The 72,089-nt window shown below is 35.6% G+C and overlaps 4 protein-coding genes across 10 annotated transcripts in view; 3 read left to right on the top strand and 1 right to left on the bottom strand.

The window, feature by feature from the left end:
* LOC124638791 (dihydrolipoyllysine-residue acetyltransferase component of pyruvate dehydrogenase complex, mitochondrial) overlaps positions 1-5,358 on the top strand; it is an 8,583-nt gene extending 3,225 nt beyond the window's left edge. Inside the window, exons 4-10 of one of the 4 annotated variants that reach the window (XM_047175890.1) lie at positions 1-20; positions 1,907-2,101; positions 2,445-2,722; positions 2,994-3,088; positions 3,471-3,670; positions 3,968-4,070; positions 4,243-5,358. The exon at positions 1-20 is cut by the window's left edge and continues 13 nt beyond it. In XM_047175890.1, coding sequence (XP_047031846.1) covers positions 1-20; positions 1,907-2,101; positions 2,445-2,722; positions 2,994-3,088; positions 3,471-3,670; positions 3,968-4,070; positions 4,243-4,372 — 1,021 coding nt within the window. In that variant the 3' untranslated portion in view covers positions 4,373-5,358. Of the gene's footprint in view, positions 21-1,903; positions 2,102-2,444; positions 2,723-2,993; positions 3,089-3,470; positions 3,671-3,967; positions 4,071-4,242 lie in introns of all 4 variants that reach the window. The other 3 variants (XM_047175892.1, XM_047175889.1, XM_047175891.1) reach the window with 3 other exon arrangements.
* A 638-nt stretch (positions 5,359-5,996) lies between these two features.
* On the top strand, positions 5,997-10,905 carry LOC124638945 (phosphatidylinositol 4-phosphate 5-kinase 2-like). Of its 2 annotated transcripts, none has more exons than XM_047176122.1 (3): positions 5,997-6,073; positions 9,546-9,776; positions 10,400-10,905. In XM_047176122.1, exons 2-3 carry the CDS (start codon positions 9,557-9,559, stop codon positions 10,810-10,812), a joined length of 633 nt encoding a protein of 210 aa, XP_047032078.1. In that variant the 5' UTR covers positions 5,997-6,073; positions 9,546-9,556; the 3' UTR covers positions 10,813-10,905. The 2 variants fall into 2 exon arrangements, with proteins under 2 accessions (XP_047032078.1, XP_047032077.1); XM_047176121.1 differs by lacking the exon at positions 5,997-6,073 and adding an exon at positions 6,088-6,318.
* Positions 10,906-12,703: 1,798 nt separating this feature from the next.
* Positions 12,704-28,124, top strand: LOC124638712 (integrin beta-nu). Its single transcript, XM_047175745.1, has 13 exons — positions 12,704-12,963; positions 16,956-17,094; positions 19,420-19,577; positions 19,849-20,014; positions 20,158-20,302; positions 20,967-21,156; positions 21,644-21,765; positions 21,937-22,266; positions 22,570-22,742; positions 23,645-23,836; positions 24,933-25,102; positions 25,464-25,658; positions 26,873-28,124. Exons 1-13 carry the CDS (start codon positions 12,894-12,896, stop codon positions 27,253-27,255), a joined length of 2,433 nt encoding a protein of 810 aa, XP_047031701.1. The 5' UTR covers positions 12,704-12,893; the 3' UTR covers positions 27,256-28,124.
* Positions 28,125-28,396: 272 nt separating this feature from the next.
* LOC124638713 (estradiol 17-beta-dehydrogenase 11-like) lies at positions 28,397-71,787 on the bottom strand. 3 transcript variants are annotated; one of them, XM_047175746.1, is made up of 7 exons: positions 71,583-71,787; positions 59,569-59,970; positions 34,816-34,940; positions 33,606-33,716; positions 32,344-32,591; positions 30,801-30,917; positions 28,397-30,435 (listed from the first exon to the last, which is right to left on the bottom strand). In XM_047175746.1, the coding sequence occupies exons 2-7, from the start codon at positions 59,873-59,875 to the stop codon at positions 30,249-30,251; spliced, it is 1,095 nt and encodes a 364-aa protein (XP_047031702.1). In that variant the 5' UTR covers positions 59,876-59,970; positions 71,583-71,787; the 3' UTR covers positions 28,397-30,248. The 3 variants fall into 3 exon arrangements, with proteins under 3 accessions (XP_047031702.1, XP_047031703.1, XP_047031704.1); XM_047175747.1 differs by lacking the exon at positions 71,583-71,787 and adding an exon at positions 60,101-60,142; XM_047175748.1 differs by lacking the exon at positions 71,583-71,787 and adding an exon at positions 60,057-60,123.
* Positions 71,788-72,089: the final 302 nt, after the last annotated feature.

Genomic DNA, 72,089 nt, shown 5'->3' with positions numbered 1-72,089 from the left:
GCCAGTCCTCAAGACGAAAGGTTATTTTTGTTGATTTTTTTACTAATAATTGGCTGATAACAAGGTAGTGGGAGATTTTTTATTTAGTTACTTATTTCCTTTCATTTATTTTTCGTCTTCTTACTGTCTATCTACCTGCACTTAATTCATAAACATGATTCATTTCGTGTTAACTAAGGGTGAGTATTGACTACAACATTTTCTCGAGCATTTCTGTGTAATGTAACATTCTAGGGAATGGTACAATACAGGCAAAACCTCAGTCTCCAAAGCATTTCCATGTAATTTAACGTTCGTGCGAATGCTCGGCGTTATGTTAAGGGTAAATGCTCACAGCGAGCGGTCCCTCTCCTTCCGCGTCACCCCGCAACCGCGCATCGCCCGCACTTGGCTCGACGAAATGTGACACCATTATGCTCGTTGGTTTGTAACAAACAGGCGAGCGTGCTCGATGTTTTGTTCGTAAAAGGATGATACACTAGAACATCTCATAGAGCAGCTCGTTGTTCTGTTACAAGTAAATGTTGTAGTCTATACTCACCCTTATATTGTTTATACATTTGCATGTGCTTTGCTAACCATTGTCTGTTCCCCACAGCACCCAGCTTTACCAGGCAAGTCCTCGAGGCGAAAGGTTATTTTTGTTCATGTTTCTTTATTAACAATTGGCTGATAACTAGAAACTTTTTTATTTAGTTACTTATTTCTTTCAATTTCCTTACATTTATTTTTGTATTTTTACTGTCACTTGCACTTGCTGTTGTTACTTGCAGCTAATTTATAGAGATAAGTCATTTGGGGTTAACTAATATTGGTTATACATTTGCATGTGCTTTGCTAACTATTGTCTGTTCCCTACAGCACCACCCAGCTTTAGCAGGCCAGTCCTCAAGACGAAAGGTTATTTTTGTTCATGTTTTTTTACTTACATTTGACTGATAACTAGGTAGTGGGAACTTTTTAATTAGTTGCCTGGGTAACTGGGTTGAGGAGGTCAGGCAGGGCAGTCGCTTCTTGGAAAGCACTGGTACTCAGCTACATCCGGTTAGACTGGAAAGCCGATCCCAACATAGTTGGGAAAAAGGCTCGGAGGATGAGGATGATGATGAGGGAACTTTTTAATTAGTTACAATTTTTTTTCAATTTACATTAGTTTTTGTATTTTTACTGTCTATCTCCTTGCAGCTAATTTATAGAGATAAGTCATTTGGGGTTAACTAATATTGGTTATACATTTGCATGTGCTTTGCTAACTATTATCTGTTCCCCACAGCACCCAGCTTTACCAGGCAAGTCCTCGAGACAAAAGGTTATTTTTGTTCATGTTTCTTTATTAACAATTGGCTGATAACTAGAAACTTTTTTATTAAGTTACTTATTTCTTTCAATTTCCTTACATTGATTTTTGTATTTTTACTGTCTATCTACTTTATGTCATTTGGTGTACTATTAGTAACTAATATTTTATGTGCATGTGCTTTGCTAACTATTGTCTGTTCCCCGCAGCACCACCCGGCTTTAGCAGACCACTCCTTAAAAAGAAAGGTTATTTTTTTATGTTTTTTACTAACATTTGGCTGACAATTAGGTAGTGGACCAGACTTTGCAGAATTGACAGAACTGTAGACTTAATGTCGTCTTATTTATGTATGTATTTTTTATATGTATGTTATAAGTATATATCTTTTGTGTTATTCATTTAGCGCTTTAGCGCTGTAATAAATAGTGGAAGTGGGAGCTTTTTTATTTAGTTACTTGTTTTTTTTCAATTTCTTTTATTTATTTTTTTGTCTTTTTACTGTATATCTACCTGTATGAAATACCCGTTTTGTGGACATCTTCTTATGGTTTGAAAAAAAAAATGAATATTATATTTGAAGTATATGTGTATGTATAACTACAGCAGAAGGTGCTGCCCCCGCCGCTGCACCGGCGGCTGCGGCTCCCCCCGCCCCCGCGGCCGCTCCCGCCCCCGCCCCCGCCGCGCCGCCCGCCCCCGCCGCCGCCCCCGCGCCAGCCGCCGCCGCCCCCGCCGGCGACAGGGTGTACGCCAGCCCCATGGCCAGGAGACTCGCCGAAATCAGGAATATTAGATTAGGAGGTAAGTCAAACACACAGTTTACCATTATTCTGGGACGTTTTTTGACTGTAGCAACATTTTGAAAACTTGATCTAACATTTTGAGTTTACGCGAATTTTTTTTTTTTTTTATATACATAAAAAACATATAATACTTTCATAACCATATTGCATGTCTTTATGATTTGAGTACACAATTATCACTATCACGTAAATGCCTCTAATGGCATGAAATGGAACACTATTGAAGATCTTATCTGTGTAATTAAAGTCGTAAACGAATAAAAAATCAGAATTTACTACTTATCATGAGTAATAAAAATTGGCTTATTGCTTTGGCTCAACAAATTATTGCATGGTATCAGGCCAAGGCACGGGACTGTACGGTTCACTGAAGAGTGGGGACTTGGCAGCCGGAGGTGGAGCGGCGCCTGCGCCCGCCGCGATCCCGACGCCGGCGCCGGGAGCCACCTTCGTGGACATCCCTCTGTCCGGCATGAGGTCCACCATCGCCACGAGACTGTCTGCCGCCAAGCAAACCATCCCGCACTACCAACTGACGGCCACCTGCAATGTGGAGAAGACCATGGCCATGAGGAAGCTCGTCAACGAGAAGCTTGCCGCTGAGAAAGCTGATGTTAAGGTATGTGTTCGACCATCAACAGCCTTGTTTGTCGTCCCACATCTCTTACAGAGAAGAATTATCCAAAATCTACATTTTAATATTATCGGGCTGTCTACTGTGTGAAATTTCTCATCGCCAAGATATGTCGAAAATTATTAATTTAGAACTTTTATATTGTCTACCAAAGTGGATAAGCGACCTTCAAGAGTATTAATTAATGACTGTAAAATGATCTGTGTAATAGAATAAATTAAATCTTGTTTAATAAATTATGTAATGTTTTTTCCAGATTTCAATGAATGACTTCATCGTGAAAGCAGTCGCGGCGGCATGCAAGCGAGTTCCTACAGTCAACTCACACTGGATGGAATCTTTCATTAGACAGTGAGTACAAAGCTTTTATATCATAGCTTCCGTTAACCTTAAAGTAAGTGTAGTAATTGCGCATTGTAGTATTGGCCTACATTCCTAATGCTAACCGTTCACTACAGATTTTTGGTAGGAAAGATAATCGGAGCGATTTTCTTGTAGGACATTCTGTCTATGATTTTTTCACTTTTTGTACTCTTCTACAAAAAATCAGTCACCGATTTATCGGACATGAGTGGGCGTTACTTTTGTAACTTTTCTTCCCCTTTGCTTGTTGCGCTAATGTTTGCCACGGGTCTCGCTCCCCTAACATTCACTACAGACCACCCGCCTTATTTATTTGCCGCCAAATTAGCTTCAGCCCCATACAATAGCTAAATACCTTCGCACGTTTTAGGTTCAGTAACGTAGACGTAAGCGTAGCAGTAGCGACGCCGTCCGGCCTGATCACGCCGATCCTGTTCAACTGTGACTCCCGCGGCATCCTCGAACTCTCCAAGAACATGAAGGAGCTGGCAGTCAAGGCCAGGGAGGGCAAGCTGCAGCCTCAAGAGTACCAGGGCGGTACCGTCACTGTGTCTAACCTTGGAATGTATGGTAAGTAAAGCAAAAAAATAATTTTGTTAAGCTAAGTTTCTCAATTTTGATTTTGCTAGTGATGTAATTGAGGGCTTGGAAAAAGTGTATTTCTTAACCAGTTTGAGTTCTGCAAACCTTTTATTTAGAAGACATCCATCCTGTAGACAAAACCCGAAACCCGCTCTGATTATTCAAAATGTTTGTTACCACATTTTGAGATTGACAGAAGTATCGGCAGAATTAGATGAAGATTAAATCTGAATCATTTTACTTGCTTTGTATTTTTGCTCTTCCTTATAATAATGTTGTCTGCAGGCATCACAATGTTCAACGCGATCATCAACCCCCCGCAGTCGCTCATCCTCGCGTGCGGAGGACTCCAGGAGGTTGTCATTCCTGACAAGAATGCTGAAAATGGGTAAGCAACTTATGTGATTTCAATTGCCAAAAAATGCCTTACCCTTAACTTTTTCCCAAAAAAGTAATAGTGCGGCTCACTATTATACTGTTAGCTCAGAAGCTAACGACTCTCTATTTATCTATATTAAAAAAATATTTTTTGTAATAAATGATGGTTGTGATATTTTTAGTTTCCGAGTGGCCAAGTTCGTGACGTTCACGGCGTCGGCGGACCACAGGGTCATCGACGGCGCGGTGGGAGCGCAGTGGATGAAGGCCTTCAAGGAGAACATCGAGGACCCCGCCAACATGATCCTCTGAGCACCGCCCCAATACTGCAACCAGTTCGATTAATGGACATCTGTACAGAACACCCACATCAATTATTATTTTGTTCATAATTTTTTAAATGTAAGGATAACTCTAGTGTAAGTGTATGGTCGTTTTTATTTTAAATTTTTATCCAATCTTACGCTTGCATTGTATGTATAGAGTATTCAATTATTTGCTCATCACATTGTAAAATACTTTATTATGAGGACATATCTATCATTCCCGCCATTTTTATTCATAAATCCCTCGTACTTGTGTACGAGACAACCGCAGGTTTTGCGTGTGTTTGAGATATTATTTTCAATTTTAAATTGCCAGGTGATCCAATAATCGAATTGTAATGAGTTAACTTGCTGTGATTTCCTTCGATTAACGTGTCGATACTAGTTTTGATATAATTTAATTAGTTGTTGTCTTTACAAATTTATTTAACGGTGCTGTGATTATCTGTCTCTTACGTTGGCTTGTACTTAGGCAATGTATAGAGGGACATATATATAGCAAGGAGTACGCGTATTAATCGAAGGGAGCGCGGATTTAACAAATTTAAGTTATTATTTATTTAGTTTTTTAAGGAATGGTAATCGTATAATGTTTATAATTGGACGCTCCATCTTAATTTGATATATTGTTTATTTATTTTATAGATAAAAACACACTTTAAAGAATTCGTATCTGCCTAATCAGGGATCATGATTGTCATTCGCATTTTTGTTTTGATATTTATTTCATAAATAAATTAAGTTTATTTAGTAGTGATTGGAGCACAGATCTATCAACATGCCTATTTAAAGTTTTTGTGCCTTAATTGAAATTATTATGAGATATTATTTGAACCACAAATACGAGGTACCATGAACATGTATAGTTGGCGCAAAAGGGAGCTTAAATGATCTTTTGTTAAAACCTGTTTATATAATATTGATGATGCAGATGTTTTTATGAAAGTTAGTGGAATATATTTTACATTTAGATTATTTGTTTCACTTTACGCCTATCTTACGACAAACCCTCCCTACGAAACACTTGACGGACAAATAATTTTATTTTCAGAGTTTAAATAATATGTATTTATCTCGAAACACGGCTTAATTAATCACTAATGATATGACCTCATTGACTTCATAAAACTATCGCAAACATGACCTACAAAGCTACTACCTATATTAATCTCTCGTCGCGCCCTTCCTCAACTAAGGCATGACGCGCACTACGACTTTTAGGGTCAATTCCCACTGAAAGAGCAGCAGCTCCGCGCAGCCCGCCGCGCTCGCGCTCAATCACTTGCATTTTGGCCGCTGCTCTTTCAGTGGGAATTGACCCTTAATCGTGGGAAAGTTTTACCGTAGATATGCCACGTATGAATTAGTACATAGTACTCAGACTCAGAGATCGATTATTGCGTGCAAAAAGTCGCGCGACAAAATATCTTCGTGTCCGCATAGGCTTAAAGGAAAATAGTTTTATGGTAATAAAGCCTCCAATAACAATGAATAGTCTCGTTACACTCATTAGGGTCATGGCCGGTAATACGCGTGCAAAAATTGGACACGCGACATGACATGGGTGACATAATTGTGTGAGACAATACCTGTCAAACTCACCTGTTTTATATGAGCTCAGTAGTGCAAAATTATATTCGAATTATTCAACGCAAACTTCGAATTTTTAACCCTGAATAATTGTTAGGTAAGTAGGCTGTAAGTACCTACCTACCTCTTTAACCATTCCATTCAATAGAGCTACCTAAATGAGTTGTGTTACCAACTACATATTCAGCTCTATAAAATAGTTAAATTCAAGTAAGATTAACCAGCCTACTGGATAAACGACTGCAGTTTGTCTTTTGGTAGGCTGGTAACTGGGTTGAGGAGATCAGATAGTTGCTCTATGAGACATACTAGTACCTACTCGGTTGCATCTTGAGACTGGTGGTAAGTATTATGACCATTATGAGCATACGGGTCCCGACCTAAACTTAGTCGGGAAAAGGCAAAGATGATGATTATGCTCCATACTATTCATAATACCTTCTTATGTCCCGTACTTAATTTGTGACTGTTACCACCAAATTATGATGTTCACGGCTAAAATTGCCGTAACAATGAACAATAGAATTTATTACGGGAATATATCTTAGTTTGTGATTGGCGGTCGGTGTTACTTATGTAGATGAGTAACCGAACTGGCATTAATTCTCAGTGGAATTTCCAGCATTTGACAGTAAAATCTCTGCTTTTAGTATGATACTTACATAAAGCGCATTTGTTATGCACCATTATTATAGATGTTCGGTAGTTTCAAAGGGGAGAAGAGATGGTAATTTGGCAGCATTTTCATTTTTTTATCACTTGATATCTAAGTATGGTGTTATGTTTAACTAGCTTCTGCCCGCGACTTCGTACGCGGATCCTGTCCCTTATGCCAGCGACTACGGGGTCAGCAAAATCAAAGATCTGAATCGTCTGATATTGAATTTTAAGGGCCCGTTGACTTGAAAACAACGGAATATGCATAGCCATTAGAAATGTTCCATATATTTAATTTTTGTACTTTAACGGCAAAGCACAGCAGACTAAACAAAACGCTGAGAACTGAACCGCAATAGACGTGACCATAGGGATAAAAGTAGTGATTCTAATTAGTCCGCATTTAAGTTGTGTGTGGCAAAAATATTACACGTATTATTACGTAAAAAAACATTAAATGTTACTGAGATGACAAAGTCGTGATGACTTAGTGGAAGTCGTGGTGGTTTAGTGGGTAGAGAACCAATCTCTCAAGTATGAGCGTGCGTCTTTGATTCCAGGTCTGGCAAGTACCTGCCAATGCAACTTTTCTAAGTTCGTATGTACTTTCTACGTATATTTTGGATACCAATGACCGTTATTTGGAGGGGATGTTAAACTGTAGGTTCCGGCTGTCATTGAACATTCTTGGCAGTCGTTATGGGTAGTCAGAAGCCAGTAAGTCTGAGCAGTTTTACCGAGGGTTGTTGGGTTGAGCGGTTAACCGGGTTGTGGAGGTCAAATAGGCAGTCGCTCCTTTTAAAACACTGGTACTCAGTTGCATCGTGACTGGAAGTCGACCCTAACATAATTGGGACAAAGGCTCTTGAGATAATAATGACAATAATAATGAGATATAAGCATCGCAGGACATCTGAGGCTGATGACGGGGAGTAGCGACCCCGCGGGGCATATATACTGAGTTCTCCAGGGAGAGTATACTGTCCCCCATCTCCGGCCGGTCGGAGTGAACCATGACGGGGGTAGGTCTCACGTCTCTGGCTTGACTTGACCATCCAGAGTGGAGTCGCTTGAGCAGGGTTAGTAGCCCTGCTCGGAGGATAGGTGCCTCGTGGTAAGTGACCCACAGGGAGCGCGTAATCTGCGTTTAAAATCCGCCGAGGTATCCTCACACTTCAGCCGCTCATGTCCCTGTTGCCCTTTTGTTGCTATTCAGTGACAGATTCCCGGGGGCCCAGTAAGTGAGCTGGCGAGTCTCCACCTGCCATTTTTACATGTATCTAATACATTGTCATCGGCAGGTGCCATAGTTCCCGTAGTTTCCCCATTCCTAGTCCATTAGCATCCCATCACAATAGCCCAAGTAGTATTCATTCACAGTTAGCAATGGTATAGCACAGATTGTCTTTTTTTTAACGACGTTCACCGGGGATTGTTCTTGGGTTCATTTCTATAGTGTATAAAGGGATAATTGTCGGTTTTGTGTCACCATTTCATTAAAGTTGTCTCAAAAGGGCTTCAGCGTGTTGGCTTTGGCCTCACGTTGGCTCCCAAAAATTCGGAACTCTGTAGTCCCGAGGTCTGGAAGAGACATACAAAATAATAATGAGATATATATAACGCAAAAAATTCGGAGAGTGGGGGCTCGTGAAGCCACGTCTAGGTGTGTAAAATTTGTACTAAGCAGTGACTTAACACAAAATTCAAGCGTGTTATATCTTCGTTATTATTTGTTTGTGAGAAGGAGAAAAGAAAAAATACGTGTCCATTATTTTAGGGTTATCTAAAAGACGGACTAATTACTTTTTTTGATTCACCATACCTATTTCATAACATTCATTTCTATACATTTCAAGTGTAGTATTGCTCTTGAAGTTCCACATCAGGTGTTCCAGATCTTCGATGTTTATACGTCAAAAGAGAGAGTGCTTATCAGATTGAACCACTTTTGCTAAAACGTCATATCTTTATAAGCTATAGTCTAGCTGGGCTCCTGGGTTTCCACATCAGGTGTTTTACATCTTCAATTTTTATAAGTCAACAGAGAGTGCTTATCAGATTGAACAACTTTTGCTAAAACGTCATACCTCTATATGCTATAGTCTAGCTGGGCCCCTGGAGTTCCACATCAGGTGTTTTAGATCTTCAATTTGTATAAGTCAATAGAAAGTGCTCATCAAATTGAACAACTTTTGCTAAAACGGCATACCTGTATATGGTACAGAGAAGCTGGGCTCTTGGGGTTCCACATCAGGTGTTCCAGATCTTCAAATTTATTATCTCAGCTGAAAATGCTCATCACATGAAACAATTTTTGCCATGACACCATTTTTGTATCTTTTATAGTTTTGTTGGTCTGTTGGTGTTCTGCATCAGGTCTTCAAGTTTCGAAGATAAATTATAGCCTATATGTTGACCAGGCTTAATACTGACACAACAAAGAAAAAATCATTGAAATCCGTTCAGTAGTTCGGAAGATTAGCGTTTACAAACAAACAGACATACAGACATACAGACATACAGACATACAGACATACAGACATACAGACATGCAGACATACAGACATACAGACAGAATTTTTTTTTTGGATTTGTGCTCCATTACTGTTTCTAAACCCCACCCAATTATTATTTTTTTAATATATTCAATGTACAGACACAGTTTTTTTACAGATTTATTATATGTATAGATTGCAGTTTCCGTCTTGAATAACTATACCCTTATGCACCGTACTATGCCTTAGATACCTACACGTACCTAGCCCTCTTCCTTTTCGAACCCATGGGACAATCTATCTATTTAGCTGACTTGACGACGCAAGACTGTTGCCCGTGCTAACGCTTTATCAAAATCTAGAAGCTTTCGATTTTGGAACACAAAGAAGAATTTTAAATCTGATATGATTGCTTAGATTCATAAAGTATGACGGAGTCAACGGCGACTGCTCAGACAAGGAGTCCGGGGACGTTGACAGGAACGGCCACAGAGCCTGGCACGCAGGTGACGCAGGATTCCAAGAAACCAACCAAGGAGAAAGAGATCCTGGTGATACAAGACCAGGGCTTCTTCCAACATGATACTGGGGATACATACAACGGATATTTTGAGGCGAAGAAGAAAGATCGCACTGTTAAAATGCAAGGTAAGATGATCTTAGATTTTTGCTCGGTTTCTGATTTTCAGATACAGTGATTGTTACGCTCGGACCGTGTCTAAATTGATTCGATAGGTCTCTTCTTGCGTTGAGTTGATTTGCAAGGTTTCAAAATAAGGATAGATAAATAATAGAACTCAATATACCCAGGTGATAAGCAACTTTAAATAAATCCACTTACGTGTACCTAACTATTTGTCTCGTAAAGTAAATTTTTATTGTCAGCTCTAAACACTATTTGCCTTACTACAAAAACTTTAACCCCTGTTTTACACTTGTCTAATAAAATTTTGGCTGCAAAATGAACCATATGTCAACGTCATAATTTGACATTTTTTTAGACAAGGCATAAACTGACGTTTAAAACTTTTTGTGGTAAGACGGTATAGATTCATATCTGAATATTTTTGACATATCAGTGTGGTGTACCTAATAGGCCGTATCGTAATCCATTCCAAGCCGTGCTCAGACGAGCATTACGCTCCAATTATTTAAACTGTTGCATTTGTGCGGCAGTAAGGCAGTTTGTGCCTGCTTTTTTTTTCTTATGTTTAAATACTTGCCAGTATCTTACATTCTACATCACAATTCTTATTATCTTTACCTTATAGGTCCCGGTGTATACACAACAGCTGAAGGAGATAGCTACACAGGAAGCTGGGAAGCGGATAAATTCGGCGGAGTTGACGAGGTCGTCATATCGTTCGCGGACGGATCAAAATATGAAGGAATCATTAAAGATTGGTGTTACACCGGCAATAGTACGTACACCTATCCTGATGGGAGCGTGTTGCAAGGAGAGTTCATTGAAAATTGCCCGGTGGGTCAACTGTCATTGACTGATCCTAATGGCCATACCTGGTTAGGTAACGCAGACCAGGGTTTTGCATGGTTTGAGCCGGTTAATCACTACTACGAGTTTCTGGAGACCACTCGCGATATGAGCAAGATGAAGAAACGCCATAGGAATGTTCTCCAAGAACCCTCGTCGATGTCCAAAGGTATGGTGGAAACGATCCAGTGAAGGTGTAGGTTTATGCAGATACAATGCAATTAAGAAACGATTGTGAATTTGTATTTTTTTGTATGCTTGAAATACACTCAAATATTCCATCTATTTTCTTTTGGTGATTATATCCGCAGTAAAAGTGTATTGACCCTAAAGCAATTCCGAGACGGATGGTTGAGCACCATTGCGTAAGTAAACATACTCTGACGACGTAGTTAGTAAGTAGGTAGTAACGTAGGTAGGTCAGGAAGGAATGAGCTCCAAGTTACCGAGTGTGAACTTGTAAATGTATAGGCGTGCTCCAATCATTCATGTAAACAATCTATGGAACAAAGTGTAAACAAAGGAATCGTTTGGTAGATTGAGAAACTGGCACCTTGGTTACTTCGTTAGTGGGTACTTACAACTACGTGTGTATTGGTCGCTAACTGCAGTTAGTCACTTAACTAGTTAGTAGTTAGGGACACTCCATCTTGTGACACACCGCCGCTTAAACCCACTTGCGATACACGTATATCATTCGGTTATTTAGTACAGTCACTTACAACTTTCGATCAACATTCGAATAAAACTTGAACCTACATTCACCAAAGAAAATAAACACATCACATATCAGTATTTCTACAGTATGAAAAGGCTATAAAATACATCATGGTGTTTTACGGTTGTTAAATTAGCTACACAAGCCAAGAGAAAGTATTTGAAGCGTGTCATTGATAGAATGATCGCTCATACATAACATAACAGTCAACAGTAGGACTATGATTTACAAACAAAGCAACAAGCAGTGCCATTTTATGATGCAATGGCTCATATTAAGAACTAGCTTCTGCCAGCGGTTTCACCCGCATCCCATGGGAACTACTTCCCGTATTTCCCGTAAAAAGTAGCCTATAGCCTTCCTCGATAAATGGGCTATCTAACACTGAAAGAAATTTTCAAATTGGACCAGTAGTTAGTTCCTGAGTTCGCGTTCAAACAAACAAACTCTTCAGCTTTATAATATTAGTATAGATAGATGACTCGTTAAGGTTGCGAAGTTTTCCACACGGCTCCATATGGTATGATGACATTTGCATCGTCATATGTAGGCATAGCTTGCAGACTGCCGGCCGCCTACAGCCCATTTGTATCATGTCAATGACTATAAAGCCTGTGAACGAACTCTTAGGTTTGTTATTTTGGCCTCGAATGTACACCCACATTTGAATATCCATTTTCCGAAGATCTCTATAATCTTACGAAGTTTCACTTATCAAGCCTATTTTGTGCACGGATCTGGGGGTCGAGGTGGGTCAATTTGAACTGGTGGTATCGTACATTTGAGAGTAGCATAGGAGTGGCGAAGTGCGTGACTGGGAGCCGTGTATCTTGCGAGCTACGCTTGGTCAGCCTGGTGTCCATAATTAGTAATTAGGAAGGACAGAATGGCTGCTGGGTGAAGGACACTGATTTTACTACCTGTCCAGCTAGTGGGCTTGTTGACTATTAATTTGCGAATGAAAATAGACAGTGCCCTAATGTTTCGTGTTATGCAAAGAACTTACATATCTACATAGGTATTCTTTCCTTATGGTATTGTACGATGGAATACCACACATTTTGTTAAACGGTTATACAGTAGATTTTCAGCAACAACAGCTGATCAGTCTTCAGTCCAGCTCAAAAGAGTCAGGAAAGCTTAAATCTTAAATTTCAAACTCTTGACCGTAGCAGTAATAAAAGAACCTAGTCAGCGAAGTGTTAAATCTACCCACAAAAAAATCTTAAGGCACATCTACGCATAAGCAGCATCCCAGCTTCTAATCTTATCAGGAAATACTTAAACGTCAATTTCAGCGAGTATGCTACGAGACTACGACGTCGACGAAGCGAAACTACGAGCTTAGGAAGTTAGTGTGGTGTCAGTTAGAGGCGCGGCAGATGTCGAGCGGCACCGACGTGAGGCGCGAACCGGCGCGCCGGTACTCGCCGCCCGCGCCTTATCGCTATCACCTTATCAACCCTTATCAGTTACTCATCGCGAATCCGATCGCACACCGCCATTCGATACACGCGCGCCATCCAGATGTGATTTATTTCTGAAACAACTGACCATGTTCGGGATATCGGTGTTTGTTTTTTCATGTTTGTTATTTGTGAATTTCCAACATGGAAATTGTCAAGGTGAGTTTTTCATTTTTCTTCTTATCTCTATTGATACTAAACTGTGAGCCATTAGTATATTTGCTAGCCGGTATGACTAACAGTTCTATAGGTAGGTGTGTTGTTTGCAGTAAAGTAACTAACTCTACATGATGTTTTAATTCATGAAAGTGTTAATGCTTCAGTAAACTAGTTCTTACAATGTTTACTATGTGATTACCACACATTATGTATGAAGGTTGCGATAAGGATTTCATAAACATACTTGAATGGGAGTAGATTAGACTTCAATGCTCCCGTGTGGAGCACATTTTCAGGACGAAATGACCTTGCCTTACAAGTACAATAAAAGTAAATTAGATTTTTACCTAATTAATGTTGATATCACGTACTATGTACAACAGTTATGCACGTAAAAGGATAAACAGAGGTGAAGGTCCGTATTCTGGTCGCCCACAATGAAGGTCTGCACTGCCATTAGCGGTGCATTAGCAACTGTACCCATGTGTAATAATAATGTATATTTAATTATACATTGTAAATATTTTTTTTGCCGATGAATGCAAAAGTTGTTAATGCATTTCGATGTGAGCTGAACAGGCTCAGATTTGGCAAATTTATCCCCCATTACAGCTTCAGTTCGGCAGTTTTATTCATAAATGCTTGAAACAGAGAAATAAAACATTAGTAAGGATTAGGTCGACAGTTATATTTCAGGAAATGAACTATAAACATAAAAGGATAATTTAATTACTATGTAGGGTATCTACAAACAGGACGGATGCTATAATGGCAGAGCTGAATAAGATTAGAACAAAATAAAAAGTTATTCGTTATCTCAACACGGACATAAATGTAACTTCAAAAGGGAAGATTTATTTTATGCTCATGCGTTTACTAAAATAGCCGAAACAGACGCAAGGCAGGAACACACCTGTTACGGACATTAGTTTTCCAAAATAGAAAATATACGGAATAGGATTGACAGTTTTATTTAGAGATGCACGTTTGGAATTCGTTTTCCGACTTCACAATCTTGTTTGGTTACTTCTAACCATCGCATCGTTGAAAAGTTAACACGCCTTTTCAGCTGAAATAACAATGTGCTAATTACACCCAGTTTTAATATTTGGTTTTACTACAAATATTAAAACTGGGTGTAATTAACGTTACGCTTGTTGCAGTTTCAAGTTGTAGTTATAAATTTTAAAGCAAATATAAATCTTAGGAAGCAATAGCTTACTTACTTACCCTACTTTTCTGTGCTTACATTCGATTTCGTACTAGCAATAAATGTTTAGGGAAATGCAGGTACCTATCTCGTTGCTTGTCAGTGAGAAGAGAGACCGAAACCTATCAATTTTATATTTCGAGTAGGTAACAAGTCGTTAACATTGTCAAATCTGCGATTGATGACGTCTTGGCAACATGTTTAATTCAATTTTGTGATCAAGAAAGAGTTTTTGTTATGTCCTACTATCTACCAATGTTCAAAACAAAACAGTTTTTCATCCAGAAATAGATACTTGGTTATACGCTACTTACCTAAGTTGAAGTAAGATCGCTAAGACAGTGATGAGATCACGGCTATGTTTGTTGGTGAGATTACTTCAGCTTACCAATTAGGCGCGTGGGATGCAGTTATTTATTTCTCTATCGAAAATGGTAATGGCCAGACAGCATAAAAACAATGATTTTAAAAGAATTTGAAAGCAAAAAGGATTATGCTTCTATTTTAAATAGGTACTGGCAACTAGGATTGCAAATTCTCTCTCCGGAGTAACGATACTTAGCGTGTCCTACATCCAGAGTGAAGTGCGGTTCTGTATTCATGGCGTAAAATGAAGATTTAATAACTACTAGGAAGTTATAAACAATATTTGGCATGGCAACGCTACGGTCGATGCTTGTAATGGGAAGTCGTTAACCGAATATTTGATGGGCAATTAAATTAACAGTCAGCTCATCACTTGTACTACTTACAGTTAAAGCTACGATTCACATAATTAATAATCAAACGCTTGTGGCTTGAATAATGTAATAAATATAAAAATTGGCTCAAAATTACCAGACCAAATTGGCTCTTTGATGTGTTAGTGCAGAAGGGTGTTATTGAAAATCCGGAATATGTAAACAACATTTTAATGAGAAACGTATACTTGATTATGACCCTTTATCAAGATAGATTCTAGTAGGTACGATGATCTCGGCTTGAAAAGTTAATTTGTCGTCGCAATACATGAATGTACCTATTGTTTGTAACCTAGCTTTGAAAAATATGACGTAACTTTACAAGGATAACTTAGACACGGAATATTACCACATGATTAGGCTTAGTTTGAGTCATAAATCACTTCTATTCTAATAGTTATAGCTACAGCTACGCAAACATGATAAACCTTAGCTGTTTCTGTTTATTAAACGTAAATTCGTCATAAGTAAGTTAATTAAAGTGCTGAAGTAATAGATTCCTCATCAAATATGGGGCTTCGAAAATAAACAAACTAACGATTCACTTGTTTAACTAGCCACAATTTGACAAACAATCAATCAAACAAAATGTAAAGTAACAGTAAAGTTATCATTACACATTGTTGTCAGTCCGGTTATGTACTTGTAACACGTAACGTAATATATCTAATGTTACGGATAGTATCGGTCTATTAACTCTTCGAGCACGTGCTGGCAATGTGCCGTATTTGTGGAGATTATCACCAGTCGACATTAAAAAGAAAACAGAAGATCTAACGCTCTACAAGTTACAAGCAGAATAACAAGCGTGCGCTCTTTATTTTTCTTGGTGTCGCAATACAAGTATTCTATAGACTCGAATAAGAGATTGTTGTCAAAATTAGTCTCCGATCTTTCATTATAAAGTTTCTGATTTGAATAGGTCTTCAAATTCACCGGTTTGTACCAGCACAGATTTGAAATGACTTTGCCCATAAATTCTATCTAGCCTATCAAGAACCACAAAACTATTTCATAACATCAATACTTTTGCAACAGCAACAAGTGCTATAGAATAAACCTTCTAAATATTCTGTCTTACGGCGTCTCGTTTCCATCGTAATCTGCCGTACGCCCACATAAATTGTGTCAACGCGTTGCGCTTCTAATGCCGCCGATTTTGGTGGTCTATTTTAACGTGTTCGTCGCTTCATTCCATGTGTCAAGTGCTTCTTAAGATAGCTATCCTTTTTTGTCACTTGGAATGGAAACACGATTGAATGGAATTTCAATGATTTCTCTTCATTTGAGAGCCAATTTAAACTTTTAGTAACTTCGTTGTACCTATATTTGGATCATTAATTAATGTTTGAGGCACCTTATTTAAATGATATAAATAAATATGATGATTAGGTTAACTTGATAGCCGGTTTACGCCCATCATTTACATAGATGTAATTAAATCGGTTGTAATTAATCTCAAATGAGGGATTAATTATAGCATAAAGATCAATTATGTAATATCTAGTTGGTTTTAACATCATTTGTGAAAATAAATTATTCTGGCTGGTTTTAAATTTGACAATAGTAGTCAAAATTAGTTCGTGTCAAAAATTCGAAATTGGAAGGTGATTGAGTCGAGCGAATTGGCGCGAACAGCAGAACAATAGAAAGAACAATGTCAAACGTCCATAGTAACTTAGGCTCAATAAAAATATTTCATGTACAGTGAAAATTCTTACAGTTTTTTGTGTAGTTTAATGTCAGAGGCTTTTCTATGTTTTCCACTTTTGCATTGAACTTCTCAAAACCAAATTATTCATTAAAACGAAAACCTGAACTCGATAAACATAATAATTAACTTATTAAAATGATATTTTTTTTTGGAAAAGTTCTAGATAACAATTAAATATTTTATAAGAAGTTAGTATTTTATATTTAAATTGTTATAGTAAAGAACTTTGTGTCCGTGAGAATTTAAGTTTTAAAAGTTGATTGGGTGGGCCGAAACCTGACATTGTTCATTACCAGTTATTTTTCAAACTGTATATTTTGCTCAACAGTTCAACAGCAGATGCTGAATAAGCTGGTCTGCATCCAGCATTATGAGTGTGGCGCGTGTTTGTCTGCGGCGTCGCATTGTCGCTGGTGCGCGGACCTCAACTATAAGTCCGGAGCCCCGAGATGCAATGATGACGAAAGGTGAGCTCATTGATAAGTTCTGATAAATTTTATTTTTGGCTAAGTATTTCGTATTATACCGTAACAACTTATTCGAGTCTTGTAGCTAAATACCATGCCAGTCACCACCGATCCTATAAGTACATATTAATAGAACAATTAATTATAGGCTAGTCGTTTTCTTGACAATTAGTATTTCGGCGATATCGTGAAGTTCTCTCGAATTGTGTCAAATATTCAGATAAATACTAAATTGCCATTTCGGTATTGAACTGACTACTGCGCCTGAGTCAGCGTACTTTAGCAATATACAAAATGTCATACCTACACAAAAGTACAAATATGCAGTATCCATAACTGTGTAACTATGTAATCATGTTTTCTAAGCATTAGGATATGAAACTCATACCGTAATGTTTTCACACCTCACTAGAAGGAAACAAATGAAAGTTTGCCTTAATCGTTTTACTCCCTGGTGTTAGCTTTGACTGTAAATTACTTGTGGGAGAAAGCACGGGACATAGATTCCTTCCGATAATGTACCCACCTTATACGTAGGTAATAGATTTGCCCACGGTTTCTCATTTAACTAATCAAAAACCCTAGGGATATGGCCAACTATATATTGAAGACTGATTTTCCAGTTCATAGTGTAAAGTTTTTTGATTTTTTCGTCAGCTAAAATGTGACTCTCCTAAACATGTGCAAGGTAGGTCATTGTAAAATAGCGATGATAATTAGTAACCTGTAAATTAATTCCTGCCAAGCGAACAACTTCAATAATAAATGTTAGTAAACGGGTAATAACACTTTCACAGGAAAACTTTATTTATTGTGTTGTAATGTTTTGCAGGTGTCTGTGTTAATTGTTTAGTTAGTTCTTAGTTAACGATCAATAATTACTTGTTAGGACATACCTGAATCGTAAACAAAAGCTGTTTCGAAATGAAATTTTAACGAAGTAAACGAAGAAGTCGTATAATGCCGCTATTTATTCTTTAAAAAGATTTCTTACTATTTGTTTACTCGTAAATCTACTAGTCAACGATTTTGAAATTAAGGCTTGCGCTACGATGATTTACATTTTCAAAACACGAAAACAAAACAAAGATCTGTAAGATCTCTATAAATTAAAGAATAGTCAATTAAAGCCACTTGAACGATCCAAACAAAAAGCTCAATTAAAATAGTGTACAAAAGAATTCTCTGTCCAATTACCTAATGAAGGCTTGACTGGGTATTTAGAGGGAATGTCCACGGCTATAACAAGGGTATCATCATCCAGTTATCTCGCTTAGATCGGCAGTTAAGCGACGCCCACGACACACGGTAATTGGATGGGGGACCACTGTAAGGTCGGGTGCTGTCCTTGTCGCTTTACGTGACTGTAGGTATTCGTCATGGTTTTATTAGCTAAATATTAGGTTAAAAAAACTGAGCCTAATTTCGTTAGGAACGGTAAGGTCTAAAATATATGTAATTATGTATTTAGTATGTATTTCAATATATTCAACACACGATAAGTTGAATGAAGCCTTTAATTACCTCGCTACGTAGGAAGAAGTACCATCACCAAAAATAGATACCGTAACCAACAATAGCTTAAACCAGAACCAAAAACAATAAAAAGTTCCGCTTTATTTCGCTTAATCAATTAACCACAAGTACGACGCAAGCGCATTCCTCGTGGCCACTGTTCCCACGTTCAGTGACCGATATTCGGCAGTTCGCCTCCTCGGTAATCAAGAGATCGTTGTTTGATAGATTATTGATTGTGCAGAGAGCGAATGAACGATTTTGAATGGCCTGTTCTTTTGGGTACTCGGTGGGGAAAAGTTAAGTGCCTCACGCGGCGTGAGCTTAATAGAAGATTTAATTCGTTTGTTTTGATAGCGTACGCGTAGAATGGGACTGGTACATTATTCATTTGGGTGGTCATTTCATTTGATTAAGTTTTTTTTTTATCATAGGCGCTAATAAATGAGCTACTTGCGGAAATTGATAATTCTCAATTTTACGATTGACTTTAATTTTAGTTACCATTAATTTAAATAAGAACAGGAAATTAAATTGATTTTAAGAGGTTTCGATTCCAGTTTTACATACATCTACTAATTAGTTTGGTTCCCATCATTAGCACCTACCAACGATTCACTTGCGGACTACAATCGAAATATATGCTATGATCTTATAAAAGGGACTAAATGCACGAAAGACATTTCCTTATTATGAGCAAGGGAAACAATTCTAGATATTAGGTGTACATCAAAAGCTGATAAGCACCTTAAAGCTACCTAAATTTTTTGCACATTCTTTCTTTTTAAATATTTGTCTTTTATTCCTTAGTCTCGTGAACACTGGCTGTAGTCAAGGGTTGATCCAGCGTCCTGAGAAGCCAATATGGGAGGTGGTGGAGAACAGTTCCCTTCAGGACATGATGCCCAACAGTGAGGAGAATGTTGTACAAATACAACCGCAGAGGATCCGCCTGTCTTTGAAGTCAAGTACGTTTATGTTTAGGCTAATTTTATTAAAAAAAACAATAGGATGTCTATGAATCCCTAAATCAAAAAACTTATTGTTAAAACAGTAGTTCTTGCCTAAAGCGAAGATATATTCTTGCTTAATACATACATAATGATAATGATGATGACATTATGACATACATAATACTATCACCTTTTTAACTACAGGTCTAAACCTTTTAACTATGGGCACGTTGTCATAAGTGAGTCTAAAGTGGCGAATATGATTTTTGGTAATGCTTTGTTTCAGGGGAGACACAAAAGATTCAGTTTACCTATAGACCAGCCAAAAATTACCCTCTAGATTTATATTATTTGATGGATCTCACTTGGTCTATGAAGGATGACAAAGAAACGCTGGTTTCTTTGAGAGATGATCTGCCTATATTGTTGAAGAATCTTACTGATAACTTTAGGTAAGTTACAGGTACTATTGTCATCAAATATTTGACATTTAATAGTGATTACTTTTGTTTTTCTTAAACCGGATCCTAGGTCCACAATACAATTAGCCCTTATCAAGCTACTCAAAGTACAAATATGTAGTTAATCTTTACAGATTAGGATTCGGAAGCTTCGCAGAGAAACCGCTGATGCCTTTCATAAACACGGATGCAAAACGCCTAGCTAACCCATGTTCAATGGAGGAAGAGGCTTGTGAGGCAACCTACAGCTATAAACATCACCTGTCCCTAACCAACCAGGTAACGTTAACCTACTGATGTTTGTAAGGTAAGCCGTGGCTGTGTATAAGGAAATCCTTAATACTCTTCGTCCATTTTAGTCAGTCGTAAATACGTAGGTACTAGTAGACAAGGTTAATTTGTTGGCTGTACCTGTACACAATGTTGTGTGAGCATTGACGTATGCGATAGAAGCTTTATAAAGTAACGTACGTCTAGGTATAATCATCGGCAGGGATATTGAGCCCTGACCTTCACCTGCGCAGAAGCGATTTATTGGTTTATTGCCTTATGTGTACAGTGCGCAAAGCGATCCCCACTCTTCCGCCGAGAGCTCAATATCCGTGCCAATAACTATATGACTTAGGTTATTGTTTATTCGATTGTTTCTTTTATACATATATATTCTATTCATTACTTCGGAAGTCCGAATCAAATCAATCAAATAATTTTCTCACTACGGTTTCTTATGCTATCACGTTAAAACGATTGTAGCGATTTGAATGAATTGTTGCAAGAGTATAGTTTGGAAACCTGGGACCCCTGGGAACCCTGGAAAAGGTTAATTATGGCACGCGGGTAAACACTAAAATGTATAAATCTTACCTACTTTAAATCAACAAAATCACCTTATTTACACCATTTGGAAAATATCCGAAAATTCCAAAAGCCTGTGGAATTCCAGGTGAACGAGTTCATAGAGCGCGTGAACAGTAGTTCAGTGACAGCTAACTTGGACAACGCGGAGGCGCAACTAGACGCATTGGTGCAGGTGATCACGTGCGGAGACAAGATCGGCTGGGCGACGCACAGCAGAAAGATCATCATACTGCTGTCTGATGGACTTATGCATACGGCCGGGGATGGGAAACTTGGTAAATGATGAAAAAAGCTGCAATAGATATTACTCTTGTATAATAAATTGCTTCAAATCATTTTGCTTTTGCATCTCAAAGCATCTCAAATACGACAGGATTCACGTAAGACGACTGAACGTGACGGAAGTCCAAAACATGGTATAAACATTTGTATCTCTACATAGAGCGTGTGTGACAATAGCAATTATTAAGACTTCAAATTCGTAAATCTTCATGTCTTCATCTCTTGTATCTTAATCCAATGATGTCGTAGTTCAGTCCAAAGTTCTCACAGGATCGTGTCACATTTTCCTATCCATCCATAACTCATTTTGCAATGTCACATGACCCCTGATTAATCAGTCCAAAAATGCGGCTATCAATTATAGCATCCAATCAGTAACCGAATCCTAATGCCTCAAAGTAACCGAGAAAGTCAAATACCGCAATAAATTGTACTTAAACTGAGACGTGTCATCTGATAACTAGCACTAATCTGTTAAAGGTGGCGCGACTAGGAAGAGCGATGATCAATGTCATTTGGACGATAGAGGGTACTATTCGGAAGCTGCTACTTATGACTACCCGTCGGTGGCACAGTTATATAGACTGTTGGAAAAGTACAAGGTAACACCATAAATATTCTTTATTGATTTCAGTAGAACAATGCCAGATTTTTATATTTTTGAGAAATGGGTTAAATCAAACCCATGAAGAACTTAAGGTGACATCACCCTGCTTTAAAGACTCTTTTTAATTACGGACGGTGTCAACATTAACTTTAACGATTGTTTACAGGTCAACGTGATTTTCGCCGTAACTGAAAGCGTCAAATCCCACTACGACAGTTTGAATCAGCTACTCGAAGACTTTACCTATGTGGCTAAACTAGAGAGTGACAGTTCTAATATTCTGAAACTAGTTAAAACTGGTTATGAAGATATTGTAAGTGTGGTGGATTTCCATGATGATTCCAACTTGGGTCCAGTTAAAGTTAGGTATTTTACGGACTGCGGAGTAAAGGGAGGCCCTATGAAAGAAGAAACTAGATGCACTGGAGTGGAATACGGTATGACACTGCGGTATGAAGCTCATGTCACTTTGGAGTCTTGTCCTGAATATAAATCTGTAAGTGAATAATTTATGTTTTGAAAACTTCTTCCATGTCACTTTTTTCTAGTTTAGGTTCTATGCAAAATATTTTAAAGATAGGTGTACCTCAAGGACCTTATATTTTTTCAGAAATCAGTGCCTTAAGCCTTGTGCCCCAGGTGTTTTTTTTTTCAAAATATGCCTGTCGTAAATTGATAGCAACACTTAGATCTTATGTAACAATTTTATTAACCTAGATTAGTCAAGTTTAAGTTTACTCAAGTCAAGTTTCCTCTAGTTTCACTTCGATTTTACTTTGACTTCTTATATCTTCAACAGTATACCCAAACGATCCGCATATCGGAGTCGCAGCTAGGGCAGGACGCGCTGACGCTGGAGGTGCACATCCAGTGCGGCTGCGCCTGCAGCGTGACGTCACAGCCGCACATGGCGCCCATGTGCCCCGTCAACGCGCACTTCGTCTGCGGCGTCTGCCAGTGCAATAAGGGATGGTGAGTTATCCTTTGTAGATTTGACTCCACAACTCAAGACGTGATAGTAATGTCATGCCATTGCTTAGTTATTACGTGCAAAAGTTTATAGTTTCATTATGTTCCTTAAAGATGTTGAAATATTAGCCAGCTTCAATACTTTGGTGCAGGATAGGAAATCGAAAGCTTTCTTTATTTTTTTTTGTTAGGATTAAGGATTCACGTAAAGATAAGGAATGTATCTAACTTCCTTTCTATTTAAATGTCTCCCAAAAAGATATATGTAGTACCAAATTGACCAGATCACCAGATTTTGTGCATGTTATTCGCAACCATGCAGATCCTTCCTGCTTTTCGTTAGGCTAATGTGTTCGGCTAATTCACACCTCATCTGCAGTGTTTGCTGAAGCAATAACAAATGGCAGGCGACCTATTCTAAGAACTCTTGGACTACTTGCTACTTCCTAACAGATATTCTTGGTATTGTTAACCTCCATTAGTTTGACTTGCGTTACTTTGTTTGTACTTTTCCAAATAAGACACAAAGCTTTGCCATTTCATAATTCTCTTGACAAGATGTGGCATCTGTTTGAAGATTCCTTCACAACAATCAACACATCAGGCTGCCGGGCGGGCAGCGGACTTTAGACTTTTATACGACAGATAATTGGACCGATTTTTGACCGACGTTTTGACTAGGACTTTCTGAACGACTTTTTGTAGTACGTGTGCGTCGCGCTATTGCTATCTGTGTGTTCTATGTTGTTCATACAAAAAATCGGTCACCGATTATCGGACGTGGGCTGGCCGCCTTAAATTGGATTTGGAGCTGAATTAACCCCGTGTACTAAATGCAACGATATTGCTATGTTTCCCAAACAAAAAAATAAAAATAAATCTAAGACTCTTTGAAATGTTTCCAGGTCAGGTCCCACGTGCGACTGTGCGATAGGCGACGAGAACGCATCAGCCGAGCTGATGGCGCAGTGCCGCGAGCCCAACGCCACCCGCAGCATGGCGTGCTCGGGCGCCGGCGACTGCCTGTGCGGCGAGTGTTCCTGCGACCCCGGCTTCACGGGGAAGTACTGCCAGTGTGCGACCTGTGATGTTAGTCTGTGAGTACTTATCAGATTTTTCTGTGGTCCTTCAAAGCCTAATGTTCCATAATTTACTTGTGTGCTTCTTTCGATTCGATTTTATGCTCCATTGTGTATATTATGTATTCCCTTATTTACTTCCTAATGACTCGCTTATATTTATGGACCTCCTTATATTCTTTGCCTACATACTTTCCTATGGACTCCCCCTACGGATATCCTTCTATATACCGACTCCCTCTATGAATATATTACCCTAAGTACTCCCCCTTTGTACATTATTATGTAATTCCATATCTACTCTTCCTATTTACTCTTTTTTATGTACTTTCTAATGTACTCCCTTGTATACCCCCTTCAGTGGTCTCAGTATTTATTATCTTATGTAAGCCCATTATTTACGCCCTTATGTAAATCACCCTATGTATCTGCGAAATGTGTGAGTTCCTCAATGGTGTTCCTACTTTTTTAGGGTTTTTGATTGAATAAAACCAGACACTTACCTAATTACATCACAAGATATTTAGAGCATCAGTAAATACACTTCATGTTATCGACTATCGACACTTCAGAGTATTTCTGGATATGCGGAATGTGTTTACTTGTCTCATTCGAAATAAGCGCGTGTTAGTTCCTGGTTGTAATGCGTGGTTAATGTGTGTTTTCAAAATAACTGCTAGTTATACAACGATTTCGTTTTGGATGTTCTTGTTAATACTGCGTACCTAAGTACTCGTCCTTAAGTACCTTAGAATATTCATTTATTCACCATTTTCACAATACATCATTATTACAAAAGTCTAGAAGTCTTAAATAATAGAGTGCTTTATACTCAGTCGTTGTTTCGTTGGTCTAGTGGACGCAAAGCGCGGCTGCTGTTTTACTTAGAAGACTTAATAGAATCATCATCAATCAAATGGGTTAGTGATAGAAAGAAGAATCATTCTATCAGTAACTCAATTTAATTTAAAGTCGGCGCACCATGTCTTCTTCTTCCACACATTTCTGTGGCCTCAAAAAAATAAAGTGACGACCTCAAAAAGGACATAAAAAGTGCTGAAAATGCAATACAAAACTATAACGTGAGCAATGAGCAAGAAAATGATTGTTCCAGGGAGAATGACCTAGAATGTGGTGGAGTGGGTCGCGGGGTGTGCGTGTGCGGGCAGTGCGCCTGCGCGGCCGGCTGGAGCGGCGCCGCCTGCGACTGCACCAACAGCACTGACACCTGTGTATCGCCTGCTGGGGGGGATATTTGTTCTGGACACGGGGACTGTGTCTGTGGTCAGTATAACTATGGACTTTACAAGTTGTACAGATAGAACTGATTTTCTTGGTGCATAAGCGTATGACAAAGCACAAAATGGCAACATATGTAACACATACATATATCTATGATTCAAATAACTCTGTAGATGGGTGTAGCATAGTTGCATCTTTTGTCAGCTCTAAACGTTGACAAATTTTAGCTAAGATCTTACATAAACCAGATATAATATTAATTCACCTTCCTGCATTGTTCACCAAAATGTAACCACATGGAACATCATCAACGTAAATTATTGAATTAATTTAAAGTACTTAAAAATCAAAGCAACATCACGATACATTTTCAATTCATCCCCTAACTCACGTTCTCCTACAGGTCGTTGCCAATGCTCAGCAGCAGACGACAGTGGCTCCAAGTATTCTGGAATGTTCTGCGAAACATGCGCCACGTGCGACAACCCGCTGTGTGCTCACGCCGAGCCCTGCGTCACTTGCTCCCTCAACAGTAACTGTACTGACAGCTGCAGTGTGGGCACCGTCAACTACACCGTCACTGAGAGATTAGATTCAGGTTAGTTCTTTTATTCTAGAAGCTTCGTTTTCGTCAGAATGTTGTTCAGCTATAGCAGCGGTTCGAAGTACTCGGGCATGTTCTGTGAGACATGCGCCACGTGCGACAACCCGCTGTGTGCTCACGCCGAGCCCTGCGTCACGTGTTTCCTCAACAGCAACTGTACTGATAGCTGTAGTGTCGGCACCGTCAATTATACCGTCACCGAGAGATTGGATTCAGGTAATTAGTTCTTTTATTCTAGAAGCTTCGTTTTCGTCAGAGTGTTGTTCATCTGTAGCAGCGGTTCGAAGTACTCGGGCATGTTCTGTGAGACATGCGCCACGTGCGACAACCCACTGTGCGCTCACACCGAGCCCTGCGTCACTTGCTCCCTCAACAGTAACTGTACTGACAGCTGTACTGTCGGTACTGTCAACTATACCGTCACCGAGAGATTGGATTCAGGTATTTAGTTCTTTTATTCTAGAAGCTTCATTTTCGTCAGAGTATTGGCAACGTGGCAATGTGTTGTGAAGCTTGCCAGTAAATCCTCTCTGATGGCCGCTTTCCTCATGCATCATTCGGGTAGTGATGATGAGCCATTTACTGATGTTTATGTGGTCAGTTAAAATGTTGAAATACCAGATAAAATGCCTTTCATGCAACTACACGCAATTATTGACAGCCTAAACAAATTACAGCACCGACCGATGTATACTTACTCTCGTCAATAGATGCATAAATTAAACTTTTCTTTGGAACGTACTTGCTCACATTAAGCAGAGAAAGCAAACCGTTAGAGGTTAATGTAGAAATATAATGACGACTCAACTTGTGGTCACCATTACACTTGAGAGCGTTTAAAAGTAATGAACGCTGTCATTTGAGTGATTGCGGTTTTGTGGTTCAGTACTTAGTGTCAGCTTAGGACTAATTTGGCCATTATTGCAGAGACCGCACAAGCTTTGATTTTGGTTTATTTATGCTAATTGCCGTAGTCTAGATCAAAAAATGATTACATGAAGTGTTTTTGGTTGAGCGGACTTCCTCGAGATTCATCAAACTTACATTCTGAAATTATTATGTGATAATCAGTGCCTATGATTTTTTTGCAGAAGAACCAATTTTTTGTTTGTATGTGAATTTTTGTTATGACTTAAATATTATATAAGTCTTTATTATAAAATGAAATTCTAGATTTGACGCATATATACTTTTTATTTTACTTTCAGGAAGTGCAGACATCGACGACGTCTCCTGCATCCTCCGTCTCATAGAGAACGATTTAGAATGCGAGTACAAATACACTTACTCTGCCGTTCCTTCCTTATCTGACGTTGAGATTACTATTAGGGCTAAAGAGTGTTACCAACCCACTAGTGCTAGGATCATGACCAGTGCTCTCGTCATCATGGGCTGTGTCGTCGCCGCAGGACTGATCGCCATTTTGTTCTTCCGATGTGGTCAGATCGTGTCAGACAGACGGGCTTATGCCAGGTTTGTCAAGGAAGCTCAAGAGAGCAGGAAACATATGCAGGAGTTGAACCCGTTGTATATATCGCCTATTTCAGAGTTCAGACTGCCTGATTCCTTCCCTAGGGATAAAAATGATTAGGTTTTGATTGAGACTTTTCATGTTATTGTTCCTTAAGTTTAAGTTAAGTAACAGAACACAAAGTGTATGTGAATGAATGTTATAAGCATAATGTTTAACGTAAACATTTAGTGAAGAGATGTAAAAGTGTCTTTGTATTTGAACAAGATGGTTATTTTTAACCACAATTATGAAAAAATCGCCTACAGCGACTTGTATTAGGAGATAGTGCGTTAATTTACATCTTCAAATAACTCCCTTGTTCCATTAATAGTTTGTCTACCATAGCACAAAATTACCTACGATTTTCTTATCTTATGATCTAGGCCGACAAACCTTTTTCTAGACTACTTTGTATAGGTATTTCATTACTTTTAATTTTCTCCTTAATTCGTAATGCTACAATTGAAATAGCAATTTGTTGAATATTGAAGTTGAAGTTTAAAATTTTAGGCTTTATAATAATGTTGATTGTCATAATAATGTTGCCTTTAATGTAATACGATAAACAGTACAAAGTATTTTTATATAATGTACTTACCTAGTTAAGTTTAATTTTGAAGATATTACCGTTCGTGCCTTTTTGGTCGTCATCGAAGTTATCTTTGTTTCAGATTTTCTAATTTGATTAAATGCTATAAAAATTAAGCTTATTGCTACAAGCAACCCAGTCAAAGAACTACTACTAAGACAAATAATAAAATAGTAACGGAAAAGTACTTAATATTTGTAAAATCACAATTTTTTTAGTATTTTTGCTAGTCTTGCATCATTGCATTTTACGTCTTTAGAATAAGTAATAATATTATTTAGTAGATAGTATGTGTTTCAAAAGGGATAATATTTTCTACTGGATGTGAATGTACCTGTGTAAGAAATATTCTAAAAGACAAAGAAAGTAACTAGCGATAGAAATTTTCCTCACCGTTAGTTCAAAATCATGACTTTTAGCCTTTAACTGATGTTGTTATTATGAAAATTCTTGTTATGGATGCACAAAAAAGTTTATACAACTTACTAATTTGTTGACAAGTACAATGAATTTTATCACACAAATATAAGTTACATTTGTAAGTTCCTAATCATAAGTTGTTTTTGTCTAATAAAGTGTTTTTTTTTATAAAATGTTTGTAAATAACTAAAACCAAAAATAAAACGCTCGTTAACATTTTTATGGATTTATTCATTTTGACCATCCACGCATTCTCATTGTGATACGAAATTATATAAAATCAGAATGAAAATAGTTGAATGCATCAATCTTCCACCACAACATATCGATATAAAATAATAAGTACAAGAGGTAACATCATGCGTTAGGGTTTAGTTAGGGTAAACAGAGCTACGAATGCTTATACATAATGTTGTCCTATAAAAAAAATTGGAAAACCCATAAAGAGACACAAAGACACAAGATTTTGGGCTGCACGATTTATGATAAATCTCGTTATGAAATCATGATAAAAATTGTGACAAGACGTCGATTTTACGATATGTCGTATCTATGTATTTTAAGATCTGTTTGCCGTAACACCGTAACCACATTGTTATCTGGAAGACTAAACAAAATATAAATCATATTTACATGATATTCTTAAAAAATTACAATGTCATCCCTTCTCCGATATTAACAAAAAACCTTAAAAATAACTAAAAATAAGTCCTAATATAAAAGAGGTATACTTGTAAGTACAGGATGCTCTTATTTTATGATCATTTAAATCACATTTTATTAACATTATATAAAATCAATTTATAGCAAAAGAGTACAGTTTTTTATCAATAATATTAGCGGTAGAAAAACTCTTATTTATAAATCACATCCAGTATATCTTATTTTATATCTTAGTTTGACTAAGTACCACAGGTGTTCGTACACAACTAATTCTTAAAGAAAATGAGAAAAAAAACATTATTTACATACATTAAGTACGAGATTACAAAATTGTGGTTTTTATCAATGATCAATTAAATATAAAAAAAATGGTTTAGAAGCTGGAGTCATACTTGGAAGTTTTAAAATAGTCTTATGTCGGATTTTCAAACAATAATTTTGGGTCAAAACTGCTATCCTTATAATAAGTAGGTAACTAGGTACCAAAGTTTTGAAGACTGTAAATGAAATGCACATTAGTCTTGAAAATATTATTCGTTTAACGTTATATAGAATCATAAATGCTTTATTCAATATTTAGTGATGTTTTCTGAAGAAGAAATACCGCCATGATACGTCCCTACAGCAGTTGAGCCCACTAGCTTGAGGTACTTATACGTTTGCATTCCGTTTATCTTATCTAGGTAGATATATCGTCTATAAATGCAGACGTAATATGTACCACCTATGTAGATGGTACCTTTGTTAATTATTGCTTTTGATAAGCACCATATCATCCCTATCTCAAAAAAGTACCATAGTGTGCAGTTACAAAAATCTCAAACGTAGTACCTAAGTAACTATTCAATAATCTGTGTCTCAAAGCTATTCACCTTAAAACGTTGCAAGTGCAACCATCTACAATATTCTTTCTAAATGCTTGTTAGCAAGCTCATTTACTCGCAATAATTTTATAAGGCCCCATAATTTCAGTTTAATATAAAAGGCAATAGAGCAGTCCGTAGATGCATAATCATTACATGCGATGTTGAACACAGTCAGTGTCAAGATAACATATTATATACTTATATTGTACATGTAATGTAATATTAACTAACCGTATCTGCTAACCTGATATCGTTTAACAAAGAGGCACGAGAGGCTTCAACTACATGTTGCTTGTAAAATAATAAATACGATTTAATGGCAATAAATTATTGTAATAAATACATAAAAAATGCACTGTACTGAAAGAAACCACTATTTAATCCATAATCTTCAAATTAATTTCAGATCAAAACTGTCAAATGAACAAAAAAAACTTTCAATATTTTGTTTGGTTTATCGAACTTGTACTGAAACGACGTTAAGCCTCTCGCCTCCCAGGTAACTAGTTCTACAACAACATCCTTGGATGACGTCACACATGTCGGTCGTGTCGCGCGGGTGGCAGCACGGTCATCGGACCACCTCCCAGCTTCACGTCCAGCGATGGCTTGCTGGATACTTTCTCGGCAACAGGCGCCGTATGACCCGCAGCCGGCACTGGTACCGCGTCAGGGACTAATCCTCGGATCAAATCGGATATGCATGGCCATGGCACCAACCTGAAATTGTAGGGATTCATTTATAGTTGACAAATCTAATTAGAGTGTAATTCGAATTACCCAGAATAGAGAAAAGAACACATGAGGGTTTTTGCCAAATTAAGTACCTACTATAGAAATTGTACATAAATTGTAAGGGAATCTCAAATGATCGCAATATGAAATCAAGTATGCGGAGTATTAAAATTTTACAAACAAGTAGAGCTAGAACCGGAGTATGATGAAAAATTACATCACCCAGAAGAAACATCAGGTTACTATGACATCCTATCTCAGTTGGATCACGAAAGACTTTCAATTCTAGACTGGACTAGTTACATATATCGTATCACATGTCATAGAGAGGTGTTGTGTCATCTACCCACCACTTGAATGGCAACAAAACACGGAAGTAGCCAGGAATGAGAGCGAAGGGCTCGTCTGTGCGGATAGCCAGCACCACGCGATCAGCCACGTCGTTCGAGTTCAGTTGGGGCACGAATCTGAAAATAAAAACAAAACTAATAAAGTTTGTGGTCCTTGAATAAGAACTTAGTTGTTACAATAGAATGCAAGAGTTCCACAGCTTGTTACAAAAGAGAATTCTGCCGTGTCTCAAAAATAAAATCTAGAAAACAATGTAATGAAACTAGAAAAAAATGTATAAAAAAATATGACTGGCTATAAATTAACAGCTTAAATATGTGTTTAGCTAATTACTGGTTGTAATGTTTAATAGACATGTATATGATATTGCGCTGAAATACGAGTGCATAGCTGTTCATTATATGCATAGATGTAATATAATAAACAAGATTGCGCACGTTCAAAATATATAATTACGAAAATGAACTCTATTCCAACGCAATAAGGTACTAAATTTGTTACATAATACACAGAGGCAAATCCGAGCCGAGAGGGATAGTTAGAACGGAGGTCGTTTGTCTCTTTCTAACACCTTGCCAGCATAAAAAAATGTTGTGATCAACAGTTTTGTCTTCCCAAAAAAACAATTGAATCACATATATTTTTATCTTATTTTAACAATTGTAAGTCAACAAATTAATAAAAATCGCATTAATTTATTATACGAATAAATTATTTATATAAATTATTATTCTTAAAACATAAACAACATAAATTTTTATTTTGTTTTTTTTTTTTTTCTAGCAGTAACCCTGAACATTCTTGGCGCGTAATCAGCATTTAAAATTTTGTTTATATTTTTTGTATTAAATCAATTTAAACTATTTAAATGGTGAAAAAGTGTTGCGTTTATACTTGTAAAAGTGAATCCTATGGTGGTTGCAATAGATCGTTCCACAGGTTAGCTAATAATAACATTTTCGTAAACCAAACAACTAGGGTGCCCATGAATTTTTGTAATGAGTGAAAATATGGGTGATGGATTTTAAAATTGTTGTACTATTGTTATAGCTTCCCAAAAAATGAAGAAAGGCGACATAAATGGCTCAGCAGTCTGTATATGAAGTAGAAATACAAAAAAAAAAACAGTCTTCACTTCGAATCTTCCTGCTTTTATACTGCTAATTCCCGCTAATTATTAAAAGCCTTTATAAGTATCTTAAGGTCACAAACTGCGTAAGTTAAAACTTCAATACCAGTCTGCGTTTAATAATCTTAGCAAATTCGGATTTGTCTCACATAGCTTAATCTCATAGTCACCCTATTAGAAAGGGACAGACAGCCTCCGTACTAACTGTTTTACTCGGCTCGGTTTTTGGGTTTATGTGCGCAGTCCTGTTTACTAATATTATGTCTATGATTATATGTAAACAAGGACGATTGACGGTTAATTTGCAATTTAGCTCACACATTATTTTACAGATTAACCTTCACCGTTACTATATTATTTTTTATTTATCAAGCCCTGTTCGTATATTAAGTACCTATTTATTAAAGAATTACCTTGAGTTAACCTCCTCAAACATGCCAGTAGAACGAATAAAGTACGGGCATATAAGGGATGTTCGGACTCCTTTGATGCCTTGGGTTTCCAGCTCCAGCCTTAAGGCTTCATCAAAGCCACAGGCGGCTGCCTTCGAGGAACAGTAGTCCACCAGCTTCGCCACTCCGACGTGACCGGCCATCGAGGCGATCGTCACTATGTGTCCGTCATTGTTCTCGATCATGGATGGCAAGAATGCTTTCACCGTCTGAAAAGAAGATACAAGGTTATTAAGGACTTGATCTAAAGAGTTGCGAAAAGAGTAGAGCGTTAGATTTCGTCACACGTCTTTCTTGAAGAAAGTAAACTATTACAGAGTAACTTGGTGTGCCTCAGAGCTCTACACTGAGTCCTTATTTTTTCCTCGATTACTAATAAAACGGGTATCAATCTGAACAACAAGAAATAATTTGTTAGTAGGTATACAAAAACTAATGAGTCTGTTTGTGTACCTATTAGGTAACGTACACCTACGCAGACCTACCTTACCTACCTTAGATAAGTTATTAATTTTATTATTTCAATAGAAATGTAGTATAACTGGTCGGACCATTACATCATTTGGAATTATAGGTGGAGTCAGTAGGCATAAATCTACGAATTTAAAATGAGGGTCATTGAATTCAAAGTTTTACTTAAAAGTTAATCGTCCTAACATCCATTATATACCTACCGCCGATTTTACAAGCAAAAAAGTTTCCACACCATTAATTTTTCGTCAGGCTTGAATTAATAGAAGACGGTTACAAAGTAGTAAGGTATAATTTATTATATAAGGACGTAATTTATTCAAAATTATGGTTAAATTCCTTTTTACGCCTGTCTTATCTATGAAATATTTATCCTGTTTTAACTTTATGTTTCCCGGCGTAAACTGTTAGTTAGCGAACTAAAGTACATTAACATCGATTGTTAGTACTTCTATTTCATTAATTTGTAATGTCTATTAATGATTTTAATAAACCAATCATGCAGCATCAATCACCAGCATAACGAGAGAAGGATATAAGGGCGGTGTACTTAATATTAAGTTGTTGCAGAGTTTTTGAGAAGCATACATTTTATATAAATAAATGTAAGATGAGCATTAAGTGATGTTAGATGAGATAAAATTAAAATTATAGCGGCATTTTTTCATAAAATAAAAGAGGGACGCATGGCTACGCTGCAACGTTTTAATTTTTATTGATATTATATATTCATTGACAATTAATATGCTTACCCAGAAATGCGCTAAGATGTTGACATCGAAGGTCCTCTGGATGAGGTGGTCGGGCGTGTCGAGCAGATACCTCCCGGAGACTACACCAGCATTGTTGATCAGCAGATTCACCTGGAAGTACAATTATCTTATTGAATACAGTAGGTATTCATCAAATTCAACTACACATCTCTAGATACGTAACTCTTAGAACTACGATTGCGTATTGCGTATTGTTCAAAGAAAGTTAATTTAGTCTCTTGATAGCAACAAAGATTCTAGATAGTAAAATCATACATAGATAGTATCAAAGTGAGACCAATCAGAATCAGAAATATTGACTTGGTAAAGATAGGTCCTAAGTAGCCATTAGATTGATGGTGATTGATTTATCCTTAGCTCCTACTCTAGCAGCTAGATTGACCACGTGTTGCATTTTCGTTCAAACTATTAAACTATTTGATTCAATGACTTCCACTTTAGTTATAATTAAATTTCCTATGCTTAATACTGATTACACAGGAGCCGAGATAAGCGTCGGAATTTTCCTAAGGTAAATATGTATAGTTACTGAGTCCTAATTATAGTGCAAGCTTTCCTTCGCAATCTCCTTGCGTTAGGCATGCTGACATATTTTTCACTATGTCTCAACTTCCTGACTGCCTCAAGCTCAAGATAAGTTATATCCATCATCTGAGAGCCTTATCTGAATATTATATGCGGTATCTTATCCTGATAGTATTTGGAGTGCATACTAACGTCATCATTATACCTGGTACGTAAATAATACATGATTTCTCTCTTTTGGATGATTTTGTATGTATTTTCATTTGAAAGGCATTTTAAAATCAGTAATAATACTTTTCAACCTACCATAAATATTTACAATCAATAAGGAATATTTAAAAAGGCCGTCTTAAATTTCTTCTAAAAGTATTTGCATAAAGATAACATAAACGAGTGTTCATGTACCTGAGTATATACTGACGGATAAATGGTTAGCAATGCAAGGTTTTTTGAAAGTGAACATCTGTTTTTAGAAAACAATGGTTTACCATACAATCAAACAATGGTGGACAATGACTGGGTAGGTACATTTTAAACTGTTATGTTAATGTCCTCCCAGTTGGATTAAAATTGAATTAGCCAGCGTTTACTAGCTATTAATTACTTAATTACAAATTAATTGGAAGGATATATATAGTTTGAAAAATAGCTCTGCTCTATTTACCTTGCCGACTTCTTCTTCGACTTTCTTAGCGACCCTGTAGATGTCTTCTCGGCTGGCCAGGTCCACAACGTACCCGGAGCACTTGCCGCCGATGCCTTTCACCAGCTTCACCGTGTCTTCCAATCCTGAAACAATCAAACCAACAGTTATCAATTTTGTTACCTTGACCTGCTTAGCTATGTACTTAAATTATTATTGTTTCACGTTCTAGAATGTCATTGACGTTTTTGCATGATAAATGCAGATTACAATGGTCGGTCAAAGACTTCGTCTTTATGTTTATGTTATTTGAGAAGTCAATTAATAGTTCTCACATCATTTAACTCATTTTTAAATAAATTAAATAATAATGGATAAATTATATTATTATTTTTCTTTTGCGACTAATTGAAGAACCTGTCCCTAATGACTCCAAAGGTTCGATGACCTTTTGAGCTTGAACTTTTTGACATTCAAAAGTACAGAGGCGCGCAAAACTGACAGCAGCTGAACAAAGAATTCCGGTTCTTTGATAAGGCGCGACTTTTGCCGTTTGCTACCCAAGTTCATTACTTTCATTATATTCTCACTTGTGTAACTGAGTGTATGTTAAAGTATACTTTCTATAATGAAGTTGATGGCGAAGCCCATTACCAAGCCAGTGAGTCCGTTATAAGCATTTTTTGTAAATTTCGTCGAGTGCCCGTAGAAAGTAACGGGTCGATGTGATACGAAACAAAAGTTTTAAACGTGTGAGTGCTAATAAGAGCCGCTTATTGGTGTTGAATAATTATTTTATTGCACACGAAAAGAAAAAAAAAGCTCTATATCTGACTTCGATACCATCAAAAGTGTCGAAGATTTTATTCTCAATCATTAATTGGTAATCTGATATCACAAGCGATTTTATTGATAACCGCTGAAAGAATAAGTGATCGATAAACCTTGTTATGATCGATACACAGTAAAAACCTGCGTGTTCACCCACTTGTTTTTAAATAATTGTTAAGTAATCGTATTATGTACCTACAACACATACAACTAAGGGGTTAATAGATAAATTATTGTGATACTCGCATAAATTCCACCTTTATCTCAAATCTATGCTGCTAACGTATAAAAATCTGTAAACAGCGAATAACTTTCTATCTCTCTTGTAACAGTAAAAAAAGTGTTCTACTTAATAAGCCTAATCAGATTAAAGTGTTGTAGAACACCAAATCTCGTGCGTTTGTGTGTGATATCAAACATGTGTGCGTAGCTCATGCATGAAGTCCGGAAGCGAAGTGACGCGTGTGCGCGAGCGCAGCGGTTCCATTAACAAGCGCGTGCGCGGGAAATTGCTCTTTCAGCTGTACAGGTGCACAGAACACAATGTAACTTTATTTTACGCGATACCTAATTCAGCCATCTAGTCTTGTTTTGAGCAATATTAATTAAGATCAGATAATACGCAGCTGATCTTAAAGCTAAAGCCTTAAGGGCAAATCTTTTGGTAGGTTTGCGTGCGGCCTATTATAAACAAGTGCTCTTGGCCGAATAGTCTTGAAACATGCGCCTGATTCAATTGATCGAACACGAGGTTTGTTGCACAACGCAAGAATCCGGCTCACCTTGACAGTTTCATGTAATTCGGCCCATAATTCGGCTGCTGATTGCGTCTAACGCTCGAGGTGTGCATTGTTTTGTTTTTATATTAAAATTAGAATAACAATCTCTTTTACATGTTTAGTAAGCCTCAATTTCAGTTTTTTCTTTTGAATATAAATAAGTTCACCACCAAAATATATCCTGATCTAATAGTTGCACAACTTTAAATCTAAGATCATAAAATATAAAAAATCCTGAACCTTAATTATTTTGTGCGTTGCTCAATAGAACACTTAAGATCCAATAGGTTTGGGGCAAAATTAGTCGAACAACGACCTTTAAAAAATATTCACATTGCAATATTTTTCCATATAATTTGCATGTGTTTTATTTTTTACCGTTTTAATAACTTAGTTACATAATTCCACTGAAAGTAGTTTGTGTACAATCACTATCCGCTTTAGAATTTGTGTTATAGTTTTGGTGTTCAAATGCACCTGGTTTAGAAGTCAACCTTAGAATTATAAAATTACTAGCAATGTCGATACATCACCCAGGCTAAGAATATCTCTTCCGTCGGGCTATGAGAGTGAAGGAATAGTGTATAAGTATGTCTGCGCAAATGCTTGTGCACTTTAACAATTAAGTCCTGCGCAGCTGGCTGATTTCCTTACATGAGAACAGCCACCATGGCCGGCAATCGGCTAGGACGCCATTAATATAACCTCTATAGAAAGAAGTATCTGTAGACCAACCGCAGAGCAATCATGCATGAAGACAAGCAATCTAAAGCGTTATTTTCTCGAACATAATGACGACACGTCCATAGGGCTGCCATAGACTACTTAAAAAAAAACTAATCAGCATCAGACCATTGACCTCGCATTGCTGACCGAGTTTTAAACTAGACGGACAAACACGTGTTTAAAGGCATGAATAAAAATGAAGTAATTACGAAAATTGTATTTTGAATTGATAGCCAAGGTCCTTGTTATTAAAAATGCATTTTGTAAGCGAAAGGCTTTTGTTTCGTAACTTGGGCGACTGAATAGCCAATTTTAGCAAAATGTATAAAATTCTATTTCCTTTCATTTGTATCCGAAGGCATGTAAGTTTTCTGCGAATCCAACAGCGGGTACTGCCAATAGCCAGAAACCTTGTACCAGTGAGATACTCCCAGGCAATTTAACCAACACCGTGATACAGAGCTCATGACATATCCGTAGGCGACAAAGAGGTAATAGTCTCGTGAGAAATCTCCTAACATAAATAAGGTCTTTCAGTCGAAGCTGGCAACCCTGTGCCAATAATGATGGCAATTACTAAGCGTTATCTGCGATAGACTCATGCGCATAGCGGTGATATTACAAATGGAGATCGATGGTGCCTTTGATAGACCACTGAGATTAACGAACACTTTATGAATTTTCTTCATTAGCTCGGATGGGAGCTCCTTTGATGTGGAAAGCCGGCATTTCTTTTTAACTTTGATATAGAACATAATCATATATTCCAACATTTTGTAGTTCTTACCTTGGACTGTAAACTAGACTGTCATGTATATTTTAACATAAAAAAGATTTTAAATGACCCGGCAAAAATATTCATATTTGTTGATGCATCATTAAAATAAAAAGGATGTGATACATATGATGTATACATATTTAATTCAATCTGTCTCTACCTCGATTTATCAGATATAATTAAGTATACCTTCATCAAATATTCTGAAATGAAGACATGTATGACCACAACCGGATTTGTCCTAAACGCTTTAAAAAGAGGGTCTGAATCAAAATTTCATTAAAAGTAATCATTTTAAGTTTTTTTTTCAACTATGATGGCAAAAGTTCATTGACATCTTCGTATTTGAGGTAGATACTTACACATGGCGAGAACAAGAATATAGTTTTCTCATAAATATTTAAATGAAAATACAAGTGTCATCTTTTACACAAATCATGTTTGCAAGTAAAGTTGTCTACAGTTGACAATGTGTATGTTAAAACCTAGCATTGACTAAACAGTATGACAGCACTTTCATAATACACTCTACATATTTATTGTTTACAGGAGTGGCCGTGGAAAGTTACACACTGTTTCTAAAGTGTGGTCATTTCATTTTGAAACAGTTTTCTAAAATTGTGAATAAATCAGAGGATCCTTTTGTTTTTGTTTAGCCTATACTGTTCCACTGATGGGCAAACGTCAGTCCGCGAGGATGCTGTCATAATAAAGGATAATCAAAACCCAAAACAAAAATGTGAAAGACTGCCAAGTTCGAGAATATGGGGATGCTTCGCCTATAAAAGAAGTGAGATCTGAATAAGTACCAAGTTCCATACACATACCTCAGTTAAAAATAGTTACTTTTTAATGATGTTACTTGGCAAGTTTTCATACACCTTGTTATAAACCTACTAAACGCAATGAATCAAGTATTTAATTTTCTATTAAAACTTGCCAAGTAACATCATTAAAAAGTAACTATTTTTAACTGAGGTATGTGTATGGAACTTGGTACTTATTCAGATTTCACTTCTTTTATAGGCGAAGCATCCCCATATTATCGAACTTGGCAGTCTTTCACATTTTTGTTTTGGGTGGGATTTCATTTATTTTTGTAAGGTTGTTTATTTTATTTTCTTCTTATGATGAAGTTAGTTAAAGAAATGTCTCATTTATACTATCTTTTAGATTTTTTAATATGCACTATGTTTCTTACAAAGAAATGAACTAGATTAACTAAATGGACTAGATTTACCAACTGACTGACATGACATGTTATCATATATTATGTTCGTGGATCAAAGTTACACATTCGTTATTTTCGAAAGTGATTCACACTTGGCCGTTTTCAGATTTTTACTTTACTTTGACTAAATACAAACCTTTGTACCATTCGAAGATATATTATATAAATATAGATAAATTTAGTTCGTCTTAGTTCCTTAGGGGTATAAAACACCGGGTATAAAACACCTCTATTATTTTGAAACCAACTCACACTTGGCCATTTTCAGATTTTTCCCTTTACCTTGACATAAAGACCTACCTCCATGCCAAATTTCAAGTCAATACGACCATTGGAAGTGGTCTAGGTTTTTGATGAGTGAGTCAGTCAGTCAGTCAGTGAGTGTATAGTAAAAATAGCGATTTTCTGACGTCAATATCTCAAGACCTACAACAGGTATATTAATGAAATTTTGTATTTTAGATGGGGTCTCAACAGATACTAGAAATTTGATATGCGTAAATAAAATAGATTTTGAGTTACAGGGGGGTCGAATTTGGCCCGAAATGGTTCGTGTAATATAACCCACGGCCGGTGTGTCGCTTTTTTTGCTCGAACTTGGCGGACACACTGCCGTGTGTCTAGATTATTTGTGAGAGTATTCCTTTACCACTACGATCCCACATTTGATGCTAAATACTGGACGTTGGCCATAGACTGATATTTTTCAGGCCGTTGCAGACTAGTCGACGCATGCCTTAAATGCACTGGAACATTTTTATAATGAGTTAATCTTACAAACGAGCGTCCCTGACACAGTGCTTTGTTTTTGGGTTAACAAAAGTATTGTATTTGGTAACGACCACTTTATTAAGCTAGGTTGTTGAAGAAGATATGACTTATTATTACGCACATGGTTTATGCAGTAAATGCAATTATTTTTAAGCGGTTTCTCAACCTTTTCAGAATTCAGCATGTCGGAGTAGACACGAGGTTAAATGAATGCTTTCATTAAAGATGAAGCAATTTTGAGGCAATAATGTACGGCGAAGATATCCTAATTAATTTTGATTCGAAACGATTGAAACCGCACGTGATTTGAGATTGGACGTGCAAAATAATTTTCAGTAAAATTAGTCTTCCAAACAAACAAGTCATAAAACCCAGCAATCCTAGCTTTTATTCTAATAAGTATCTTACGTTTATCGAGACGATTTCGCACTATCCCTTAATGAGAATTTAGCGAGAAATGGCATAAAACGAACGATGGCGTTTTGTTCATATAACGTACCTATATTTATGTCTGTTTCAAATGAAAAGCAATTACTTTCATACACATATTTACGCATTATTTCAGCGCAGTAAACAATATAAGGTCGTAAAAGTATAGCCTAGATGTTTATTTCAAGAGCTACGTCTTCACAGAACGTCTATATTGGGAGAGAAAGGTTCGCAAATATTTGTGACACTCGTAACAAATGTGAAAATATATTTTCTATGCACATGTGACTTAAACGGCTTCGGTCAAAGGCTTCATAAAATATGAATTGATGTAAGTTATCTTTACATTGATAGAATATAAAAAGTACGTAGGTTATGGCAAAAGAGAATTTACTGCAGTACACTGCCTAAATAGTTCATAAAAATTATGTCAAGAAAATTGGATGTAAAGTTTAATCTAAGTAGTTTTTATTTTTATCAAAAGTGATGTCGTACTTATAGTTCGGCCATTCAGAGAATGCGTTCCTGACACGTCGCGATTGAACTGACGACGTAACTTTGCAATGGCGTTGCAGTTACGATAAAAATATTTTTGCTGGTTGTTTACCGTTTTAACAATTGAGGAGCATTAAAACAACATTATTATATCAATAATCAATGAATGTAGTTACGTCGTCAGTTCAATCGCGACGTGTCAGGAACGCATTCTCTGAATGGCCGAACTATAGGTATATATAGCGTTCTTGTGTTCAACAAAGTATCTTCATATCTACATATTACAGTTTAACAAATACTAAGTAAAACCTGTAACTGTTTTTGGAATACAGTCTTATTAACGTCTAAATGCAGTTTTTACACGCTTTTTATTAGCTTCACCTGTATGTTTGTATGTTTGTAACCGACTTCTTTGGGCGCGATTTTGACCCACTTTAAACAGCCAGATTTCGTTCAAACTTTGTAGATTTATTGAGGACCGATGACAATACACCAATTTGATAAAATTATTCCATTTTTAACCGACTTCCCAAAAAGGAGGAGGTTACACATACACATCGATTACTCCGAGGTTTATAGACCGATTTACGCGATTCTTTTTTTGTTCGACTCGGAATAGCTGCCAGTTGGTCCCATAGTCATCAGGTCAGGATCTGATGATGGAAACCCTGAGAAATAGAGGGCAACCTTCAAAAGTTGTAGGCATACATAGGGTAAAAACTTGACACTCAGGTGTACGCCTAAAAGCACTATTTAACTGTGAAAATTTGGAGCTGACCTGATGATGGAGACCAGAGAGGGTCGAGGGAACTCGACAACTGAATATGTAAACTACCTCGTGTTTGGGCTTAAATTATTTGTATTGACAAGACCTTTGCAACAGTGAAGGTTTGGAGATGACCTGATGATGGAGACCAGAGAGGGTCGAGGGAACTCGACAACTGAATATGTAAACTACCTCGTGTTTGGACTTAAATTATTTGTATTGACAAGACCTATGCAACAGTGAAGGTTTGGAGCTGTCCTGATGATGGAGACCAGAGAAAGTCGAGGGAACTCGACAACTGAATATGTAAAATACCTCGTTACGACTTATATTCTTTGTATTGATGAGAACTTCCCACTTGTATGGATAGTGACAACTATTCGTATCACTGAAAAGCTTTAAATAAATAACCTTTTTACAAAAAAATTCAACCGACTTCCCAAAACACTAAAAAGCAAAAAAAAACTAATTTTAGGTGCATCGGCCTAGAAGTCGGTGGCAAAATTAACTTAGTAACATCCATTAGACACCGACTTCTAGGCTTTTCAATTTGCAAAATATGATTTTTGTTAATTTATATAGTTTTCATCTATAGTCGATAAGGTAAGAAAATTAATTAAAATTTTCTAGAATTTTTCTCTGCAGTCGATAAGGCAGGACTCGGTGTTAATTTTTATTTCCAATCATTATCTTTAGCCGTTTTCTCTAATATTGACATTTTTTTGTATACTAAAGAGAACTTTAATTCTACAAAACAAATAATAGTTTTAAAACAAACTAAAAAGTAGAAAATAAATAATAGTTTAAAAAAACTAAAAAACACGCTTTTTATAGAAAAACGAACTAAAAAATAGAAAATAAATTTTAACGAATTTAAATTAAGAAAACAGTGTTAAAAATTTCAATGAATGTAAATTAATAATAGTGTGAATACAAAAAAAAAAGATTTAAAAAAAGCGTGGGGTGCTTTTTAAGATATTATCGAAATGAAAATCACTGTACTCATATCTGTCAATAAAATATTTATAACTATTGACACCATGCACCCCACGCTTTTTTTAAATCTTTTTTTTTTGTATTCACACTATTATTAATTTACATTCATTGAAATTTTTAACACTGTTTTCTTAATTTAAATTCGTTAAAATTTATTTTCTATTTTTTAGTTCGTTTTTCTATAAAAAGCGTGTTTTTTAGTTTTTTTAAACTATTATTTATTTTTAATGTTAGCTATTATCTGTTACGTAACTGCTGAGTTAATTGATGTCATTAGGTTTATTACGGATCTAGCATTGTAGCTAACAAAGCAGTATTATCACAGATAATCCCTATTTATTGGTTCTTTAACAATGTTGTGCCTAGGTACTCAAAAAGTGTGAAAATAATAAAGGTAGAGAACTATATTTCTAGGCGATATGGTTAGAAAGACTGGTACTTGTGAGCCGAGCCTAAATAACACTCATCCCAGAGCAAAATAATGATGATGACCGTACTAATTTGCTTAATTCAATTTTACCATTTAGCCAATTGTCTCTGAAGAAAATATGGTTTCAACTATGTATAAAAGCCTTATGTCTCCATTAATAGTGCTTATGCCCCAGCACAATCACTGCAGTGTAATAATGTTACCGGCATAATAATGATAGTGTTGAACTCAGCCTTTGCTCCATATGTCGCGATTTAGATTCTTCTCATTTTTACAACTCAAATTTTTGTATGTCTGATTTAAAGTTTTTGGCCCCATTTCAGATTTGGGTTTGATAGGTATGCGTCAGTAATGGAGAAGATTTTTTACAGGGGTATAGATGTTGGCATTTTTAAAGACCACGATTAAAAATGATATTAAACTATTAAATTAAATCAAAAATCTTCACCACGGGCCACGAAACCTATTTTACGTAATCGCGCGCAAAATGTGAAATAATTGTTTGTTTCGCGTTATTAATACATACTTAGTGATGTAATGGGAAGTCGATACGTGGTATTATGATTCGAATGAATCGGGTCACGATTGGTTTGCTTTCGACTGACGTAACCAAAACTTTCTTTATGAACATGAGAAACGCTTGTTCATCAATTTCCGTCAGTGTATGAATAAGCGAGTTGTTTCTCAAAGAGATTCATTACAATAAAAAATAAAATGTAAGTATAAAATAAGCAGATTAACTAATTTTAAAATCTTAGCACTCTATGAAACTTTGAATACCTTAAAAAAAAACAATTCAAATTGGGTAAAAAGTATAGATCTTCGGCTAGATTATTTAATATCATCATTTTTTCAATCTCAAAAAAAATTAAAAATAATGACGACTATAGTTCGGCCATTCAGAGAATGCGTTCCTGACACGTCGCGATTGAACTGACGACGTAACTTTGCAATGGCGTTGCAGTTACGATAAAAATATTTTTGCTGGTTGTTTACCGTTTTAACAATTGAGGAGCATTAAAACAACATTATTATATCAATAATCAATGAATGTTATTACGTCGTCAGTTCAATCGCGACGTGTCAGGAACGCATTCTCTGAATGGCCGAACTATAGCTTTAATTTCCTAAAGATACCCATAATTAAATACTTGTTCAGTGCTTAGTGCAAAGTGAACAAACGATCTAAATTCTAGCAGGAATGATAACACAAAATGTTTGACATTCACGTTTTACAATGTTTAAAAACAATGTCATGCGGGTATAACAATAGCAGAAGAACCTGATTGTCAACATTAGTGACATGTCACCATGTCAGAGTCTACAACACAATACGATTATACACATAACAAAACACACCTGTCATGTGTTTTACTACAGCAATATGTATATCATAATTTTAATCCTAATTAGCTGTACAAACCTTTGGCACAAATTCCTTTGCCTTATAAGTATGTTAATCATTCAGGACAATTTTTAAACGATTAAAAAAGTTATGGAGAAGCCGTGCAACCTGAGGTACAAAGGTCTTTTTCAGAAATGTAACAATATCTTAATTTAAAGATATCTAAAATTTGATTAATTTGAAAACTTATATCACTTACTAGCCATAGCAATAGGTAAAAGTTAGGTTGTGCGACTGTGCGTTCTCACGGAGAGGGTTCACCATATTGCATGACGTGAACAGTAGAAGGTTATTGCTCTTTGTTTTTGTTGTATAAAAATATAGAATAAAAAATACGTAGGCACAAGATGTAACGGCTATTTTAAAATGTACGTCTATGTATCCTTAACATAATTTATGTAGGAACACTAGGTAAGTTAATTTAAAAAGGGGTTTTCGACGATAAAATCTAAAAAATCTAAAAGTATTTAATTCAAATTCCAGATATAGAAGATCCAGATATTTAAAAAAAAACCTTTACAAACTGCGTGGGAAAACTGTAAAAAATAATACCACACACGTCATAGCAATAATTAGTTCCACCTAGATAAGTCTATGCTTTCACGATAACGAATTTAGAACCGCTATCTAAATTGGTGGCAGTTTTACATTCTTCACGTTATATTAATTTCAATAATTTAGGCTTCTAAATAAAATTTTTCGACAGCAATAAAATAACATTTGATGGTTCCAATTTTATTTATACATCAAATTGTACCGTAGTTGTATACCTACATAGAACCAGTCCTTGGAAACATAATGTTGACTCGTAAAGTCCGTCTATCAGCCTCATCAGTTTCTCGATAGTTATAGTATCGAAGTGGCTTGCCTTGTCACACAATAAATGATACTGGTTGCCCTGCATCCATCGGCTGAATGGTACCTACTTACATATCATGAAGGCTCTATTACACTCGCCATTAAACCTCTAACCTTAATCGTTCACAGATATAAGAAGGTGTCCTAGATAACCTAGACGAGTTGCCCATTTATCCTAAATACGTAATAATTATCCTTAATTACTAAATAATATATTTTATATCTTACTAATTGCTGGACTATTACCCTAATTGGTCATCAATTTGAGCTCATGCCAAAATCTTAATCGATTTGAAATTGTTGTAGTAAAGACTGTATAAAAATAGGTTGAATCGATTGATTCATTACAGAGGATTTTCCTTAACATTTTCCGAGTCTAGAAAACGCAATAAGTAGTACTTGTTGCATAGTAAGTAATTGATGTTACATTAAGCATCATTATACAGTAGGGTTATGCCACGCAATCGAGTGTTAGGATTTTCATTTTTTATGGCATATTTATTAACTGCCAAAAATCGAAGAAAATAATCTGCTACAGTAAATTTTCTGAATAAATTCTAACGATAACTTTCATTTAAAATGCATCAAGTTGCGCCGAGCCCAAATTTCAAAGAGCGATCGAACGATTTATGATCTCAATTTTTTAGATCCGAGACTTTGTAAAGTTCTAAAAGGGCTCTTTTACAACCGATCATCATAACAAGTTACCTCATGTTTCTTAGGTCAGGGTCTAATCTCGAGTGCTCGCATATCTCAGTGTCCACCAAATGTATTGTAGTTGGCAAGAGCAACGAACAAATAAAATGCAAGGTCTCACCGCTCCATTACCGACTCTTACATTTAAGAATCATTTTCGCAGACTAACGTAACTTCTAACAGACCATGAAGAACTGAACTTAACTGTTAAACGGAACAAGTATTTTTTTAATCTATCGACGTTAACAAACTAGTTCACTGGGTTTAAGTTACCTGCTATGGGACTTTGCTTATGTGTTTAAGTTTTTGTTTCATTTTGAGTCATTAATTCTTCAGCCTAACAGGCAAAACATAAATAAGCTTCTATCAAAGAGATTTGCTAGAATATTGCTAAGTTGAAATTGCACTACGCGTCTGTGAGATCTACTCGGGACTGATAGTTCAATCTGTAACTAAGTATTTCTGGCATATCGTAAAACGTACATTACTCTAAGAATTATCTATTTTCGTATCGTCTGTTTCTACATCATTGCTTTTTTTACCGTTGTCGTTAATTTAGTACTTTCTATACTAGAGTACATACTAGATATCTCCTTGTTTTATAAATAGTTTACGAACAAGTCAATGTATTCTATTGGCCCAAGAAAATCAGTAATTATGAAAACATCGATTAGATTTTATCGATTGTAAGTGATGGGTAGGTACAGAAAATGTTATCTGAACGTGTTGGATATGGGTGCAGGTGAGACAAAGAAAACACATGTATCCTGAACGACTGTTATATTTCGAATGTAAGAATGTACGATTGAAGTGAACATTGAATGATTGAATGTTTGACGAATGATTGAAGTAGGTATGCTTTATATAATCTTGGATATTTGTAAAGGAGGTATTATACGTACATCATGCGTATATTCCAACAGCCCCCCTCAAATGTACAAGCATTTTATACAATCATAAGTCAAAAATCGTTTATTCAAACTTGGCTGCAAAACAGCACCTTTTGAACGTCAGGAATTTATAAAAGACAGTCCCCAAAACGCCCGCCTTTCACCACTTCATATGTGTTTTTACTGGGAAGAAGAAGTGGCGCAACAAACTCCCCAGCAACACATGTCTGTCTGTAGGTTAGAAGAACCTTAAACATTGTTTGATATATAAAGTATACAATACAATTTGTACATTGCAGTATAGGACAATATGCAATATTTACATACACTTTATACAGTCATAAATAGTACCTGCTGCATATCAAATTACAATAACTTTGATCAACAGCTTAGATTATAAACATAATAGCATTCTAAATAAAATCATTGAACTGAAATTATTCAAAAATTTACATTAAGTTCAACTTAATTCTAAAAACTTTGCATCATAAGTCAAAGTCAAAACATTTACTTCATTTAGACCACAACAAGCACTTATGAAAGTCAAAAACAAAAATAAGTTTGATTCTAGTTGCTCATTCCAACAGTAGCTTCCTATGGAGAAGAACAGGCAAGTAACTCCAAGGTTACTTTTTTTTTTTTTTTAAATACATAGTATGGTATTACAGTTTATATGTATTGATACATACAATAACAGCATGCGAAGGTCATGTAGAATCACAAACAAAAACATATGAGAATTAAATTACCATTAAAATGCTTCATGCTTCAAATTTTCATGTTTCACGAAAATGCATGAGTCAAATACCATTTATAAGAATAATTATTAAACATAATATGAATCTTTTAATGTACTTTGTAACTTATCTTGTAATAAGTATAAACATTCACATATTTTACATTAATTAATACTTTTATATGTAGGTACATATTTTGTCACCAGACAAATAGCATAGTCAAAGGAAAAATACAATTTTAAAATGTAATTTTAATTTGGTTATTAATTAGATATTGTTAGTATGTCCTATGGAGCAGGACCACCACATTTCTAAGCATTTTTATCTTGAACTTAATGTTCTAATTTATAATATTATGCTTTCTTACAAAGTGTGGCTTTTTTATATATGAGTTTTAAACCTCATGTCATTCAGTTCCAGACTGTTGCCTGGTTGTCTGGTATTTTGTTATTACATTTACTTATTTATTTACATATACAACCTTACATCTACCCTTACAGGACGTGTCTAATGCGGCAGATCGGTTCTTATTAATTCTAAACTAAACTAAAAACACATAAATAACACATCACATCACATCACACAAATCAACACATAAAAATTTAACTAAATTCGTCACAATATCGTTTGTGATTTGTAGGATTATTAGCGATGCTAATACAACTGTTATTAACTTCATATATCATCATTGTCTGTTTTATCAGAATAGAACTATGTTATAATGATTTTATCCAAATAGCTTCTCTTATAGCTTCAAATAAGCATATATTCAGCTTCTGTTGAGGAACCGGCGACTATTTTGTTTCCGTGTATTCCACGAAATTGTACAATTATCAAACACTTTAAATATGTGATCTGTTGTACTTATGCGGTCAATAACGTCGCCTCAACTAATCAGAATCTGCATACCCTGCCATCAGTTGTTTGTAATCACATTTCACATAGGTGAGCTTTAATTTAAGAGTTCCTTTTATGTATCTCAAAAGATGTTTTAACCACTTCCATAACTTCATTAATTTTACTTTGATATACCTATAGCAGCACAAATATTTGGTCATGTACTAAGCATTGCATGCGCATTGCGTACATAAGGCACTTCCATATAGATATCTTCCTTGAGAATGCCTTTCTAAACGGCGGTTTTTACATCCATAAGATGGGCATGTAAATCAAACTGATTTGCAAGAGTTAAAATAAATTGGAAAGATTATATTTGAGCTACTGGAGTCAACGTTTCGTTATAATCTTGTAAGCATTGTTGAGTGACACCACGAGCTACTAATCGGGCTTTATCCAGCATGTATGTAGGTTTACCCAACTCGTTATTTTTAATTGTACATACCCAATTTGAGCTTTTTATGTTAAAATTTTTTTTTAGGTCTTGCTATGAGAGTCCAAGTATTATTTCTATGATTAGACTCTATTTCACTTTTTGTGGTTTTCAACATATGTATACTAGAATCATCCCCACTAAAAATGTCACAATAGGTGCATGGTAGTGATTGAACAGTTGAGAGCGATAAGCAAAAATGGGTCATCAATCCTTTTATAATCTATTGGGGTAATTTGTCTCAGCCTCGTCTCAGTTTGCTATTGTATTGAATGATTATGTTTGTTGCCTATTAACTTTGCCGATTTATCGTCGTTATCGTGCTTGTTAATTTAGGCGGGAATTTGAACAGGTATTATAGAAATACAACTCATCAAATCATCATCATCATTGGCCACATCATCAGCATCTTGGACAGATGATTGTGGCAGTGCTTGTCTACGCGGTTATTAGTGCCGCAAGCAGTTTCTTTCATCAAATCAACATCCCTCGCAATAGGGAATTGGTTATTTTCTGTATTAGGTAAATAGTTTGTAACCATTTTGGTCGTAACCAACTAATATGGCTTTAAATGACTTTTCGTCAAATTTCGAGGCTTTAGTTTTATCATGAACATGTTGAACCGAATCATCATCATTATTTTAAATGTCTTGAATGACTTATTTTCGGTTTCGTATTTTCGGTATTGATTGTGTCATGTTTCGTATGGTGTTTTATTATTGGCGAGCGCTTTTGTGGGTAGTCTATTTGTTAAATATGTATATTAATATAGCTTCATCCCAGAATATTTTATATAATTTCGCACTTGTAACCAATGGTCGAGCCATTTTGGTTAACGTACGATTCATACGCTCCTCGACACCATTTTGTTGTGGCTATAGGGTACCGTTAAACAGTAAGTTATTCCTTACAAACACAATAATAATCTTTTAATTCATTAGAAAGATTTTCTCGCCCACTATCGCAATATAAATTAGTTTACTTTATGGTTAAATAAATTTTCACTTTTAGCAACAAAATCTTGAAAACATGTCAGCACTTCTGACTTAGCGTAGGTACATCAAATATATAACAGTGTGATATTGCACTGTAATGTATAAAATTGTCTATAAACGTAGCAAACTAGTTCTTATCATCTACAGTACATGGTTTTTACCAAATATGCAAGGTTCACATAATTCATCAGAATTATCAAATAAAAACATTATTTTCATCAACTCCATATTTGAACATTTGATTTTTCTGTTTATTTAAGTGAGTACTATGCCGTATTATTTATACTCTTTTACACAGTCTTGGTGATTCTCTTCAACTAAATTTAAAATTACTCCGAGAATTATTACTGTTTAAAAGTAATACTAAAAACATTATTGATTGATGTTCTCACCTGTCATAAAACATTTACCGTCTTACCACAAAAACTTTTTAACGTCAGTTTAAGATTTGTCTAAAAAAAAATGACAAATTATGACGTTGACATATGGTTCATTTTGGAGCCACATTTTTTTTTTTAGACAACTGTAAAACAGTGGTTAAAGTTTTTTGTAGTAAGGTCATTATTATTTTTACCATAAATGTTAAAAAAAATTACCGACATAGGTACCAGTCTTTTGGCATATTCTAACGTACCTCCGGTGAATATAAAACGTCATCAATTGATCCTTGAATTTAAAATTTGTTGTTCATTACCTCGATTTACCCTTTACCAAACTCCAGGATTGAAACTCCTTTCCTAGCAACACCGATCTTCAATGGTGTGGATAATTCGACGTACGAGGTTAAAACCTTTTTACATTGTAAATTTTTCATTTTTTTTTTTTTATTTGTCAATATATGTCATCATGATCTGTCACACCAGAATCTAAAAGAATAAACAGTATTATTTTCTACATAATTAGCAGATAATTTATATTATGAAATCATAAAAACGAAACCGTCCTGGTCATTGTTGCAGTATTCAATGTTATTGGCAGACTTTTCAAGTTCACCCATTGATTATTTTGCTGCAGTTCCTTTAAGTAACGGCAGTCCTTTTTGAAATTATTCCGACGTCCGCAATGATCACAATACATTTTTTTTTTTTATATTATACTTATGCATTGAATTTCCGGGTTGATAATTATTTTTATTCTTCTTCTTTCGTGTCGATGACATGACGTGTCTTATAGTGAGACTACACTTTGTCAGCCCAATATGCCGCCACAGCGAGAGCACTAATTATTTTTATTTTGAGTGTGGGTCTCATGTGGGTCTCATTATTATTATACAATTCATGATCGAGTCGTAGTCTAGTAGTAGGCGTAGTCTTCACAGAAACCATATTGAGTTGCTCATCACCTAGCAACGCAGAAATAACACCGTCATAAGATGTGATATTTTGTTCATTGTTAATGCAATTTTAATTTACACTCTTTCACTGAATTTAAAAATTTTGTTGTATTACTTGTAACTACAGAAAACGGCCTGGGCCCATAACCTGTTGGATATGGGTGCAGGTGAGACAAAGAAAACACATGTATCCTGAACGACTGTTATATTTCGAATGTAAGAATGTACGATTGAAGTGAACATTGAATGATTGAATGTTTGACGAATGATTGAAGTAGGTATGCTTTATATAATCTTGGATATTTGTAAAGGAGGTATTATACGTACATCATGCGTATATTCCAACAGAACGTATGTTTATGCTAATTCTGAGCTTCCATCCTGTAGAATTAATAAGAAAGATAGCGACAACAACTAGCCAACATGTAGTCTGTATATTTTAATTTCTACAAATGAGTTGAAGATTTCGTAACCTTATAAATCTTCGTAATACCTGATCATATTTAAAGAAATTAATCCCCAAATAATGTATGTTTAAATAGAGAGACACCAATCAACAAGGCTATTCATATTAAATAACATATAATATTAATTAATATTAGTAAGCCTACCCGAAATGTGCTCTATCAAGTCTTACTATTCACTGATTATAGATAGTTGAACTCAGATTTGCGCGCGGCCCTATGTGTGCGTCGGCTTGTAAATATACAACTTTCATTCGTGTGACAGTGACGTCGTCCGAGCATGACGTGTTCTTATCGCTTTTTGTTATGGGTACAGTCGTTTACGAAAATGTCTAGTTCTTCACGGAGAAAATGTTTTAAGGAGTCAGGTAGCGTTTCAAAAAAATGAAACAACATTCAAAGCTTTTTATTATTACATTTTACAGTTTATCATTATTTTCTCATACGGCTTTTCAAATTGACATTGACAGTATCTAAGAAATAAATGAAGTGAAATATCTAAGATGAATTAAATACTCCTTACATATTTTCTAGCTCGGGGTACGCGGACAATAAATAAATGTGTGGACTAAGAATGTAAAAGACCTATAATTTAGTATAATAATGGAAACAAAATGTGTGGGGAATTTAAAAAAATTATATTGCTTCGCATAATGTCGACCAAAATAAGACGGAAATAATGAAACTCATAAATGAACGTTTAAGTCAAATTGATGAAGGGATGTTGGGTAATACTTGTCGACATGTACAAAAGAAAAAAGAAGAATACTATAGACATTTTGACATGGAGTCAGAATTTATAATTAACATTGGTGAAAGTAGCGAATCCGAAAATTCATCATTTGATTTTTCAAGTAGCGATACAGAATCATTATAAATAAATAAACTAAATTACGTAATAACTGTACTTTAAACAGCCGTATGCAACCCCTAAATAACTGTATTTGTACCCGACTGTACCTCTTGTCACGCACACAAAGTCACTGTATATGTACAAGGGTTACCCACACATAGGGCCGCGCGCACGACTGAGTTGAACTTACTATACCTGCTATGCAGTATGCCGCACACATCATTAAACATTGTAATGATCGCTATTATAGCCGCCAGGCAATGTGAAGGTCTCTTGCAAACACTGATGTTACCACCGGAACCGAAGCCGTAAACCATTTGTGACGTCACATCCCAGGAAGTTTGAACTTCCATGACATAACATCCAGTTGATTTTCCACGAAAAGTTACAATAGACTGAGCAGTACCTTAGCTCCCTAACAATTCAGCTATTTACGTTTCAGACCCATGCGAACCTATTTAATTTCCCATGGAATTCGTTTTCATTGTTCCTTTGTTTCATAATCACTTTGTCCTACTTACTAATAAGAACCTGTGTTTGTTTATATGACATGGTATTAAACCTCATTGTTACTAGAATGCAAATATTCAAAGTAACAATCAAGGATCTGATTACGTACACTTACTCAGCTTTATAAGGACTAATTAATGACTTGATTCCTTATAACACATGTGGTAATGTTAATGTACAGCGATGTACGCACGGCATTTTCCATCGCCTAGCGACATGCCCATAGCGAATTCTGCAAACATCTTGCAACACTTGGCCTTAGGACTTCGGTGACAAGCATCGGCTCGGTTTCGACAACTCTCTATACGAGATAAACAAATATTTACTGACTGTCGTACAATGTACTGTCTGCTTCGTCTAAAAACTCAGCTTTTCGTACATTGAGTGTTGTCAACGGATTTGTTGACAAACGCACGGTAGAAACCTTGCAATATATGACATAATCGAGTAAGAATACTAACTGCATTTTCTTATTATTAAGACGTGTCAGATTAAAGATTGATGATGTTACATTGTATTTCACATCGATAAAGAATTTATTTATGTAAGCAATTTGTTTTGACGTAATTTGGTGCCTGGTATCAGCAAAATGATTTCGTCTATCCATGTAATATTATGAAGGTTTTGACATAGCGATGTGACATTAGTCTAATTGATAGGGTCAAGGTCAACTAGTATGCTTGTCAATTTAAATAAATAACAGGTATGGTTATATTTTTTCTGTTAAGGTTATCTGTAATTGATCGTTTGGCAATATTATGGCATGCAACAGACAAGGTCAAAAAAGCACCTTAGGCATATGAGCAAATTTTATACCTACAATGAACTTTTATAATTTACCCAGAATTTTTCCCTTAATCCTAAAAGCTGAGGGCAACAAGCTTCAACAAAATAGCTTACTTACTCATATTTAAGGCATACATATATGTATATATCGTCTGAAAACAGCTACAGATTCTTCTACCCTGTTGCCAAGTTATTTTGGATCGGCGCAATGTTTTCTTATTCCATTCCTCAGTCCTCTCTGTCAACTGTTTACTCCACTCCCTTCTTATTTTTGTCTTCTTTCGGAGAATTAATCCATCTTTTCTTTGGTCTATCTTCGCCTATCTATCCATACATAAGCCTCGCGGGCTTATTACAATTATAACATTGAAAAGAAAAACTATAGTACGTAAACAAGTTGAGTATTTTCCGTTTTTTGTTGAATGTTGACCTGTAACTTGTTTTTTCTTAGTTTATCTCTGAGATGAGACTTTAGACCTCAAGCCTGACCTTCAACTGTCTAGGAAGTATGTACTACTCGTTATATATGTACGTAAAATATTGGCTTTTATATCTGTGAGTAACTTGCATGAACAAAAACTCGAGTATGCTGAGGTACCTACTTCAATATAAAGTGTCGCTATTGGTACTTATTACATTACAACAGTTCCATGAAAATTTAAGATAATTTAAATACGTTTGTGAAAAAATAACAACAATGATTCTCTGGTTATCGATAAATTAATCCAACTAGGAAACAACATTACGCAGAAAGGGTATGAACATAAAAGGATAAAAGAAATTAATCGTCATTTCTAGAGAACCAGACAAAGGACCTGACTAAAGACGAAAACAACATTAAACTTCCTTCATTTTTAAATGTCGGTGAATAAAAAGGAATTGTTGAACTCCATATGCAGTAGTAAGACGTAAACGAGCGCACGAGTGACGTTAGCAATTAGCACGAACAATGTTAAACACCTTACTAATTACCTGACTGGTACAACTCTCGCTGCTTTGAACGTCCAGCTGACGATTCAGCACTAAAACCGGAGTTTGACGGAATTTGTTACGAAGAACAAAGAAAACTTAGAACTAAACTTAGCTTAAAATATAAGTAGTCTTGTTGTAAAAATACTGAACAATCCTTGCTGTTATTTGCAAAGCAGTTGTTATCGGTTAATATTTAATAACAAAATGCCTCATATATACTTGATGTTTATTCAGCCATAAAGGTGTTTCCATAAAGTACGTTTTTCTTCCGAGGTTTCCTCAACATACAGCAAACGTGCCGACCTTATGTGTTACCCTTCTTACCTGAGCAGATAATTATATTTATCTTCTTATTCATCACTTGTAAATTACTGTTTACTGATCCTTAGTACCTTCCGTGATATGTATTTTAATGGCGAGGCGCTAAATAATTGATTGTCAAGTTTCAATATAACGCCATGCATATTAAAATGCAACGCGTTGGTTGATGCAGTTTATGATTAAACCCTCTCGTCGTGTAGCAACAGATCTATGGAATGCATCTTATGCAAGAAAACAAACAACCTATTCATTATGCACAATTAGTGTAGATTGTAAATAAGCTACTTTACGGTAGATATTTTGCTTTATTTTGAGTGATAGTTTGTCAGGCATGTCTTGTTCCTTTCATGGTTTAAAATTGTCGGGTCATTATCTAACAAAGGTACAACAGCTGTCATTTGTACGAAATTACCAAATTACAGTTGAATAAACTGACTGACGTAACATACGTAGGGGGTAATTTAATTCAGAACACAAAACGTGCCATTTTGCTAAATTATATGGGTATTGTGTGGTATTGTCGGGTTGCAACACAGTCTATGCGGAAAGCGCACGGGCGTTGAGACACAATCTTCGCCACGTCTTCACGACTGCGCAGGCGCATTACATGAATTATCTCATGTGGGGGGATGTAGTCGACTATGTGTTAATCTCGGGACACGTGAACGGCTATTTCATATCCCAACTTATTTCGCATTTAACCAGAAATTAGCGCTTCGCTCAAAAGGTAAAATGGCTCCTTATAGATCCTTATAGAGTTCAGGCACTTATAGCAACGTGGATTTCGGAGTCCAGATACCTAGGTATCGCATACAAACACATACAGTCATGGTCAACTAATTAAAGACACTGTTGGAATTTTAACTTACCGGGGCATTTCATCTGTATTTCTTTTTTTCAGATTGCCATTGGAACTTTCTTTTCTATTTTAAAATATTTAAGAGGGCATTGTGAAATGTTAGAACTAATAACTATATTCAATAATCCCCCGCACCTAGTTTTTTTTCGCTTTATCCGTATCTCGGGCGGTATGATCCATAACGAGGCCTGGCCATCTAAAGACACTCCATTTGCTCAGATGAAGAAATACAAATTGTTAATATTATTGGAGTTACCTTTCCACAACAACATTCCCTGCACTATTTATTAAACATTCCAGTAAGTATTAATATTTGGTTTATTTCCTTTTACCTCAATAACAGTACGACATCCCTGAACGAGCTAGCGGTCAGTTTTGTAGAAGTCGCTAAGGGAATTTTCTTGCATGCTTAATTAAAATCTGTGTAAAATTGATCGATGTTCCATGTAAGACTTATTGCCATGGTATTTTTCGCCTATTGCCAGTTTTTGTTTCATTGGATTTGCAATAGGCCAAACCAAAACCGTCATAAGTTGTCCAATCAAAGAGTCATTTTTACTACTTTTGCAGAGTTTTTCAGAACTTTTCTTATTTGGAAAGTCCTAATGACCGGTAAATTATGCTTAGCTTATAACAATATGCTTGTTTCTGAAGTATTAAAGTACTTGAATTCGCCTATTTTTAATAATACCTCTCTGAAGGGTCTTACACTAAACAGTGGCGAGCAGCCCCACACTATAACATTTTCGCCTCCTACGTTTGAGAACTTTCTTGGTGTACTTTGGTTCCATCACATGTGTTGGAGGTGATTAAAATCATTTTTTTTTTTAATTCATCAAATTCCTTTGTTTTATCAGATAAAAAATCATTTTTTAATACTTGTTCAGAGAAACTTTCACCTTTGATAGAAAACGCCAACTACAGTATGGACACGCGGTGCTTTCCCAAAAGCAACATCTTCAGATACCCATGCCCTACAGCTTTTCCCGACCCGGTTGAAGTCTAAAAGTTCTGCAGACACGTTTGTTGTCCTTTTAGCATCAGAAGACTCCCAAAAGAACCAGTACCGAATAATGTGAATGGTTCACTAATTTCTTATAATACCACTGTAAAGTCTGCCTGCGGACAAGTTTTATTTGGCGTCGGTTTTCAGTTGTTCTTAAACCTTCACTTTTTTAGTGCCATTAACAAGGCATCTTTAATAATAAGTTTATAACCATGTCCTTATTACAGTTCAAGTGTTATGAATGAATCCGCATAACAAAACTTTATTTAAAAAAGCCTAAAAGATTTTACTTACCAGAATTTTTGTTTTAGTCGTATTGATTGGACTGAAATGAAAAATTTTAATGAAGGAAGCCTAAATTATTACCTTATTTGAGTTCTCTTAAATAAGTTAATAATTAAAAAAAAAAGTATGGCGACTATTTTTATCTTTCGTTTTTTTTCCTTAACTTAGCTTTTACTGTCTTTAATTAGCTGGCCAGCCAAGTACCTGCTACAAAAGTTAGTGTTCAGTTCCCATAAACCGTTATATCTAAAATATTTAAGAAAGTAAATATTTTTTGTCCTTAATTTAAAGAACATAATGTCATGTTTGTTTTAATAATAATTACATTACATTTTATACCTTGCTTAAGCTCATGTCTGTACCATAACTATTTATTTCACTTCGAGTCGGGGGGTGTCTTTAATTAGTTGACCATGACTGTATGTTTCGTAAACCAAAAAGCTACTTACATATATCTACGTTTGCATGCGCTTCGTGATTACCAATACTTAACAGTAGACGGTAACTTGCCTCATTTACTTTAAATAACCCAAAACTGTTCAACAATGTTACACTTAAACCGGAGAACGTTCATTACATGAAAAAAAGACCTTCACAGAATTACATACCTACGGTATACGCAACTACCACAAAGACTCACAATGTTGTGGTTCTATGTGGATGTGGATCCAAATTTCAAGTAAGTATTTTGCGGTTATTTGATGACGGAACGTAACAAGTCAAGTATAAATGCTCCCGTATTAAGTGCCATCAATTTGCTTTCAAAGTTTCTGATGGCCTTTCCATGGCATTTGAGGCGATAAAACAAAAGGTAAAGCGTATAATAAAAGCATCGTTTGGCGTTTCGTAAATTATAAGCTTTTGAGCGCGAGTTCGTTTGCATGGTGTTCAGTTTACTATAATTCCATGCAGAATTTAAAGGATCAAGTTAATTTCTTTGTACTAAAATAAAAACTTTCACATTAAAAGGATATGCAGCTACGAAATTGTTAAATGACTGGTATCTTAGACAATATATTAATTAAGGCGTTACGAAATGCAGACGATTGTTGCAAATCTAGTCATATTGCGATATTGTATAAAATGATGTATAATAATATAATTTTGAAACGTTTCAGCGCATATTGATAACATCGTTGTTAAGGCTGGGAATACACACGCTCTTTTTTAGAATGTGTTAGAGAGACGAATCTAGGCAGACTTAATTGCGAGGAATGGCATAGTTTTTTATTTTATAATGGAGGTTTTATTCTTGAACAATTCTTGCTAATGTCGATCGGAGACCAGTGAGGAAGGTTTTTGAACTTACTAAAATCCTTAATTGATAAATCGGGTGCGAAGGCTTAGAAAATTATCGAACAGTCGTGGTTAAGGACTGGCAAGTCACTGTCGATATATCCAAAATTGACAAAAAATACGGTCGAAGAGTGAATCGTTAGGTCGTTATCGATCGTTAGGTTTTTTATTTCTTCTGTAAGAAATACAAACAAACAAAATTGCTAGAAGCTGCCGCCTCCTGAAATCTACCGCAATAAGCTCCAGCTTACTTACTCGCGGATTTCAATAACTATCTGCTTTTGTATCAATGGATTCGCTTACTAGTGATAGAGACAGAACTTTGAAATTAGCCTCTATAGCCTACATGTTATGTCGAATTCCTATCTCTGGGAGGCAAATCAACAGATAAGTAGATGGGTTTCGGAAGCCCGCCGTTGTCCTATTGGAAAATCCGAAGTGCATGCCACATTACGAATATTTTTCAAATCGCCCAAGCCGCGTTTCATTCTCATCTAATCGTCTCCTTTAAAAATGGTACAATAACTTGTCTACAATGCACTATGTACAATAGCTTTATTTTGTAAGAAATATCGACGTGTGGAAACAACAAATAATGTGTTGACAGATTCTGCAACAGCATTCCATAAATCACAACGTATCGAACGTGTCTCACATTATAGGAACTAACTACATAAACGCCGTGTAAAATTATAACAATCCGCTGCTTACACAGTACCCTATGTTTTTCCCCGATTGTTCCACCAAAGAAAATTGATTGTCTACAGATTTGTGGACTCTTAACACCTGTTTATATTAGTTATTGTTTTCTACACGAACAGCAGCATAAAGCACGAGAGAACATATTTATTTATGTCAGTAATTTTATTACGCAAACGTGTCATCGGTCAAGTCATGATTATCACCTGTACGTGAGATGTTATAATGCAGTAATTAGCGGACTGACCTTGTTTGTTGATGTCCCACAGCACGACGGTGCAGCCGAGGCGGGCCAGCCTAAGAGCTATTAGGCTGCCCAGGCCGCCACCGCCGCCCGTCACCACAGCAACTGCACCCTTGAGGTCCTTTTTATGCCGGCCAACAATAGTTTGGTAGAAAGCTTTTATCACATATCCGATACCGGCGATGACAAAGATTATAAGGTCTATAATCGCTTGCACGACGGTGTACTTGTCTCTCATACATTCTGGGATCTCCCTCGTCAGGGGACCAGGCCTCATGCCGTTGATGTACTCCTGCGTTTCCACGGACATATTTGTTTTGTTTATTGACTATTTAAAATTAATTGCCAACCACCGAGCATCACTTTTTCACTAATGTTTGGTTCACTACACTCGTCTGTCGTCACCTGTAACAAAGAAAAATAGATATGTTTCAATAATGCAATACATAATAATTAATGTGATCAATCATATTATTATTTTAATTATGTGCCTTTTAAATGTTGGTAATATTGATGGTCACAGATGGTCACGTACCATCCGTATCGCGTGCAGCTTAGTACTGATCTATGCGGACACAACCAAGACACTAGCTCTACTCTTATTTATAAAAATATGTTAATGCTAATAAAATCATATATCATATTAATAAGGAAAAAAGTATACTAATTTAGCGCATACCAGTTTTATTTTGATGACTCTACATAATTAACTATTTTTAATATCGTTTCTGGAAAAAAAGTTCAATTAAATTAATATAAAGTAAATGGAATTGAATAAGTTCTAAAGATAATTTGAAAAAAACAGATCGCAAAAAGCAAAATTCAAAAATTTCAAAAAGAGATTTTCTTTCCTAGAGATGTCTCGAAAAACGGCTGAACCGATTTTGTTGAAAGAAAGGAATAGGGTCCCGTTTTATTTAATTGGGTACAAAAACTTATATCAAAAACTTGCTGGTTTATTGAAACTGTCACATTGATATGATTATCGATTATTTTCCTATTTATGCATGTGTAAGCATAAGTTTACACCATTATTATCTATGCAACTACAGTTACATAATATCAATCGATAAAACATATTTGTTGTTTTTCATTAAACAATGTATTACAATGTAACCGTGCTGTACGATTTCTTTTATCGTAGAATTACTACACCAAATCTATACTAATATTAGAAAGAGGAAAACTTTGTTTGTTTGTTTGGTTGTAATGAATAGGCTCAAAAACTACTGGACAGTTTTTAAAAATTCTTTCACCATTCGAAAGCTACGTTATCCACGAGAAACATAGGCTATATTTTATCCCGGTACAGGCAGTAGTTACCACGGGACGCGGGTGAAACCGCGGGAAAACGGCTAGTATGTAGATAAAAAAGCATGTAAGGCATTATGTTTCTTTTGCGATTTTTGCCTATCTCACACTTGTATCTGACATTGACTCATTCTTTAAACTCTATAGATCCAATTAAGATTGTCTTACGGTGGGTTTCAATTACCTAATCTATCTTTTGATTTGCTTATTAGAGATAGCAATTAGACGTTACTTGTATGGGGCTAATGTCAAATTTATATCTTTAGAAAGCAAAACAACAGATCAATAGGTTATGGAAATCTGTAGATAGGTAGTTACACATTTATTTATAAACATTTGATTATCCATCATATACTTTTTAATTTCCCTACTCATTATTTATTACCATGTTGGCATTGAAATTCATATTTATTATAAGCGAATCTTCAATATACCAACTTAGGAACTACATATAGAAAACATGTTAGGTATTAGACAATCTTATTTGAGGACACGTATTTTTAATAGAGATCTGCAAATAAATGTGCACAGACCTAAAATATTGACCCAGCGTCTCGGAATCCCCGAAATTAAAAGCGTCTTAATTTAATAATGCCGCAGTATTTGCTAAGCTTTCATGATATTGCCTTGAATACCTAAAAATATTTAATCTATTTTTGGCAGATTTTTCAAATAAATCACTCATTTTCCTTATACTCGTATGTAATTCGAAAAAGATTATACGTGCACATCTTTGGAGCAGGAATTAAATACTTACAAACCACCAAATGTCATACTATTACTACAAGCATCTAAAAGTTTCAATCTTATTTTTTGGCCTTGGACGTTTCGGTATTTTTATTATTTTTTGAAAACGAAAAATAAAATAGCAAACATTTTTGATTTTAGTGTTCATTCTGTAAATTAATCGACATTTGAATTTTCGTAAGCTAATTAGTCTAATAGGATACTTTTTGTTCTCATTTATTTATTTGGTAACAGATTTCATGTCAGTTTTAGTTTCATATTAAATATGAGTTAAAAAAAAAACGTTAGGATACTTATTGTTAGGCATTTACTTGCACCGCTGAAATATTTGATAACCTTATCCTAGTCTCTAGATAATTTGTTAACTTAGTATTATTGCACATTAGGTATATGTACAGATTAGTATTAAATTAAGACATCCTTTGTAGCTCTAAAAGAAAGTTTGAACATTTAAAAACTAAATTTTTTTTCTAGAGTTTCTACTCGAGATTTTCCTGCAGCATTAGTCATAGATATTCAAAAGAGAAAGTAATTTTGAAGGTATTTTTCCTATGTAAGATTTTTTATTGTGACAATGATAAATTGCATCCATAAAATGAAAGTAAGTAAACATGACACGGAAGGACTATCCAAGCAAAAAATACAGCCTTATATATTTTGGTACACATTTATTTATTTACATAATGTATATGTATTTCTTTATGAAAAATTCATAATTTTAATATTATGAACTTTTATGCATTCGGACATAATTATATCCGCCTTATACATATAATCCGCATCAAGGTTTTGTTAGTTTTTTTATATTTTTTATTTTGCTCTTTATAGACTCTGAGAAGCAATTATCATTCTAAGCAATCAAATATAAAATTAGCTTTTCTTAAAGGTGAACTTGTATATTTTATGACTATGGTCGACAAAGCCAAATTTCGTTTTTTTTTTCTTGTTTTAATCATAGTAATCTGTATATCGTTTGAAATAAAAATATGTATGATTTAGATGTAGCTATTAATCATGCCTCACCAAGGATATCACGTCATACATATTCATAAGTTTTAAATAAATTGGCACATCCAATTAGTACGTACGTATATGAACACGCATGGTTTTGGCTCGGTAGTTTTTGATTTTACTATCTTAACACCGTTTTCGAACAGCAATTCCTTCTGTCGGAATTGATAGAGCTGCGGTGATGACTGTCTTTTATACCATCTAATAGCTTTGAATGTAAGTAGTTTATGACTATAGTAAAATATTTATTATCTAGCCAGTAGTGGTTGGCTGAATTAGCTAAATGCCTTGTAGTAGGTAGGTACATACGAAATACACAGGCTCTATGTTGTTCGTAAAGCCCCATAACATTGGGCTCTTCATCAAGATGTCATACAAATCTTTATTTTGTTAAAGATTTTGGACTGCCAAAAATAATCATTGGACCTTTTTTCAGTTGGGTAAATTTTTTGACTTCAAATTGTCGCAAAATCTATGAATTTGGATAAGAAGAGATGAGAGGATAGATTTCCCCATATAACTAGCCACCCCGGCTTCGCACGGGTGCAATACTGATAGTACCTAAATACATATTATTATCCCTTGTGTAGTTTTAAATATTTAAGCATACAGAGGGAGGGACAGAAAAAGCGACTGTTTTATGCTATGTAGTGAAGATGGACAGTTTACAATATTTATCATCAACCACGTTTTATATGAAGGCTAATTTGCAAATACATAGTACCTTCATATTAGAGAATATGTGGTTTGAAGCATTATGGGAGTGTATGGCGTCCCCCTCGCTCACACATCGTTGGGTGTCGCAAGCGCAGCGGCCGGTGAATGCAACCATTGCACAAACCACTCCGGCATACTCCCAGTACCGGTCTGAAGGTCAATATAAATATTATTAATGAGTTTAATTCACTTTTTGGCGGATTATGATACAATAATTGGCAAGGCCGTTTGTTATGGTGATGATTTAGCAGAAAAAAAATATTTTATTTTAGACAATACCTAGCTAAGATTTTTTGTTTTATCTTGAGTATGTAGGTAAGTATATAGGTACTTATTTATCCATATTTTAAGTGGTTTGAAATAGTGGTCTGATGATTGTTCTCAGTTACAAAATTGAACTAGAGTTAAACAATATCTATGCTAAAGATATTCATGAACTTAGATCCTATGACATTAGAGGATTTCAGTTTAATTTGAAAATTAGAAGCGCTGACGTCTAAGAAATAAGGTCGCACTTTTTTATTTCATAAAATCAAAACCGACCAAGGAATTCCATAATCTCTCTTGTTATTTTAGAAATCGTTTGTGTTAGCAATTATTTTTTTCATTCCGCTAGTATGATTTTTATTAAAGAGAAAGTCGAACAAGTGTTGTTGGTACGCTGTTAATAATATTTAGTATGATTCTGATGAATGTGCATATCGAATCTCACGTAGGGCATTACTATATTAAAATAAATGACACATTAGAAAAGTAAATGGTATACCTAAAATATTGTATTATAACAAACATAATGTCAGTGACTGTATTTTCCGTCAATTTTATTACAATGTAAATAGGAGTCTATAACACACTTGTGCGACAATTACTGTTATGAATTCCCAGTACTTACTTATAAAATAATTACGTATGACGTCAAACACAATCTTCATAAAAAAGAGAAAAAACTATCAGTTAGGATAGGCCATATTCTCTTTACATATTTTTTCTCTCAACACTAGTTGCTGACGCACACAAGCAAATAAAAAAAGTAAAAATATCTTTACATTTAAGTAGAATTACAGTCAGTAACACAAGGTTGAGGTAAACAGACCCGTATTTTTATTGTGGTACTGATATGGAAATCTATATTTACACCTGTTCGATTTGATCTTGCAAAATATGCGAGTAAAGTTATTTCGAGTGACAAAGCTCAAGGCACCTGACTCAAAATCAGGCAGCAATGTTCCAGAAATACATAAATTATCTGTATCCAAAAGTTTTACACGTAACTTTTATTGTAAGGGGCAAGGATTTTGATATCAGGAATGACTAAGCAGGAAATAATATAAAGTTCAAATTGACGTCATTTTGTAAATTCGAAAAATTAAATAAATAAGGAAAAAAGAATAAACTAGACTGCAATTGCCGGAACATAAAAAAGGGCTTCATTATTTTTTGCAAAAACAAAGCTATTGACTCGTTCATGTTTTCAGGGGTCAGAACATACCTAACTACATAAATGCTACTTACTTACTCACGAATGAATTAACTGCATGACCTCTCTAAGTCACTTTAAGTTGATGTATAGTTTCTGAGTACAATAAGTGACATACCTGTTAATAAGTAACCACATCATACCAAAGTTTGGAGTTGGAGTACAAGACTCGAAATTCAATAACATATAGGAACAACGACAACAATAAAAAACTTTTTTACAAAAAAATTAAACCGACTTCCCAAAACACTAAAAAGCAAAAAAAAAATCTATTTTTAGGTGCATCGGCCTAGAAGTCGGTGTCTAATGGATGTTAGTAAGTTAATTTTGCCACCGACTGATGCACCTAAAAATAGATTTTTTTTTGCTTTTTAGTGTTTTGGGAAGTCGGTTTAATTTTTTTGTAAAAAAGTTTTTATTTAAAGCTTTTCAGTGATACGAATAGTTGTCACTATCCATACAAGTGAGAAGTTCTCATCAATACAAAGAATATAAGTCCAAATACGAGGTATTTTACATATTCAGTTGTCGAGTTTCCTCGACTTACTTTCTCTGGTCTCCATCATCAGGTCAGCTCCAAACCTTCACTGTTGCAAAGGTCTTGTCAATACAAATAATTTAAGCCCAAACACGAGGTAGTTTACATATTCAGTTGTCGAGTTCCCTCGACCCTCTCTGGTTTCCATCATCAGATCAGCTCCAAATCTTCACAGTTGAATAGTGCTTTTAGGCGTACACCTGAGTGTCAAGTTTTTACCCTATGTATACAACTTTCGAAGGTTGCCCTCGATTTCTCACGGTTTCCATCATCAGATCCTGACCTGATGACTATGGGACCAACTGGCAGCTATTCCGAGTCGAACAAAAAAAGAATCACGTAAATCGGTCTATAAACCTCGGAGTAATCGATGTACATACATAGAAAAAAAAAAAAAAACATACCGGCCGAATTGATAACCTCCTCCTTTTTGGGAAGTCGGTTAAAAAAAGTCTAGCGTTCCGCAGACTTACTGCCAAAACCAAATTATCTACAAAATAATACACTAAAAAGCTTTTTGAAATTTTAATTTAAGTATGTGCTTAAATTACTTATTGCTTACCTACCTATTAATTCAGCAAACTTCACTTGAACCAACACTTTAATTATTAAAGTATGAGTAATTAAAACAAACTGTCGTTGCGTTCTCCAAAAGCAACAAAAAGGAAATAATGCTAACCTTTGAAGGCCACTTGTAAGCAGGTGCAATCTAATTGCGTAGTCAGTTGTTAATTACTCTAACTAACATTACATTCTAGCTAGATACGTATCTACTGTCGTAATTATGTGTCTGCTTGATTTATATGCACGTTTGTAAAGATAATGAAAGAAAGTCACTTTATTTATATGAAATATATTTCAATTGCTAGCAATGCTTACCTAATAAAATAAATAAGCATGTAACTCTTTCGTATATCGGTTTGTAACAGGAGTAAAACCACTGAACTGCATTTGGTGATGATAGACTTTAAGCGAATTGATCCCGCGAGAAACAGCCACAGGCCACAGCAACAGCTAATATAGAAAATAAGAAAACCGCTATATGCAAAAAGAGATGGAATCCTTAATGTTGATATAATTGCCACTTAAACAGTTCAGAAATTATTCTCAGGCCAATCTTTATAATTTACAGCCATTTCTGCTCTGATGGTATATACTTAATTGCTAATCCGTCTCTCATTCATGACGGCAGAACCGCTTGGTAACTCGCCGATGACGCACACGCTATCGTTTATCGTTCACGCACTCGTGATCTGAATATAAGGATCACAGTTAGTCTTTGGGCGATGCATTCAATGTCACATTCAATACTCCATCGAACCATTCAAGGACTTGTGGTTCGCAACCACGAATATTGACCGCATCCAACAGATCTATTGTTTACGATTTGACGCTTATCATTTTGATTGTCTTAATGCTCACCGCTATAATTGGAAACCCGTAATACGTTTACGCATTATAAATTATTTATTCCAATGTTACGAAATGCAAGGTCGATGGTATGGTATTACAACCATTGCCATCGCAGCCGCTACATTTTTTTACCACAGATATAATGATGTCAAAGTGATGGTAATCTTGGCGCATAATTCCATGACATGCTCGTTCTATGTGATGCTGGATATCACGCAAGCTACATTTGGCTTAATACCAACTGCGTGACTGGGCATAAAATAATATAGGAGAGGAACAAATTACGATTTGGAAGACATAGAAGAGATATAGTAGTTTAAGATAGGAAAAACGCATTAATAGTTGTAAACATTGAAATAGATTGTCTTACAAACGAAACAGAGTAATAAAAGGCTGGGTTTATTTAAGAAACGTGGCGATGCAATAAACATCATAGCATCGGTCAGTTAGAACCGTGAAACACTCTTGAACAAAGAACACGAATAAGATTTTTTGTCAGAAGTGTCTATTAGTCCCGTAGAAGGTAAAGACACTGAGTTAGGAAATAAGCAAGCAGTCCGTTCCATGGCATATAGCTAATTGGCGTCTTAAAGTTACCCACCGTGACAAGAAAATATTGCTCATCTAAATTCTTCCATACTTATTTTCTGTTTTAATCTACGACGTGATATAGTAGGTATTGTATGTCTGATATAATCGGCTGATTAATAAATGACATTACATCAGTAAACTTGGCATATTTTTTGCTATGATTATGTACAGTTGAATAATAATCGAGAATTTATGAGGAAGTTTTTGCCACACATCCCAGCCAGTTAGCACAAAAAAAAATATTAAATCAATGTCAAATCAGGTTAGGTGCCTACATTTATTTTTCGATAATACATAATTTGGTGTCCTTTATCAGAGCAGTTGCATCCCACATATATCAACAGATGAATACATTCAGATGAGTTAATTTATGCTTTTTTCAATAAAAATTTCCGTATACACATATATCAGGAACCAAGATGCAACCTTGAGAGACACCCGTGTAAGACAACTACACTTTATTATTGTTGACTGAACTGCCTGATCTGAAACTGCCTCGTTGGTCTAGCTGTCGCAAGTGCGGCTGCTGAGCGCGAGGTAGGTTCGATTCCCGAGTCGGGCCGAAATTGCTTTGTGGGTTTTAGAAGACTTTCACAAAGCAGCCCGGAGCCTGGAAGTTGGTGATTGATACACCCGTGCATCGGAGAGCACGTAAATGTCGGTCCTGCGCCTGATCTCTTTCCGGTCGTGTCGGATTGCCGTCCCATCGGGCTATGAGAGTGAAGGAATAGGGAGTGCACTTGTGTCTGCGCAAATGCTCGTGCACTATAATATGTCCCGTGCAGTTGGCTAATCTCCTTAAATGAGAACAGCCGCCGTAGCCGATAATCGGCTAGGAGGACATCATCATCAATTATTGTTGAACAAACTATAAATCCATTTTAGACAGTTATTTATTCATAATACTACTCATTATATTTTGCATGCAAAATTAATATCTTGTGTCGTAAATTATATAAAAAAACGAAATTGATTGCTATAACACGACAAAATGAACCTTCAACGCCGCACCCAAAATTCTTTGTAGAAAAAACGCAACATGACAAAGTACATCTGACAGTAATCTTTGTCCCTACTTATTAAATCTGGCCAAAATTAATTTATCATTGGCCCTTTTTCCGAGGACTTTTGAGGTACTTTGGCATCTTGCTGACAATAAAATTGTATGTGCTCTTGATTCTAAAATAGTTTTGAAGCTGAGAATTTCAATATCATATTCGTGTTTCTAGTTCAACAACCAAGTCTTTGTCTGTTTTACACAAAATAAACTCAAATGTATTTGCTAACTCTACATCTATATACTGACCTACTCCGATTTTAATTAAAACCGTGATTATTATTTTCATGTTTCAACCAAAGTTTAGAACAATATATTGTAAGGTCATATCAATTAGGTCGTCTGTGCGGATGTTACGCTATTCTAAGTACTAGTGCACACGAATGCATCATACAAAGTTATACTAGTCAGTTAATATAAATTCATTAGTGCTAAATACATTTGTGTTAGATTAACATGACCACATTTATGTTAATATTTGATCTAGAGCAAGGTATCACAAATTACTATTAACAGTTTTATCTCATTAACACTTTGGGTGTCAAAGTCTACTAAATAAATAATTAATAAACCCATAAATAAATAATTTGCCGTTATTTGCGAATTCATTATTTGAATATTTTATAGAATTACCATGATGATATTCAATACACACTTACAATTTAGATACATTAGGTCTTAAAGCTGTTTTAACTAAACCTCTTTCGTTAGCTGATACACATAAAGATATGGTCAATCCCATAATTTAAGAATCATCATAAAGGTCAACATTTCCAGTTTGTCAGTCAGCACAGTTGTCTCTCAGTTTCGGTGCGGCCGGTGTATTTTTTGCGACCGCTTTCTCTCATGCTTTCTCCATGACCACCAATGGCCCGTAATTTTGGTTATTATTTGATACAAGAATGTAGGCAGAGCTTTTGCATTTATGACATGTTCATACAGATTGTTTTTGACAACAGTTTAGATACATGTGTGGACAATACATTACTTACTACCTACCTAAGTAGAATTGAGGACAAGTATAGACTAACATCGATCTAAAATATCAAGAAAAATCGCGTTTAGTGACTTCATTTTCTAAATTAATTGAATTTTTAAAAATTATAAACGTTGCAGGGTTCAATTAAGTCTATGGTAATAATTAATTGTCATAATCAATTATCAATTATTCTTCTGTGTGGAAACCAAAAACTCTTGCTAATCCTATTAGTTCTGCCTTCCATCACGCATAAGGTTTTAATTGATTTCCATGTATAAAATGATACACACGAATTAAGATCATAAGAACTGTGAAATGTCTGCTCTAAGCTAAATTGACGGACTACAGCTAAACAAATGACTGAAGTGATATCGACATATTTATCAAGATATCGACACTAAAACGTAAATAAAATAAACTGCGAAACATTCAGCCAAAGCAAGTTTCGTTTCGCCTAAAAATGTCATAACATTTCTCAAGCTAGAGTTATAACTATTTCGATACTAAGTCGATAACGCAATTCCTTGCAAGATCATCGTGGATCGATCGTGGAGTATCTGCGACCGGGCGGCCTTCTTGGGACGTTTCCCAACGTGCGCACGCGTTGACGTGCCTAGCGGAAGGACGTACTTACACCATAGTGCCCATAGTTCATATGCTTGCTGTGACTACTCCATTACGTGTCATTGTTTTTATGAATTGCCTTCTAGTTAATTCATTTGTATTAATATATTCTTTTTTATTTATGGGATTATGATTAACTTTACTTCATAAGCGAATAAGTATACCTTATATCTCCAGCTACAGTTTTGGAAGATTTTAGATGTTATTTGTCTTAACCTTTGTCACTTAATATATACCTAGGTTTAAAAAAATCTTTACTAAATTTAATTTCTACATCGATCTCAAAATTTTCCTAATGAAGCCCTGCTAAGTTCTCTATATCAACATAATCTTCTTACTTATTCATATTTAACTCTCATAAGTGACCTTATTATGCAACACTTGTATCTTCGAGCCAACTACTCTACACAATCTGTTAGGAATTAGGTAATTAGTTCAAACAAAAATATGCATTCGCTGTCAGAAATATGATACAATCTGACGATGCGTCTTTCTGAATTGTGCATAGCTATCATTTTGTTGAGTCTGTCGAAAGAGCTCAATTATCATCTTGAAATAAGACTTATATTTCGTCACTTAACCGTAGATTATTAGTATCATGCAGTTAGGGTTGGGTCTAATGGGTTGAGTAATTTTATTTAAACAATGGGTAATAATTACTAACTTATGTGGAATTGTGACTTAAACACCATTGTTGTAGGTAATAATTGCTAAAATAGCTTCATTAAACCCTTACTCTATTCCATCAGGCAAGTTTTTTTTTCAATACTCTATTGGCCGGTAGAGAAAATTGGAATCATTATCTCACGGGTGACACGGTAGTCTACAAAATTGTGCCCTTGGACGAAATTACTTAAGATCGAGAAGGTTTATTGAAACTGCGCCTAATCCATGTATTAAACATACCAACTGCTTTAGCAATAGGTTAAAATTGAGAAATAACGTAAAATCGCCTAATGGCAGTATGAAAAATATGATTTTGATCACGTAATTGATTATTTTATAGATGGACTGTTTCGCTTCGTGTGTATCGTAGTTTACGCTTAATGCAATTTATCTTGGTAACGATATATTTTTGTTGAATTCATTTTTATGATCTTCATCAATCTTCTTAATAGATTTATTAAATGTTATCATTATTGACGTTAAGTTTAACCGCAATACAAACAAACCGTTAAAGTTTGATTAAATATTTATTTCTTTTTATGTTTTGTATTTTATAGTCAGAGTGATGAAACTGACTCACAGAGGATAGTTACAGCGATAAATACAGGTCGTTGCACCAGGTAAATAAGCGTACTGAGCTACAGTTTCATTGGGATTGGCCCTGAATTCAGTCCGCGGAGTGAAATTTTATTGGCAATTAGCCTAAGCTTTATTTGACAAAACATGAAACAAGATCCAGAGATAGGTTTGATGAAATCATGTCGTCCACCCGAGAGCACATAGAAGCAGGATCGCCTTGAAATACTTTCGAACCACGTGAACTATGCGAACGTTTACCTAACAGAATCAACATTTAATTAACCCTTCGATATGACAACAAACTTACCTATGAGGACAGGTGACAGTCAGCTGGTGATCAGCTGATCACATGCACTAGCACTGTTGTAACTTGGGAGATAGTTGATTTAGAACAGGTAGTTGGTTAGTTATTGTGATGGAATAAGTCCGCGTCGGATGTGGTAATGGTTGGTGGCGCCGGCAGCTGTCGACGCGCGACGCTGCGGATCGACTGAGTGCGACTGGCGGCTGGCTGCGCGCGCACGCCGACCCTCAAACCCTCGCAGACGACCTTCGCGGACACGGGGTAACTTCCCATTACTACGATACACTTATATTTTAACGGCTATTCTCATGACGCCTCGCGCTCTCGATATGTAAATTCAATGGATTCCGTTCGTAAAAGGGATTATTTGACTACTTTAATATGCATGGTTTTGTAAAGATATTTATTTATAAAAGGTTTGATACGGATGTAAATTCCGTCAGTATCAACGGTAAATTAGACGCTCGAAAAGATATTTGATTTGTAATTGATTCTTTTGGATATTTTACA

The sequence above is a fragment of the Helicoverpa zea genome, chromosome 18 (genome assembly GCF_022581195.2).
Source record: "Helicoverpa zea isolate HzStark_Cry1AcR chromosome 18, ilHelZeax1.1, whole genome shotgun sequence".
Taxonomy (NCBI): domain Eukaryota; kingdom Metazoa; phylum Arthropoda; class Insecta; order Lepidoptera; family Noctuidae; genus Helicoverpa; species Helicoverpa zea.
The sequence above is the reverse complement of the archived record's forward strand: the minus strand, read 5'-3'. Positions and strand labels throughout refer to the sequence as shown.

Excerpts from the sequence above, each read along its gene's own strand:
- LOC124638713 (XM_047175746.1), bottom strand. The coding sequence starts at position 59,875 with ATGTCCGTGGAAACGCAGGAGTACATCAACGGCATGAGGCCTGGTCCC. Across the intron at positions 33,717-34,815 it reads TCGAAGAAGAAGTCGGCAAG|GTGAATCTGCTGATCAACAA; the intron begins GTAAATAGAGCA and ends TTGTACTTCCAG. Across the intron at positions 30,918-32,343 it reads TTTGAGGAGGTTAACTCAAG|ATTCGTGCCCCAACTGAACT; the intron begins GTAATTCTTTAA and ends TTTTATTTTCAG.
- LOC124638945 (XM_047176122.1), top strand. The coding sequence starts at position 9,557 with ATGACGGAGTCAACGGCGACTGCTCAGACAAGGAGTCCGGGGACGTTG. Across the intron at positions 9,777-10,399 it reads TCGCACTGTTAAAATGCAAG|GTCCCGGTGTATACACAACA; the intron begins GTAAGATGATCT and ends TTTACCTTATAG.
- LOC124638712 (XM_047175745.1), top strand. The coding sequence starts at position 12,894 with ATGTTCGGGATATCGGTGTTTGTTTTTTCATGTTTGTTATTTGTGAAT. Across the intron at positions 20,303-20,966 it reads ACCTGTCCCTAACCAACCAG|GTGAACGAGTTCATAGAGCG; the intron begins GTAACGTTAACC and ends GTGGAATTCCAG. Across the intron at positions 21,157-21,643 it reads GGCCGGGGATGGGAAACTTG|GTGGCGCGACTAGGAAGAGC; the intron begins GTAAATGATGAA and ends AATCTGTTAAAG.